The sequence below is a fragment of the Rhododendron vialii genome, chromosome 10a (genome assembly GCF_030253575.1).
Source record: "Rhododendron vialii isolate Sample 1 chromosome 10a, ASM3025357v1".
Classification (NCBI taxonomy): domain Eukaryota; kingdom Viridiplantae; phylum Streptophyta; class Magnoliopsida; order Ericales; family Ericaceae; genus Rhododendron; species Rhododendron vialii.
This window is the reverse complement of record NC_080566.1, coordinates 39,005,353-39,075,294: the sequence shown is the minus strand read 5'-3', so window position 1 is coordinate 39,075,294 and position 69,942 is coordinate 39,005,353. Positions and strand designations below refer to the sequence as shown.

Below are 69,942 nucleotides of genomic sequence, written 5' to 3'. Positions count from 1 at the left end.
CGATCAATGTGTGCCTGTTTTTTTTTCTTTTTTTTGTGTGTGTGTTACTTGGGTAAGGTACGATGAACTAGCCATGTTTTATTTTTTATCGGCAAAAAGAAATTTATTAACTAGCCATGTTGCTAACGCGGTTGATCGATTGGGAGCATGAGCAACCCCTCCAAGCTCGCAGATTTGGCTTCCCCCAGCAGGAAAAATAATTCTTGCGCTACTGAAAATTTGTCCGATGTTAATTTTGGAGCCCGAGATTAGTCAAGCGCGCGTACTGGCCAGACACACAGTAAAAAAAAAAACTAGCCAAAAACGGGAGGGTGGGATCTATTTTCCTGCTAGTTTGGTACATAAAGTGGGTAGTTTTATCAAGGATTTTGGTGGCTGTTAATTAAGGTGCGTGTAAGGTGGCCTGAACGCCTGAGTTATTGAAAAGAAGAAGAAGAAGAAAGATTTTGGTGGCTCGATCATTTCAATAAATCTGTCTAAAGGACTTCTTTGTTCCTAAAAGTAGACATTGTCAATTGATGGAATTAGTATTGTCTAATTCTTTCTCTTAATTATGAACTCACTCCTTAATGTTAAAGAATTCATGCGATCGCCCTCCGGTGTAGGTATGGGAAGCTGATTATCGAAGAAGGCGGAGTTGCGCCGCTACTGAGGCTAGTGAAAGAAGGCAAAGTAGAAGGTCAAGAGAATGCAGCTCGAGCTATTGGGCTTCTGGGCCACGACCGAGAAAGTGTTGAACAGATGATTCAAGCGGGCGTGTGCCAAGTGTTTTCGAAAATCCTCAAAGATGGTCCAATGAAAGTTCAGGCCGTTGTAGCCTGGGCAGTCTCAGAACTCGCAGCCCATCACTTCCCTTGCCAAGACCTCTTTGCCCAACACAACATAATCCGGTTACTTGTTAGCCACCTCGCTTTCGAAACCATTCAAGAACACAGCAAGTATTCCGTCACCAGCAAATCACTCCATGCCATTGTGGTTGCAACCAACAAATCTCCAAATGGTTATTCAAATGGTTATTCAGATGGTTATTCGAATGGTTATTCTAATGGGTCACACAACCTCAGCAAGCCAAGTTTGAATGGGAACACCGAGGTGGATGATCCAATGAGTCACGGTAAAACCCAACATCCGTTGGGTAATAAAGAAACTCATCAGATGCACAAAGTGGTTTCCACCACAATGGCTGTCAACAACCAGTCTAAGTTGCAACAGAGTAATGGCGTAAATCCAACCAATCAAGCCAAACATGTGAGAACCAACAGTAGTCATTCGCTTTCTGGGGCTATAACAAAAGGAAGAGAAAATGAGGATCCGGAAACAAAAGCCTACATGAAAGCAATGGCAGCAAGAGCCCTATGGCACCTAGCAAAAGGGAACTCACCCATTTGCCGAAGCATAACTGAATCAAGAGCCCTTTTGTGCTTTGCAGTACTACTGGAAAAAGGACCTGATGATGTGAAGTACAACTCTGCCATGGCCTTGATGGAGATCACTGCAGTGGCTGAGAAAGATCCGGATTTAAGGAGATCGGCATTCAAGCCCAATTCACCCGCTTGCAAGTCAGTTGTGGATCAAGTACTGAATATCATCGAAAAGGCCGATTCTCATTCGGAACTTCTTATACCATGTATGAAGTCCGTTGGTAGTCTGGCTAGGACTTTTCGGGCAACTGAGACGAGGATGATCAGCCCATTAGTGAGACTTCTAGATGAGAGAGAAGCAGAGGTTTCTAGGGAAGCTTGCATTGCCTTGACAAAATTTGCCTGTAATGAGAACTATCTCCACCTTGATCACTGCAAGGCTATTATAGATGCCGGTGGAGCAAAGCACTTAATTCAGCTAGCTTATTTTGGAGAGCAAATTGTGCAGAGTCCTTCGGTGACTCTGCTTTGTTACATTGCAATGAATGTTCCAGATAGTGAACAATTAGCCGAAGCCAAGGTGCTTACTGTGCTTGAATGGGCATCGAAGCAACCTCTATTGGCACAAGATGGAGCTATTGAGGCATTGCTGCAAGAGGCCAAATGCAGGTTAGAGCTTTATCAGTCCAGAGGAGATTCGAGGCGATTCCCTTGATTCAATCAACCTTTCAAATTGCATGTTGTTAGGTGAACTTTTTGTTTGCCATTTTTTTTCCTTTTCCTTTGTTTTTATTCCCATTGAGTGTACATACAATTTGTTCTATGCATTTTTTTAGAGGTTATAACATGTTCCTTTTTCTGGTAATCTCAAGCAAATTGCAATCTGCTGGCTCAAAGGTTTGGATTTTCCGTCTTGCGCATTAGGAGTAGGGGTGGAGTGGAGATAATTTGGTTTTGGATTCTGTGGGAAAATGGTTGCCATGTGAAATTGTTGAAGTTGAAACAAGAGAAAATGTTGACCTTGAGATAGGCCAGCTTCCATTTGGTGGAGCTAGTATTTGTCAAACCCTCTCACAAGAACCTCTGCTAAGCTGAAATAAAGAAAAATATTACTTCAAAGTGTTGGCTGTCAAAATCAGAAGACCCGGTTTCATGTTAGTATTTTTCTACCATGATAATGAAATGTGTGCGTGTGCGCGCGTGCGTGTGCGCGCGCGCATGTGTGAGAGAGAGAGAGAGAGAGAGAGAGTGAATTGACTCTAAGAGATAAACGTACGCAAAATTGATATGCAGATCTGGTTATACTAATCGAGCAACCGGAATTTCGTATCTGGCATCTACTATAGTTTGATTAATTCACAAGGAATGAGAAGAGAATAAGCCATATGACCAAAACAAGGTTCACAACTACATACAATTCTCCCATAATGTTTTCAAATCAAGTCACCAAAGCTGAGCTACAAGCAACAGTTCTTGGCACTGTATACCTTTAACTTCTGTCCCTCCAACAACAGATCAACAGCATGTTCTTTTCTGCTCAATAAAAGAGCTGCGACTTCCAATAATGGAGGAACAAAGATTTAAGGCTATACTTGGGATCTACCCTATGGTTTTGGATTCCCAACAATGTAGAAAAAACAGTCTTTGGATTCTATGTCTGAAACATGTCCTCCATGATCAAGTGACTGGCCCACTGAGGTAATATATGCGATATTACTGTAATTCTAAAACGGGTTCTCCACCCTCGGTAGTAGTATTGGGTAGCAGTATCGGGGTCCGATAACGAAGAAACAATAATAGATTAGGAATTTCTCGGAAATACAGTGTGCTTTTTTTTTTTTTTTCCCTACAGTCGATAAATTAACAAGTTCAATCCCCCTAATTACAGGTATCCAAAAGCATACCAAGTGCCATATGACTTTTAAATGGACAATGCCTGAGGGTAGTTAAGAAATAATGTAAAATGACCACATGGTAAACTGACATTGCCAGACCAAAAAAAAAACAAAAAAAACCTGATGAAATTGTAAGAAAGGAGTCACAAAACTGATGCTCTAAAGTTACAAATATTGCAAGACTAGAAAGTAGGAATAATTGTAAACCGAATGCAAAAGAAACCATAAAACATTTCTAGCTAAGATTGTGTGTCACTAACTAAAATAAGCGGAACGGGGCCTAAGTGTAATTCAAATTTGTCCCTAAGAACCAAGGGCGGACCTACAGCATGAGGTGGGGGTGCCGGGGCATCCCCTGTCTTGGCTAATACCAAAGGATATGTAATGAGATTTGCTATTCCCCCCCGCCCCCCCTTTTCCCGGACTACCTCTCTCTCTCTCTCTCTACAGTTTCCTTCTTTTTTTTTCCTTTTCTTTTCAGTTTGGTTTTTTTTTTTTTCATTTTATTTCCTTTTCTTTCTTTCCGGTTTGATTTTTTTTTTCTCTTTAATAATAGGTTCAAGTCTAATTCTAGGCTTTGTAAAGTAATTGAGAGAAAAAAAGTGTTTCAATTGATCATGTTTATCCGACTGTTTTATTTTTATTTTTTTGTCCTTTATAGATTAAAAAATATAGTTATGAAAATAAGTGTTTCAATTTTCAATCCGTTTGAACCAGTTGAAAGATGTTATTTTTCTGATCATTTCATCCTAAATGATCGTAATAAATTTTTGGCTTCAAGGCCTTTCAATGGACACCCTAAGAGAGTCTTTAAACTAAATAATGAGGCTTAGGGTGTTTGTTGAAAGGCCTTAAAACCAAAAAATTCATTATGACCTTTTAAAATAAAATAATAATAAAAACGATCTTTGCTCTGATTTAACTGAATTGAAAATTAAAGCACTTAATTCTTGAATTATATTTTTAAATATACAAAGGGTGTATTTATAGAAATTAAATAAATAAGATATAAGTAATTAATTTAAAAGTAGGGGGATCCGAGGGCTCTGCTGTCCCCATTGGCACAGTAGCTCCTACAAAGCCCCTAAAATGTTTCCGTTTTAGTTAAAAAAAAAATAGAAACCATGATATAATATTTGTACGTCGTTTGCAAAATACATTTTGTAATTAGTTCCCGAACACTAATTGTAATCTTAATGAATTTTTTGCTTCACGGCCTTTCAACGAGCACCCTAAGACTCATTATTTAGTTTCAGGACTCTCTTAGGGTTAGGGTGTTCATTGAAAGACCTTGGAACCAAAAATTTATTACGACCATTTAGGATGAAATGATCAGAAAAATAACATCTTTGCACTGGTTCAAACGGATTGAAAATTGAAACACTTATTTTCGTAACTATATTTTTTAATCTATAAAGGACAAAAAAATAAAAATAAAACAGTTGGATAAACATAATCAATTGAAACACTTTTTTTCTCTCAATTACTTTACAAGGCATATAATTAGACTTGAACCTATTATTAAAGAGAAAAAAAATTCAAATCGGAAAGAAGGAAAAGGAAATAAAATGAAAAAAAAAAACCAAACTGAAAAGAAAAGGAAAAAAAAAGGAAAGAAGGAAACTGAAAAGAAAGAAAGAAAGAAAGAAAAGGGAGAGAGAGAGAGAGAGAGAGAGAGAGGAGGGGGGGGGGAGGCGGGGGTAGTTCGGGAAAAGAGAGGTGGGGCCGGGGGTGTGTGTCAGAAGGGATTAGCAATTTACTATGTAATCTATATTTAACCTATCTCGGCTAGTATATGTGCTATGGGTACCCCCACTTGGTCCAAACTCCATTTAAAATTAAGTTGGGCTATCCTTTTCTAAGCCTTCAATCCAGTCAAGTTGGGCCTTTAGTCTCTCAACAGATACTTTTGTAACCTAGGAGAAGAACTATTGAATCACATGTTTTTTTAATCGAACTTACTTTTTTTTTTTTTTTGGGTGGAATTTTTTTGTTCTTTTTTAATTCAATTTTTTTCTTCAACTTTTACATTTCGGCACCCCCACTAAGAAAATTCTGGTTTCACCACTACTGAAAAAACATTTAAAATAGTTATAGTCCCATGAATGTGCCAACGGCTTGCCTCTCTTAATACTACTTTTTTTTTTTTTGATCGTTTAACAAGGCCCGCAGGCTCTCTTAATACTACTGCTATATGAATTATAGGACACCCCTATGGACTGTATAGGACACCCCACCCCTATATATGGACTATAGTGCATACTGATGGGTAAAGTTCCAGTGGGACGAAGTACACCCATGCTGGGCCTAGCAAGTGGGCATCCTAAAGCACTGAGTGTTTGGGCCGGCAAGCGTGTGGGCTGCGACGTATGCGCCCAAGTCCGTGTACTGCGGAGCTAGGTTTGGGCTGGATCGGGTCGGCGTCGTTGGACTCAGTTGGACTTGGGCGAAGATGGAGAGTCTGCGTGGTTATTGGTGGATTCAGTGCCAAGAAGTGGTTAAGGCATTTGTCTAGGAGCTGTGCTATCCACACAGATTTCTGTGCACAGATTGTGCACAGATTTTGTTGTGGGGCTCACCACGGGTTCCACGCAAATCATCCAAGCCGTTCATTAAATGTAAAATATTTTTTCAAGGGTTCCCGTAAAAAATAAGCTCAATCCAATACCTATATGTGCTTCATCCAACCATCTAACTTTTCATTCAGATTTTCGGATAATGAAAAGTTATACGATTGGATCGAGTATCTATAGGTATCGGATTGAGATTATTTTTTACGGGGACCTTTGAAAAAATATTTTACATTTAATGAACGATTCGGATGATTTGTGTGGGACCCGTGGTGGGCCCCACAATAAAACCTGTGCACAATCTGTGCACAGATTGTATGTGTGGGTAGACTTTCTGTTTGTCTAGCACGAGCTTACTAGGAGCCTCTAAAAAGTACACTTATAAATCTTCGCCTAGAACGATATATGTTGTTACAATTCAGACTTAGAGTTCTATCCATTCCTCTATTTGAGTTGAGATTGACTTGAGCTTCGGCGTGTCTTCCAATTAACTACGTTTGTCTTGCACAAAGTTAGGGAAGGTCTAGCTCCTTCCGGATCCGTACTTGAGTTCTAGAAGAAGAAGAACCGAATAAACAACCACACAAAAGTTTTTTGCATTGTGACCGAAAATAACAATATCTTATAGAATGAGTCATTCCTCAACATTAAACTTTTTGTTGTCAGATTTGAGATTAAAAAATTATATAGATTTACGTAATTTTTCGTTTTTAGTCAATAATTCAACATTTTAACAAATTTTTTTATTTTTTAAAAAATCTAGATAATTTTTTTGAGAGGAGAATATAGCAAAGTCAAAGCTCTTCAGGTAACGGACTAAAGGGCAGGGCAATAGAATGAAACGGATCCAGACCCTCCACAAGATTTATGTTTGTGGATCTTGTGCGAACTTTCTTGTAGAACTGCCACCACATTAATAAGAAAATCTAACAGTCCGCACCAGCAACTCCTCCTTTTTTTAATCAAACTATTCCGTTTGGAGGATAAAAACCTGACACAAATAAAAGGGAGAAAACCCCTTTTGTGTGTCCTCTATTTTTAGTGATACCTACGTGGATGGCCAGCTTTCGATCGGGAGGAGAATAGATTGAGATGCACATAAACTTATCCGAACACTTGTTAGTCAGACTAAAAATCAAACTTTTTCACCTGCTATTCATTAGCTCTTTGTAAATTGGGAGAGTCATGAAACTCTTATCCTCACACCTGCCACTGCCTTTAGGCCTCCAATATCCTCCACCCAATCCAAAATCCACTTTCCACCCAAAAACAATCCCACAGGCCACAAGTGATAACTTCTCTCTCTCTCTCTCTCTCTCTCTCTCATCATAAAACAAAAATGGCTGCTGCAGTAAGTGCTGCAGTTTCCCTCCCATCCTCCAAATCTACTTCCCTACCAACCAGAACCTCAATTTCAATCAACTTTAACAAGGTATGATTTCACCATATACATTTCGATATCTTTTCTATTCTAGTTTAATGTCATGGGTTCATGGAGAGATGATTTACATAGGGAAATGAAAAGGCCAATGCGAAAAAATTCAGACCATGATCCAAACCCAATTTTACTGATCCGATTGACCGTGGACGTAGTCCATATTGGATGAACAACATAAATTTAAGCAGGGACAGAGCCAGGAATCGAACTTTGGGGCCGCCGTGCGAGATAACTTTTTCTTGAAGGATGACTTTTCAAATATTCAATCCAGTCATTCGAGTTTTATAGAATTGTTTTGAAGAATTTATCTCGAGAAAATGTTGCTATCGATCGTATCATGCAGTATTCGACAACACGTAGTATCATCATTCAACTGGATAACTTGCTTTTGGAATATGATTCAACTGGATAACTTACTATAATTAGTGTGTTCAAAGTGAAGATTGTTTACCTTTCAATTATGGTTGAAAGTCTGTTTATGAATATGCAACAAAACCATATGAACTATAATCAACAGATTTTTCCGGGTGGGGCGTGATCCTCCCCGCCGGCTCCATAGTAGCTCCCCCCCTGCATAAATCTCAAGTTCTTGTGATCACGCTTTCTTCCTTTAATATTTTGGATTCTTATTCCCCATATGATGGATAGAAATCCGCAAATTCGTGACACTTGAGACATTGGTTCTTCCCTATGAATGCAGGTTCCCTTTCCCTACAGAAATGTATGTGGAGGCGGGAAAGTATCCATTATTAGAGCCCAGGTCACAACTGAGGCTCCTGCAAAGGTTGAGAAGGTTTCCAAGAAAATGGAGGAAGGTGTGGTTGTGAACAAGTTCAGGCCAAAGGAACCTTACATCGGGAGATGCCTTCTTAACACTAAGATCACTGGTGATGATGCTCCTGGAGAAACTTGGCACATGGTCTTCAGCACCGATGGTATGTCTGTTAATTCTTTCCCCTAATTCTTTCTACAGCCTTAACATAGAATGACTTATGCAATCTTTACGCATATGGTCTTTAATCATGTAAATTGTGAAATGTGTGCTATACCAATAGGATTTTCATTTGGAATTTTGTTCGTGAAGTGAACTATGCTAACTACTATGCTCGTTCATTTCAAACTAATAAACCAGTCGTTAAAGCTCATAATTTAGAAATAAGCACTGCCAATCCGTTAAACAACCAAACCCACAATTTTGTTATTACCTCTGGATTATCTATTCCTTTGTTAGTTGTTCTACCAATCCAACATCGCCTTTCTACGTGAAGTTTTGTATGTACATCAGTTTCCTCTGTAGAACTGGGATTTGTTTGAACTAATTGGGGATGATTGGTTTATTGTGTTTGTTAGGAGAAGTCCCATACAGAGAAGGACAATCCATTGGCGTAATTGCAGATGGCATTGACAAAAATGGGAAGCCTCACAAGCTTAGGTTATACTCAATTGCTAGCAGTGCTCTTGGTGACTTTGGAGATTCCAAAACTGTAAGCTTTTTACCTCGGACCAATTTACATCGGGCGATTAGTTTACAAAGACTTATGTTTGTTTTACCTCAGTCACCTTGGATGTACTTCTGCTTCTTATTTCTTCATAATCATCTTTTTTCTTTCTGATTCTTTTACTTATTGAGTTGCAATGTCTGGTTGCTTCGTACAGGTCTCCCTATGCGTGAAAAGGCTCGTTTATACCAATGAAAAAGGAGAATTAGTAAAAGGAGTTTGCTCAAACTTCCTGTGTAAGTGTGCAACTCTCTAGAAATTAGTCTACCCTTACAAAATTTCTGAAGAGAACAAGCATATTTGACGAGGGAAAATGTCTTGGTTAATATGCCGTGCCCCTGGACTTCTTCTGTTTTTCAGGTGACTTGAAACCGGGATTCGAAGTGAAGATCACAGGACCTGTTGGAAAAGAAATGCTTATGCCAAAGGATCCAAATGCCACCGTTGTAATGGTATGCTCACTAAACGGCATTTGTCATCTGTTCTTCTGCATGGTCATGGATTTGAATGGATTACCTTCTTATCGATGACTAATTTTTAAGTAGCTGGGTAGTTCAATCGGCGCGTTTTAATTTGCTGGTTTATTTTTGGGAAGTGTTACAATTTGATGTTTGTTGCAGCTTGCAACTGGAACTGGGATTGCTCCTTTCCGGGCATTCCTGTGGAAAATGTTCTTTGAGAAAAATGATGATTACAAGGTAAATAGTTCATGAACTCTCATCTTAGCACTTGCATGCTCCTTAGAGCAACAGAAATTCTCTAAACTTGAAAGCAATGAGGTGAAGACAAAAAATAAGTCTTATTGATAGAACCAATTGCTTAATCCATGGGTGGTTTTGTGTTCTGTAGTTCAACGGTTTGGCATGGCTATTCTTGGGTGTCCCTACAAGTAGCTCGCTACTGTATAAGGAGGTAAGATACAATTTTCTTTTTCCAAAGTTTCCAAAGGTCAAGTTGAAGTTCGATACTATTTCTTGTGTTTGGGTGCGTTAGGAATTCGAGAAAATGAAGGAGAAGGCCCCGGAGAACTTCAGGCTAGACTTCGCGGTGAGCAGAGAGCAAACTAATGAGAAAGGTGAAAAGATGTACATCCAAACCAGGATGGCCCAATATGCAGAAGAGCTGTGGGAGTTGCTCAAAAAGGACAATACATTTATCTATATGTGTGGGCTAAAAGGCATGGAAAAGGGTATTGATGACATAATGGTTTCACTGGCTGCAAAAGATGGTAAGAAAACGGTTGATCTATTTCCTATCACTTTTGTTCTTGTTTCCTGTTTTCGTTTCCAAAAGAATTGAGACCAAAGTCACATTCTGTTCAACAAAAGGCGGTAACAGTTGGACACTAAAGTTTGAAAACACATTTTTCCTTCTAACTCTTTTTTAAAAATCTTTGTATTCTTTCCTCCCTATCACATCCCTCGGGCTATCCCCTAAGACAAGTCGCCTCACCCTGAAAAAACTCACTCAACATGTTTCCTTGTGTTTCATGTATGTGTTGCACCAAAGATGTCCTTTTTTCTGTCAAAAACTGAAAACGAGGTTGTAAATGTTGGAAAACCATGCTTTCAACTCTTTTTCTGCTCTACTTTCAGGGATCGATTGGATGGACTACAAGAAGCAGTTGAAGAAGTCAGAGCAATGGAATGTGGAAGTCTACTAGTGCCTGATTTCTTATACAAAATACTTGAGTTCTTGATCAGGGCAGCCAGCTTATTTGATTTCCTCCACATTGTGTAGATAGGTAACTCTTTTGTAACTGAGATTCGTCTTCTTTTTTTCAGTTTACGTTATACGTCTACTGTATCATTATCGGCTATCGCCTTTGTGAACTTTTTCATTTTTGAGGGCATGTATCAAAGGTATAGCAGAAGCGAATTTCACCGTATGTGGATGGATTGACAAATCGGCATTTGTTTCGATCATCTTAGTGGTTATTACTTGCACATCAACCAAAGAGAAGGAAACTTCATTCTTGTTGCCCCTCTCCACTCAGCCATCTACCTGCCGAGCAGCTCAATCCTGTTATACTTTGTGGACTTAAGTTTGTATTGAAAATTTTAAAAAGTATGGTTTTTTTCTACAAGGATAGATAATCTAAGTTAGGTTTGTGGTTGACATTCATTTTCTACCTCAACCTTTCATTCTTTGATTCACCCTTGGGACAACAAGAACCAAGGTCTACGGATCAACTTAAGCATACCTCGACTAATTTCTGGGGACTCAATCCCACTGTCTACTAGCGAGTCAAACAAAGCCCCCGTAAGAGTTGATTGCACCTCGGATGTTTTGACGTTAGTCGTAGTTATTGAGGTTTGAATTCCTATTAAATGGATAGGAGCAAATATACAGTGTCTACTACTTGACTACCGCTTGCGTTCAACGTAAGAAATTACTACATTCACACAACCCATATAAGGATAATAATTCTAATACTCACTACTTTCAGCCTCCCACTTTATGTCCAATACTGAGTGGGAGCTGTAAAGATAGGAGGTGAATGTTCTTTATTTGAACTTGCAGTGGGTAGTCCAATTGATAAGGACGTTCATAGTTCAACGTGATGGACTGTGATGGTTTCGAACCCCACTAGCCCCTCTCCCTTTCCTCAAGTTAAAGTAGAATAGAAATTTTATTGTAAAGAAAAATAAGAATGTTCTTTATCTTACTATGTTAACTTAAAGATTTTTTTTTTGCTTTTATCCCCTAAATTATGCACATTTTTGCTACTTTGTTCTAAACTACCAATTTGACGATTTCATCCCCTAACTTAAATTGGGATTCTTAAAGCTAAAATTAAAGGAATGATGATTAAAAATAATAACAATCGTAATAATTACAATAATGAAGGCATGGTCGTAATGAAAAACTAAAGTGCATTAGTTTACTTAGGGAAGTGATTTTGGCACTCTCTTTTTTTATATCCGCACTTTTTTTTCGTCTTTTAGCTACGTAAAAATACAATATTGCTCTTACACATGCCAAAAAGTGAGATTGTTAAAGGGTAATGTTGTAACTTCACATGAATGAGACAAAAGAAGAAGTGCGATTATAAAAAATGGGACTGTAAAAATCACTCCCTTTACTTATAGAGCAAGTAAAATTTAAGCAATCCGTCATTCAGCTAAACTTTAAGAAAGAACTTTTTGCAAAAGTAGATCATGAAATTCTTTAGTTTTTTAACTTACTTTCCTTCTTTGATTTAGAAAAAAGAATAAGGGACTTGATCTTTTAACACATCTCTGGTCCCTTTCCTAAAAGGACTTGGTCGTGTTGTTAAGGGCGTTTGTTTATAGACCCTTTTTGAACATACTTGGACAACTAAAATTATCTATTTTCTAGAGCTTGTCAACATCATAAGCTATGTCAAAAAAAATGTCTGACTGCAACCAATTTATTTTGAAAATAAATGAGTTTCAATCTAGTGTGTCAATCTTTTTTTCAAAAATAAAATACACTTTGTAGATATTTTAATTAATTACATTATACTCCTACTTGTACCAATTTAAGTTCAATCGTCATAATAATTGATGATTGATTTAGCACTTGTCTTTTTCATAACTACACTATAATATTTGGATTAAAAATAAAACATGAACACTAGAAGACAAAATATTGGAGTGTGTTTATCTAAATTTTGGAGTGCTAAAATTAATTTTCTAATAATATAGTGTGAAAATTTAGAAAATAGTTCTTGAAAGAATTTGCTTTGGATTTCCAAAACATCTCTTCTCTCTTAGCACAGTCTCTAAGGCCATCCACAGTGGTATAACCAAATGACAATTGTTGTTAAAGTTAACAATATTTGTGCAAAAAATGGCTCACAATGGTATAATCAAACTTAGCAACATCCTTAGAAATAATCAAATTTTGGGCTTTGGATAACCAAAACTAGCAACTTTTTTCAATAATCAAAATTTGTGAACCCCACACTACATAAGTTAACTAATTCCAAAATTTATATACACATGTATTTCAACTACTATTTTACTATTCTCTTCTTCACTTGCTCTATATCTTCTTCACTTCAACCACAAACTATTTCTCTTTCTTTTCCTCCAAAAGTGAAGCTCATATTTCTCGATCATCTATAATTTAACTCATCGTTGCTAGATTAAGGTATTTTACTCTTTTTTTACGTTTCTATTTTAGGCTGCATTCTTATGAATTTAACTTAAATTTGAAAATTATCTTTATTTGAATTTTTTTCGTATTTTTTAGTTTTGTGCCAAACTTTTATAGGTTATTGATTCGTCTCAACGAGAGGAATCGGGAAAAATTTTTTTTTTACTTTTACCCAAGTATTTTGATAAATAATCACTTTTTAGCAAAAAAAATTTGATTTTTTCGACTAAAAAGTGGTTATTCATTTTTTTGTTCCTCCCCCCATGGTTGAGTAAACAAAGAACCTTGCAAAAAAAAAAAAAGAGGAAGAACCTTGCATTCTTTTCCAAATTTAAGAACACATCTGATTTTTTTTTTTTTGAAAGATTAAGAGAGTAGTGGATTTGTGATATAGACTATAGAAATAGGAAGAAAAAAAAATCGGTGTTGTTTTAATAGATAACACTAGGAAGAACACCATATATTCGATATATTTTTGCCCAAAAAAAAACGTAATAGAGGGAAGTGAATGGTGGGAAACAAAAAGGGAGAGAGAGATTATATGAAATTGTAGTGAACTCCTTATTTTGGTTATGAATTAGAAGTGACCATTGTGAACCTCAACATTGTTAAGCTTAGCAATCTCTTAAGTGAATAATCAAAAGCTGATGTGTCAACTTTTGGTTATCCATTTTTGATTATACCACTATGGATGGCCTAATCAATTTTTTTTATAATTATTATGCTAATTTCTATATCTCTCTTTATAACTTCAAAAAACTCTCTCAAAGCCTAAAAATGAAACAAATTCTTTGCCTTTTCATTTAGAAAATTTTGGAAAGTGGAGTACAATTTTTGGTAATAAACTATGAATTAGGAATGAAGATTTAACGTAATATTTCCGTAATAAAAAAACCACCGTCATTAAAGTTGAAATGGTCCCACAAGACTAATAATTCCAAACACAACCTTTCTAAAACAAAAGGAAAAACAAAATCCACCAATAAAAAAACGAGAATCTTCTATGATGAAAATTTATGTGTCTTTGTGTTGAGAAATTTTTTGACCATCAAAACTCAAAATATATAAAAAAAATCATACTATTCGATAGTCGAAAAACTCAACCGCATAGAGTCGATAATTTTCAAAACAGAAGAGATCGAACCCGAAACAAACATGCTAGGGCCAGGTGTATGCCACTACCTAACTCCATCTATAAATACACCCCCATTGCCGTAGGGTTGGAAGTCTCTCTCTCTCTCTGATCACTCCGCCGAGAAGAGAACACAACGAATCTTCAACAATGGCGGAAGAAGAAGAGATCCCTAAATCACGAGGCACCGTAAAGTGGTTCCACGACCACAAGGGCTACGGCTTCATCACCCCCGACGACGGCGGCGAGGACCTCTTCGTCCACCACTCCTCCATCCAATCCAACGGGTTCCGCACCCTCCGCGTCGGCCAGCTCGTCGAGTTCCACATCGCCCTCGAACAAGAACGCACCAAGGCCGTCCACGTCACCGGTCCCGACGGATCTCCCCTCGACAACAAGACCCCTAACGGCGGTAATAGACGCCGTGATAGTAACAACGGTGGTGGGTGCTACAACTGCGGGGAAAGCGGACACTTGGCGAGGGAATGTCGCCGCCCCGTTGCGAGTGGTGGTGGTGGAGATAGGGGCTGTTTTAATTGCGTGGAGAGTGGACACGTGGCCAGGGAATGTCGCCGTCCCGTGGCGAGTGACGGTGGTGGAGATGGGGGTTGTTATACCTGCGGCGATTACGGACACATGGCGAGAGACTGCAACCGCAGCGGCCGCGGTGGTGGTGGAGATGGGGGTTGTTATAACTGTGGTGATTATGGACACGTGGCAAGGGACTGCAATCGCGGCCGCGGTGGTTTTAATGGTAATGGTGGTGGCGATGTTGAGTGTTATACTTGCGGGGGGCAAGGACACATAGCCAGGGAGTGCCCTAGTGGGCGGAGAAAAAGCGGCGGCGGCGGCAGTGGTGGTGGTGGAAGGGGGTGCTATAACTGTGGGGAACAAGGGCACTTTGCTAGAGAATGCCCTAATCCCTCAGCAGCTTGATGATATGAAAAAGAGTGAAGCTCTCTCTTTTTCTCGACTTTTCTTTTGATATACTCCACCTTTATCTGCTAGTAGTATTTTTTCTTTTATACGTTATCGTTTTATTTTATTTTGGCAGCGATCCACTGTTAGTGAAGCCTATTTTCCCTGTTGGTTAGACATGCATTGATGGTGGTTCGGTTATTGATCTAGGGTTTTTACTTCGTTTTATGATCAAACTCGGGATGATGTTATTGGATTTTCTTCAAGTGTTTATATTATCAAGTTTATTGGATTTAATGTGACCTGATGGTTTTTTGCTGCTACGATCTTTAAACCAGATTTGGGTTTATGGCTCTGTGATCAATTAATTAGCCTTCAGTGTGTTTGCTTCAATGTTGCATGGACACGTTAGCGTTCAGTGTGTTTGCTCCAATATCATGCTTTGCTCGGAGGAATAGCATGTCTATGCCGTTCATCCTCTTCTTTTCCTTGCCCATGACTGGATTCTTCCAATTTCATAAAACTCTTTTGACCAAGTCTTTTTGGCTTCTCTGTGAACATCTTTTCTTAAGGGATTAAAGAGGGCTTCTCTAACCGGTGGAAAATTGTGGGTGTTCAGTGTTATTTTTTGGCTTCGCTTTGAAGTTTTGGTTTTGCTTTGAATCCTTTGGTAATGCAATGATGACTTCCTCTAAGAGTGTCCATAAGATAGCTGACGGCTTCCATACGTAGTTCTATCCAGCAGTGTAAGGAATCTGTGTAAAATCCGAAGTGGCCTTCCCTCATGCCTGTGCTTCTTAATTTGAAGTTTGGCATAACGTGAAAATCGAAGTGGTAATTAAGTTGTGCATTGCTTGACTACCTTTGAGTTTAATCACTAACCAAACCAAACCGAGCCTTAAGTTACAATCAATTGGGGTCTGCTACATGAATATGTTTTCTCCATTGAGCTCTGTCAAGGGGATTGTGTTACGTGATATCAAACAAACCTAGATCCTTTCGAACTATTGCGTCTATAGTCTTGGATTTAATCATAAGCTTAATTAATCTTCTTTAAGTTGCTACACCATAGAACTAAGGGGATTCATACAGATTTTGGCTGATGGATCGAGCAGGAGTACCCAAGTTGGTTGCAGAGGTGTAGTATCTGACATCAGTATCAAAGTGGTCATCGATTTAATTTCACTTAATCTTTCTACTTAGGGTTTTCTTTCGTATAAAAGAAGAGTCAATTAACAGAGAGTGTACCTGCCCTTCATAATAGAGGCTTGCCTTTGGAGTTTCGAACTGAAAACTGATGGTATTGATTAATGTGTAGTGTAGTGACTGGTGAGGCTATCTTAATCCTGTTCTTAGCCTGAATTCAGATTAGGTTTCCCTTCTCAAGCTTGCTCTTGTAGTCTGTTTAGGGTCTCTCGAACCTCTTTCATACGGGCGCTGGTGCTTCAACCTGGTATCTGATAATGAATGTCCTCTCACGGTGTGATGGTTTCTCCTTTATCTACTGCCATTGTGCTGGATATCATTCATTGCGCAGGAATATCATAGTCCCACAACACCTACTTTTCCTGCCATTGTCTTCATATAATAATCTCCACAAGGTTAGAAAGACCTCCGATCTCTTCTTGCATGGAACTCAACCAATCTAGACTCTCTAGATTATAGTAGTTTTAAGGCACTTGAAGGCTATGTAATGCCTGGAAATACACATTGTGCAATGCAGAATTGGAAAACAAAGTACTGATGGAAAAGAATTCTACAAATTATGTTCACTTAAATTGGGTATGTGGAACTTCAATGTGTTTGTGTCGATAATTATTAGTTCAGTCAATGGAATTTGAGGTGACTGGTGGATTGTGGATGCTGGTGTCGGAATCAAGGATTCGATTCTGCATGGTGAGAGTTGAAACAATGTCTACAGGGACTGAGTGGCTTCTTGGTGGATTAATTTGAGTTCATTTAGTTAACGATTTGAAAGTGTGGTGGTTTTGCCTAGACAGGTCTGAGTTATTTCAACTTTTCCACACACCTGAGCTATAACTCGTTACTTTGGTATTGAATGTTGATTTTGAATTCTGTCACTTCTTGATAACGCATATACCCTGCTAATTAGTGGATACAAGCTGTAATAGGGGATTATGAGTCATTGGTGAATTAATTTCTATTGTAGCTGTAAAGTGCCAATGATCTCCTAGAGCAACTGTTCTGCAGTGTTGTCCTTATGCTGCAATCATGTGAGGCTAGAATCAGGCCAGTATGGATTTGTTTTTTCCCCTTTTTTGATCGCCGAAACTGCCATGAAGGCTACAAAGAAACATCCGATCTCAAAATTCAGAAAAGGGACCCTGGGGAAGCCGAAACCCAGTTCTGGGGAAGGGAAACTTCGTGCTATTTTGTTGGCTGAACGACATACCCATCTAAATGGCAAGTCATTCAACTGAGCAAATTCCAATCTGGACTCATTGCTTTTAATTACTTCTTCCTATTCTAGTTCTGGTATCGAGAACTTAACCTGAAATGCTGCTGCTGTTTTTTTTTTTTTTTTTCCGAAACACCCCCTCTGTTGGTTTGCGAATACTTGTGAATATGGCGTGGTTCATGGTGTGATTTATGAGGTTCCTCTAACTACATTCATTTTGGAGACAACTTGTGAGTCCAACATTTCCTGGTTTTTTTTTCTCTCTTCCTAACAGCAGTGTAGAGTTGAAACTTACGATCACACTTCTGCATAATCAAGGCTTTTTTGGTCTCTTTCTTCGTATTATGTTTCAGTAAAACTTTTCGTTATGAACTTCGTCTCTTAAGATGGTATTTTAAAGTCGAAAACCGTTGTCAATTTTGTGCCCCTGGTGGTTCTTTTTGTGAAGCACAGTCTCACATCGCTTGAGTATCAAAGTAATATGAAGAATATAAATGTAAGGGCACCCTCACTTCTTCAAAAGCTAGTTTTTGGAGTCGAGTTCCTGCACGCAGCAGGTGCTGCCGAGTGAGCACGTTAGGCGTGAGGGAGGGTGTGAAGCGAAGTCTCACATCGCTTGGGTACCAAAGTAATATGAAGAATATAAATGTGAAGGCACTTGCTTCAAAAGTTTGCTCTTGGAGTTGAGTTTTATCCAAGACCGTGTAACACTTTTATAGTCAGTCTTGTTTTTTGGTGCGAGGTGCTTCTGGGATTTCAGAACTACCTATTTACAGAACTTATCTATTGCCACGTCGTTCAAATGAAAAGAAAGAGCTGTTTTTTTCTTTTTTGCCGATCGATAGAAGATATCAAAATTAAAAAGTACTACAAATCTGGGACACTACATCAATTATGAGAGTTCATGAGACAACTAAGTCCAATAATTCAACCAATACAAGAGATAAGCCCATGCTTATTTGGGGCTCCTCATTTTTAGCCTTTTTTGAGGCCCATAGCCCATGCTTCCTTTGCTTCCCTTGTAAGCTAGTTCTGCCACCAAGCTAACACTCCACTTGCCATAAACAAATTAAGTTACTAGCGTTCAACTTGCAATCCACCTAGTAATTTTTTTTTTTTGTGCTCCAATAAGAAAAATTAAGCTTAAATATACTTGAATTTTATTTATTTTTACATTTAAGTAATTCATTGCTTCGCTCAATTATAAGTTTATAACTTGTGGTTGTTTAATTTCATTGGCATCTTTATATACTACAAAGACCAAGCTAAAAAGCTAATACTACTTGATTTGCTAAATGTTGTTTTTCTGATGTAATAATTCAGCACTGCTAAAATGCTGGTCTTCACAAATCTTTTTTTTTTTTTGAAGGCAAAAAATTTTCATTAATCTTGAATTTGTTACAAGATTAATAGAGCAAGGAAACGACATCCATGTTCGAAGAACACTTCAGTCCAATCCGAGACCCAAAACCTACGATTGAAAAGAAACCAATCGAATGGCACCCATATGGAACAAGCCCATTTACAAAGGCTGTAGCCCAAACACCCTTTGTGGATCTAAAACCCATATCATTATAGATTCAGCACATGGAAAGCCTAAAAGCCCAAATCAAAAAAATCCAGCACAATATATGGGCCAAGCCCAGTCCAAGAGAACCGGGCCCAGCCCAAACACCACTTGTATTAGCAGTAGCAAACAGAGATGCGCTCCACACGCATCCTCGTTGATCATCACTGGAATCGTATCCATTTCCGCCATGTTTTGGCTACAGTACCATAACTAAACGTCCCCTGAGTCTCAGTTTCTGGCCACAAATGGAGGTCTTCAACTCGCTATGTTTTTCCCAATAATTCATGGTAGCTACTGTACTATCTAGTCCAGCCTACGCTCCCCTTGATTAACTATCAACCTGGCATTTGCTCTTTCAAATCGTAAAGGGATTATTGGTGTGGAATGATTTCTATCGCGGACTGGACATGAGATTAGAAGGTCAAGACTACACCGTTTGTACACGACGGCATGCATTTCTGATGCCCCAATTGGTATTTGCCCTGTGAGGGGCAGTGATTTTGTTTGGTGAAGATTGAACAAAACAAATAGAGCAAAGATCATTAGACCAGACATTGAGATGTTCAGTGCAGGCATACTGGACATCAATTCGTGTTTTATAAAGTACAACCAAGCCACTTTCACCGTTGTTGTGCGTTTTCTGTTCACTGTAGTCCAGGGTTATGTTTTGGAGCTTTTTGGTGCATGTTTTCGGGAGTTTGTTCCACTGTTTTTGATGTCCGGATTTCTATAATTTGATCCTTCTGATCTACTATCTAACGACAATGGCTATGACATTGAATCTCAAAATAAGAGTACAGTCATGGAATAATAAAACATGAGCAAGATTTTGAGGGTCTGATTTGGGTAACCAACACTTGTTAGTGCCATCCATATAAGTTGAATTGTGCATTTTTCTTGTACATCATATATATGGCAAATGCTGCCACATTTGGGTTGCTTGAAATTCAGCTTCTTAGATGACAATGAATCACCAATATTTCATTGAACCAACACCTATGACCTATGCAAGATTCTAATGTGTGGTTGGCCGGACGGCCCAAACTGATCGATAATAAGGAAATATGTAATTCTGAAGCTTTATCGGACTAATATTGAACACTATAAGGAATATGTAAGTCTGAAGCTTCATCGGACTAATATTGAGCACTAGTATTGGACTAATATCGAGCACTAGTGGCCTAGATTTTGAGATTAGGTGGGGGGGGTTGGTTTTTTGCCCAATACAGCTTGTGTACTCCTCGACTAATTCTGGAGCCCTGAAATTAATGGAAGCGGGGGGGACAGCAGCGTGCTGCTGGGCCCACTTTCAGGGCCCACTCCGGTCTTGCTCCGATGATCGGAATCGTTCACTTTGTAGAGCTCGTCGAGTAGAACAACTAGGAAAAAAATCTGCTTAATTGGATATCATTAAGTGCCTAATCGGAGCCCATATAACTCTCGGTCCATGGGTTACAGTGGATTTGATCCAATGTTTTGGATCCATTCTTTTCAAGATAAAAAAGTCCCGATCCGGCACTTAATGATATCCAATTAAGCTGATATTTTTTATAGTTGTTCTACTCGACGAGCTCTACAAAGTGAACGATTTCGATCATCGGAGTGAAATCGGAGTGGGCCCGAAAGTGGGCCCAGCAGCACGCTGCTGTCCCCAAGGGGACAGCAGCCTCCCCACGTCCGAAATTAATAGCCGGAAAAATCCTCCAGTGGCCCCAAAATTTGGAATGTTTAGCTTTCATGAGATTCAAACATACGACCTCATGAAGAACAATTATTTATTTATTTTCTCATGTTTATTTGACCAAACCCTATTGAATTAGGGTGTTTGAAAGAGTTTTAAGAGAGTTCTGCCTCATTTATGGACAGCCTCCAAGGTCATGAAACTCCAACAAAACGAATATGGATTTCTACTGTGCAAGATTCTAGTCAGGTGTGATTGGTCGAATCGATAGTGAAAAAACATGCAATTTAGGTCTTTGAGGTCTCAGACCGAATATCCAATGATACTTATTTTACTACTATGTTTAAGATTGCAAAAGCTCTAGAAACACAACTATTCTGGCATAAATTATATTCGAAACCGTTGAATGTGTGTGGGCCGATGTGCATCAAACTGATTCGAACACAATTGTGTTTGAAGTCATTGCTCTTAAAATTGAGGCGGCCCGTAACAGGAAAGTCCTGTTAAGCAAAATGGACTAATAATGGACACCACTTGTGAAAATTAGCGAACTATTAATACTACCTCCCCGTAATTGTAAATAATAGGAGTAATTATGATATTTTTGTTATTCAACGGATACAGAATTTCTATGCAGGTTATTGCATGAAAACACCAAAATGTGATTCCTAAAGAATTCGTAACCCTATCCGATGATTTAGTTCGTAAACCAACAAGCCCCGAACGAAGATCAAGCAGAAGGGCACGTTCATTGATTGCACTAACCTCTAAATCCGGCTCCTCTCTAGATCGTAGAGAAAATTGAACCGGTCCTGTTTTGCATGTAATTTGGACACATCCTGGGCTCAATTTGATGTTCGAAACCAATCAGTTGTAGAGCTTGTTGAGAAGCTCATCCGTGCAAAAATTCACGTAAATCGATAGCAATCGACAGATGTTCACGTAAATTGAACGGGACTGTTTTTTCCCGAGTAACCGGAGAGGATCTGGTTGCTTAACTTCTTGACGAAGATAAACAAATCTGGAAAGTCAAGTTTATGTAGACCACCACAACTCCACTACAGACAGTAGAATTATCAAATTTTGCAGGATAAAAAGGCCTTAATTTTCAGAATAATGAAAAATTATACTGCTGATCAAAAGCCATCAATTTGTTTTACTAGCTACGTCCAACTAGATAGATAGACAAAAACCATCTTGGTAGAAACAATTGATTAGTGTTCGATTCTTGGGTCAGATTGCAAGAAACAAATTTTTTGTGAATCACATAGTCCCAGAATGGATGGTTTGCCTTTAGCCGGACAGGAAAATAAATTAGTTGAGTTGCACGTAAACGGGCCCGGAGACACCTGTCCGTCGAAAAAAGAAAAGGGACAAGACAAAAACTATTCTAACTATCCTTGCCTGCCTTCAATCAGCTACTCTGTTTTCATTCGTATGTGTTGTAAGACTTAGCTTTTTTTTTCTTCTTTTTTTTAGCATCCTTTTGAGTGCTGTGGAGATGAAGATAGCGATAAGAAAGTTCAAAAAATATAAAAATCATTCTAACATCAGCTTCTCGATCTCTTCCTTTTTTTTCTTTTCCTTGTTCCCCAACAATTCCTAGCTAGGACCAAGCAGAGAGCGTTCACATGGATTTTTAGTTTGTCCAAACCATCTTGGTAGAAACCTTGGAATCAATGCAAGACTAATGTACCAATTTTGGGAGTGTTAAACTTTATCTTACGTAATCAAGAAGTCACTCTGCTTATTGTCAATTAATTTTATATTGAACGCTTTGAAAAATCTCGCATGATATCAGAGTGTCTTGGGTGGTCACACTCACAAAGTCAAGATTGTCAAGTCTCGGCTTGAGTCGATTTCTACACCTCCCACGTGCTGTCGGACTGCACGTGAGGGGAACTGTTAGAATTTATCCACGTCGCTCATATGAGCACCCAAACTTGGGTAATAGGATCTAGAAATTAGGCCATATACATATTGTCAATTGATATTTGGATTGGACGCCTCCAATAGTATGATACAATTGTCCGTACAGACGATCAAATACCCATTTGACAGGTAGCCACAGTTGAACATCCCATAGTGGGTGGGTACCTCGTTGGTCACAGCCATGGGGAAGCTACATTGGTCACCCCTTCCCATCTTTTCACTTAACAAAAAAGATCAAATACCCATTTCAATTCGGCTACCAATTAATCTTCTTTTCCCTCATTCTGCTTCCTTCTCCACAAGAATTTGAACTGAAAGACTAGTTTATCTCTTTTTTATTATCAACAAAGAAGGGTTTCCATACCATTAAAAATGATACTAGTTTATCTCTGTTCCCTTCATACATTGATGCTTTCCGTTGTTATTTGAACTCTTATATTGTTAATTGTCTATAACTCTCACAATTTTTGTCAGTTTATTCTCTAATTAAACCCATGATAAAGAAAACTTTGTTAATCTTAGTGATATTGGAAGTACTAGGGGCGGCACAAGCACTAGGCCATTAATGCTAGTGCCTAGGGCATGTATGTGTATGTGTGTATACTCCAATTCTTTAATTGCTAAAAAGTATTTCAATTGATTTAAAAAAAAAGTCCCATTTAGGTAAAAAGGCTCCTTAAATAATAGTTTTTTTTTTGTCATGATTGATAGTTCTATAAAATTGATCTCTCATGCATATTTAATATTATATGCAAAATAATAGGATTGTATGTGCTAGAGACTAATTATCATGAGCCATAACTTTATAATTTGCATATAAAAAAATAAAAAAAGGGAGGGGGGCGGGGGGGTCAAATTAAAACGTTTAATATCAATACTTGAACTCTTAAAGGCCTCACAATAAAATTTTTGCCTTAGACCTCCAAATAGGTAGGCTGCCCCAGGGAAGTACTTCCATAATGTTTAATTCATTTGCTTTTGCTGAATTCCTTCATACTTCCATAATGTTTAATTCATTTGCTTTTGCTGAATTCCTTCATACATGGAGGCAGAAAGATAAAACCTTAATACAATAAATTAAGAAGTCAAAATCAAAATTAACTTGCCATTTATGCATGATGAGGTGTAGCTTTATTTATTTGCCATGTCTGAATGATGTGTTATTACAAAAAGAAGGGATGAAGTAGAAAGGCAATTGGCTTCTAATACGTGGACTTAACAAGTAATTAGCTTTCAAAAATCAGTATTAGTACGTGGTTAGTGTAATGTAGAGGACAAGTTATTATTACTAGATAAAAAGGCACTTTTTCAAACACCATATCTTGATAAGGGGAAGAAGCAATTGAAAAGGGCCATTCCACATCACTTGGCCCCCTCCTCCATGCTTGCTTCCAACTCAGATTCCTTTCCCTTTTTGACCTCCTTTTTCCATTGTTTCTACTAGGATTGTCGTCCTTCTTCCCACTTCTACATTGTACCCAACCTTTTTTTTTTTTTTACTAATTACAACTACCACTCTTACATGTTTAACAAATACTACCGAGAGGCCTTTGGCCTAACGGCATCCTAACTCCTAAGTGTACTTAGGTGCTAGCTAGGAGATTAGAGGTCAGGAGTTCAACTCCTTTTTCTATGTGTAAATCTAATTATTAATCTAACAATACTTACTTCTATGGACGTCATTGCTAAAACACTTTCGACAAAATCTTGCTTTTTGTCTCTCCACTTTTACGAATGCCAGAGCAAAATGTCATGCGTATTGTCCAATGCATATCCTGATTTCCATCGACACTCTAAACATAAGATGGACAACAGGATGACATTATTGTCATTTGACGTTAACTGCAGCGGGACGACATTCACAATTCAAAATGGAGGTGCCGGTGAGAGGGATTTTCGTAAAAATATAAGGCGGTAGGTGTAATTAACTCCTACTTTTTGTTATTCTTCTTCCTCATGATTTACTGTATCTTCAGGAGTCCTTTCTATCATTAATCACATAATACAAGACTTTTGCCTTGGGAAAAAACAAGTTATTCATTGGAAGCAAAAAGCTTAATTAAGAAACGAGGAGGATTCTCCAAGCCTTTTGAGAAAGAATATATGTCTCTTTACTATCAAATGGAAATGCAATAGTGGTGGGTGACACAAATCTCTCTTTAATAAAGGAGGAGGACAAGAGAATGCAAAGGAGAAAATGGAAAAGGGTGAGATGATGGTGCTCATGATGATGCTGTCCTTGCTTCTTAGAAAGCAAAAGTGAAAATCTCTTATCCACATGTTTCTTTACACCACATATTAGGCATCATTTTGGACCCCCCAAAATGTTGATGGGAGTATATATAACAAAAGCTAATATAGTGATTGATTTTCACACCCTTTTTTTTTTTAATTCATGTGGAATTGTATATATGTATTTGGTTTGTTCAAGTTCTCATACATGAAAGAGTAGTGTAGTAAATTCGCATAAACTAGAAAGGAAAAAAAGGGGGAGATTTAGTGAAAGGTCCACTGTAGACATTTCATAAGCCCACAAGTTCATCGAATAGTTTTGTAAAGCCACAAGTCCACACAACCTAAATCTTAGAGTACCCTATGAAAGTGCCTAAAATTCTAAATCCTATGAAAATGCTTAAACCACTAAAACTCTATAATAGGAAAGTGCACTCTAAAACCCTATAAAAGTGTCTAAACACCAGGATATCCTGCGCTAGGGTAAACTATCCTACCCTAGAGTACCCTATCCTATAATAAAAAAAGTGCACCATAAAATCTTATGAAAGTACCTGAACCATAGGGTACCCGGCCCTACTCTAGGGTTCCCTAAAATGGACTTGAGACCTTATAAAATTAATAGGTGGACTTGTGAGCTTATGAAGTTCACATAATGGACCTAAGACTAATTTTCTAAAAAAAAAAGAGTGAAGTGTGAAAATTAAACATAGAAGAGAAGAGCTTGATAATAATGTTCTCTCTCCATTTTAAGTAGGGGTGCAAACGAGTCGAACCAAACTTTCGGAGGTTCGAGCTCGGCTCTCGATTAAAATTCATTGAGCTTGATTAGTAATTTAGAATTCGAGCTCGGTTCTCGAGTACTGAACGAGCTTAGCCTTCACTAACGAGCCAAGCCACGGCTAACACGATCTCGGTTCTTTTACTAGACGAGCCAAAAATTCTGTTCATGCTCGGCTCGCTTACTAAATGACGTCCCGAACTGAGTCAAGTCCTTAACGAGCCGAGGTAATGGCAAACAGCCAGATTCTTTTGCAGCAAGATCATTTTATGCATGTCTTTTTACTTGCGATTTTAACTCGTATTAGAGCAGAGAGAAGGAGAAGTCCTTATCTATTTTTGAGACATTGATCCTATCAATATGGAACAATTAAACTGGTCGTTGTAAACTGATTAATTTGAAAGGTGAACATCTCATTAATTTTCATATTATGGATACTAAATGCTTGAAAATGTTAATGTAAGCCAACCTACGTACACAAATCTTTTGTTCAAGTAAGTGAAATCCAATTCCAATCCAGTTGTGTAGGAAGATTGAGCATTTGCAGACACAATCTCGGGGTCTAATTCGTAATTTTACTTATCTTGTCTCTAAAATTATTACGGAGTATTTCTTATCTTATAGAATCCAAGATAGTGAAAATTCATTTTTCACTATCTTTTTATCCATTTGCACTCTTTTTTTCTTTTCTTTTTTTTATCTTTATTTACGTGAACCTTTAAAAATACCCTTACGCGCTGATTAAGCTCTTCAGTCATGAAGGGCAATTTGGTAGGAGTAGCTTCATGTTAATGATGACAAATCAAAAGAGTGCAAGTGGATAAACAGGTAGTGCAAAAACCATTTCCGCTCAATTTATACACAATTATGGCTCTGTTTGTTTGGGCGTAAAATATTTTCCGGTAAAATGTTTTACCTATTTTTCTAATGTTTGGTTGTGTAAAAAAATAAGAAAAACATTTTACATGTAAAACATTTTTCATTAATTGGATGAAAATGACTTACCCTTAAATTTTTCGTAACTTATTTTCCAAAATGAACCTCATGCATTCTACTGCAATTCTCACTGCTCAGTTTCCTCGATCATTAGTCCTGACCCACGTTCAATTCCAAAATTCTCAGATCTCACTACTGTTTAAGCCCCCCTCTTTCTGAACACTATTTTGTCAATTTCTGAAAATATTTTTCAAGTGCCAACTAAACACCGGAAAATAATAGTTTAAAATTTGTTTTCTAAAAAAATATTTTGCATGGAAAACATTTTATATCGAAACAAACAGAGCCTTAGTATAAAGAAAAGGGCCTTAGAATCAAAGAACTCGCTCTTCTTAGATCCATTAATTCTCAAAATGTTGTGTTTATATTGAGAACGTGATTTTAAGGGTATCCACGAGAAATCAGCAAAAAAAAGGATAAAAAAGGACTTGATCTGAGCAATTTTTAACTTAGATTTAATGAACAGTTCAATTAAAAACTGCTTAAAACAAGCACTTTCCGGTCTCTTTTTTTTTTGCTAATTTCTCGCGGACATTCTTAAAATCATATTCTGCACACATTAAACCGTTCGGATCATAAAATTTGATTGGAAATTATGTGATTGAGATTTGGGGTGTTTTTTTAGAAACTATGTGGTATATATAGAGACTTTTTCGAAGACAATCCCACAAATACTCTTGGGAAATGATTGTCACTCTCTTTTTTTTTGTTAACACCATTCCCCTGCAAATGTATTTTTGTAAATGAGTGACGTTAACAAAAAAAGAGTGGTAAAATCAGCAGCCATACTCTTTTGGTTCATCCACGAAAAAATGGCCTACAGTGCACTAACCAGAATCCACCTTGTGGCCACATGCTCGAATATTGCGGCCATAAACACTAACCTTGCGGTCACATAGTGCAGCCACATGTTCAAAACTTCTTGTCACAAACTCGAACATTGCGGCTACGTGCTCCAACCTTGAGGCCATGTTCTCAAACCTTGCAGTCACATATTTTTGGTGGGTTGATTGTGTTTGGAGAGACCCGGCACCGACAAACGGCCAGCGACGCTCCAGAATGTTGAAATTGTAACTTTCGTCGTACGTTTTCGAGATCTGGCCGGGAGACCCATATTGCGTCAGTCAGAAGACCCATATTGCGTCAGTCAGAAGACAGTGTTGCCTCGCATTCCTATGTGGTTGGTGTTGTGTCCCTACCATATACTCCCTCCGTCCATTTTTACATGTCCTACTTCGTAACTCCAACTTATTAAAAAAATATCATCATTATACTTTTCACATCAATTTTTTCCTCCACTTTTCCTACTTACCCATCATCATTACACTTTTTACTCATTAACTTTTCAAAATAGAATCTACTTTTAGGGACAAAATAGATAATGTACCAACTTTTACCCACTAAAACTTTACCAAATGGACACTTATTAAGGGACAGTCCAAAATAGAATACTGGACTATAATAAGGGGACGGAGGGAGTATTATTGTTTTGGCTAACGTTCGCCCTCACTACCAAAAAAAAAATGAGCGACAGTAACAAAAAAGTTATCATTGAGCTGTCACTAAAAACGTGTTGCTAAAAAATTTTAGTAACAGCTTATAGTGCCTCCATGACAACGCCTAATTGACGAACCCAGGTGCGGTGCTGTGCACAACACAGAAATACACACCACCACCCCGGGTTCGCCTACCGACACACAGTACACCATGCCAACCGACACGTTAGGAAGGACGAAACAAGTCGCAAGCCCATTCTTTTCCAAAAAAACTATGATCAGAGACAATTCGCAGAGAACCATGCAGAGACAAACGCGTTTGGCCTCATTTCGGGTCCCAAAAAAATTTATAAAAATATCCATAAATTTTTGAATATTATTTTATGGAGCCCTGTAAAAAATCAGCTCCATTGGATATCGGTAAGTATTACTTTTTGATTCGTAAGGGCGAACTGAGCAGTTTCGCCCCTACGAATCAAAAAATAATACTTACCGATATCCACTGGAATTGATTTTTTACAGGGCCCCATAAAATAATATTCAAAAATTTATGGACATTTTTTTAGATTTTTTTGGAACCCGAAATGAAGCCAAACGCGTTTGTCTCTGCGTGGTTCTCTGCGAATTGTCTCTGCTGATTCTTTTACGCCCCGTCATGCTGGTAAGTAAAGCCCACGCGCTTTAATTAATCTTCCCAACAATTCACTATTAAAATAGAATTCAAAAATGTATATTCTATGTTAAATAATAAATAGTGATTTTCCCTCTTCTTCTTCTTTTTTTTTGATAAATGCATTCTATTTTTAATTCATAAGTGAAACTTTTATGTGTCAGTTTTGCACTAAAAGACAAGAAGTAGAATGTATTTATCAAAAAAATGGAGCGTGAGAATCATTTTCTCTAAATAATTTACCACTCCATATTAAATGCGCTATAAAATCTAAAACTCATGCTGTGTAATGTTAAACATTAAAAGAATTTTAAAACGCATGAATACAAAAATAAGGTGCAAAAATCGTGGTGATTCTCTATGATTCTAAACTTTAGTTGTTTGGTTTATTTTTATTTTGTTAGTCTTTTTCTTATTGTCTATTATCTATTATATTTTTTTTGGTCATCTCTAAAATGGGTAAACCTCGTAGACTTTCTTTAATGAGTTCTCATTCCGCTAAGATTCTTATTTTGTAAGTACTTATTTTTCGTTTTACAAGATAAATCATTCTCACACAATACATCACTTTTAATTTAAAAAATAAACACTTACTCTATGAAAATTTATTTATATTAGGGGAACGGGACCTATAAGTCATTACAAATTTTTTTTTTTTATGAAGGTGTAAGGAGTTTAAAATGAGGTTAATTTGGTTGCATTGCATGCATGCAAGACGTTTGTCAATTACCACAACATAAATTAATGTACTTTTGCCACGTCCTACCCATTGAAAATTTTTAGGAAAAGAAAAAAAAACGAGCTCATTATATTTATTTATTTATTGGCAAGAGAAGAGAAAAGAAGATCACTGAAAAATATTGACAATTACTCCCACTAAGCTCAAAATCAATTGGTAAGTGACTCAGCAACATTCATGAGGACCTCTTTTTTTCTTTTTTGGCCGTGGTCTATAAATAGGAGCATTATACCATACTCAAAACCTCCCACCACTACTCCACCCCCTCCTTGGCTCCTTCCTCCTCCATCCAATAAATTCACAGAGAGAGAGAGAGAGAGAGAGAGAGAGAGAGAGAGAGAGAAGTTTTATGGGTAGTAAGCCGCAGCTGTTTTTGCACTCGTCCTCTCTCACAGCCATCTACCAAGGGAAAACGCCCTGTCTCGGCTACTGCTCTCTTTCTTCTTCATCATCATCTTCTCCGTTTCACCATTAGCTTAATTTCTATTTACCAGAATTATTCTCTGGATAGAAAGTGCAGGTACCCAAATCACACCATTATTGAATCATTCTTTTTCATCAATCAAGGAGCAGAAGAATTTCCATGGGTCTCCTTTGTGACATGATTCTGAGCCTTGCGATGCTCTTCTTTTCCAGAGGTAAACATCAATATATTCCTGAATTCAACTGCAACTAGAATCTGTGGATGAAAATAGATGGAAAATAGTAAGGAATCGTGAGAAAATGAAAAGATATACTAGTAAATTTCATTGGATCATTTTAGCTTTTGCCGTTGTTACCCATGCAAGATGGTGAATTGTGGTGAGGAACTTCAAGCCTTTTAACTCGAAAAAGTTGGCTTGGTAGGTCTTGACTTTTCTCTTCTCAGCAACTCATAGGGCCCTCGATCCCACTTCACCATGAGCATGTGAAAATGGTGATTTGGAATAGCGACATAAAGTAGTAGTCCGAGGTGCGGGTAAGCATGTGGAAATGGTGATAGGATCGAATAGCGACTTTACCCATGAGCATGTGAAAACGATGATTGGAATAGCGGTAGAAAATAGTTCAAAATGCGCGTAAACATGTGAAAATGATGATAGGAATAGCAGTAGAAATTAATGTGATGTGCGCGTAAACTACTACGGAACATCTTAACAACAACAACAATAAAAACCTTGCGGGCTTCTTCTTTTTTTCCCCTCCTCCCCGCGATTAAAGGGACTGTTTTCTATTTTGCTGCTCTTTTAAATTCACATCTACATCTCTCGTGCTTTAGTGGCTGAACAAGGCAAGCAGCTGTTGTTCCAGTGATTCATTAATTAGCCAATTGCTCACATTATTGTTAATGGGACAATAATTATAATAATGACTCTACCCGTGGGGTTGGCACGGTGGTCTTAGATTTAGTGTCCGTTTGATTAGCGAGATGATAGTAAAAAGTGCAAAAAAGAGGGGGGAAATACTAGTACTTTTTTTTTTATCGGCAAATTTTTTTTATAAATCTCTGCAAAATTACAAAGATTAAAAGGATATGGACAAAAAGGAAATTAAAATTACTTAATCTCCAACACTATCCGAGACCCAATCACTGGTTTGAGACCAACCAAAGTCCTAAACACCTAAAAACTAAAACCCCACTACCCAAACTACCACCCCGCCGGAAACCTCCAACGATTGGGAATTGAAACGCCGCCACTGTCGTGCAGACCGCCATGAATCCGCCGTATGTTGCCGATCTCAAAAACGCCCCTAGCCAGCCACAAACACCTCACATCCAACCAACACCACCGCTGAATGAGACACCACCACTATGAACAATCTGCGCCACACCTGCTACGGACCAAAAATCTCCCATGCTGCCCTCCAAAATTTCCCCATGCTACTGCCAAAAACGGCTCCTATGATCCAAACCCCCAACACCACCAACTGCCATCAGACCCCACCTGCAAAAAAAAAAATCCCTAACCCTAAGCAACCACCCCCACAACCCAGCCCCCATCAAAACACCGCCTCCCCAAATAGCCACTGAAAGCTGCAACCCAACACAAACTTTGGCCACCACCGCTACCCAGAGCCGCCGTCCAAAAGCCCAGCACCACAGACCCCCACTATTGCCGATCTGAGTCTAAACCCAGAAAAAGCAACGCACCGCTCGCTCCCAACCACCAATCAACCAGAGCGCCAAGTACTTTTATGATGTTCACTATGCAAAAATATCTTAAAAAGTGATAGAAAACAAACTTTCCTATACAACCTCTGAAGATACAGAAATTGCTTCCTTTTTTATACAAAAAGTGTAGAAAAATTTTATTTTCTGGTGAGAATCAACAACAATTACTCTCACTTCTTTATTTTCTTGTAAAATTTTCATCCTAATCAAACAAATGCGGAAAAAAAAAATTCCTTTTCTTTTCTTTTACTTCACTCTCTCATTTTCACTTTTCATTATATTTTTCTCGCTAATCAAATGGACCCTTAGGGTTTTTTCCCTCTCCTAAGGTTTCAGGTTCGATTTTCATATTTTCATTGTCAGTAACTATTAAGACCACTTATTGAAACCACTCTACCAGTATATGTGAAATAGCTATGAAAAGGGCTGTAGGCATTAGTAGATAAAACGTAAGTTAGTCCGAGACACCTTGAATTACCAAACAAATTACTAATAATGACTTATCCGTGTATTTCTGTGTTGGTGTTTGTAACAGGTGTTTCAGCTGCAACTTTTACATTTGTGAACAAGTGTGACTTCACCGTATGGCCTGGAATTCTCGGTACCCCAACACTAGACACCACAGGATTTGAACTAACCAAGGGCAGCTCGAAATCCTACCAAGCACCAACTGGCTGGTCGGGTCGGTTCTGGGGCAGAACCGGCTGCAACTTCGACGGGTCGGGTCACGGGTCATGCGCCACCGCGGACTGCGGTTCCGGCCAAGTCGAGTGCAACGGAGCCGGAGCCACCCCGCCAGCGACCCTCGCCGAGTTCACTCTTGGGTCGGGTACCATGGACTTCTATGACGTCAGCCTCGTCGACGGGTATAATTTGCCCATGATCGTTGAGGTGAGTGGCGGGTCAGGTGCGTGCGCGCCCACGGGTTGTGTCGTGGACTTGAACCGGAACTGCCCGAAGGAGCTCCGGGCGGCAGACGGCGACGCGTGCAGGAGTGCTTGTGAGGCGTTTGGGACTCCGGAGTATTGTTGCAGCGGCGCGTACAATTCACCTACGGCGTGTACGCCGTCGGTGTATTCGCAGATGTTTAAGTCAGCGTGTCCGAGGTCGTATAGCTACGCTTACGATGATGCTACGAGTACGTTTACATGTACGGCTGCTGATTATAGTATCACATTCTGTCCATCCGTTTCAAGGTAAGTTTATTTAGCCATATACGACTCTAACTCATAATGGTCTCCCAGTAATAGTTGAGGTGTGTGTTAGTTGGCTCGGACACCTGGTTATAAAAAAAATCTCTAGTACTTAAACTATTTTGATTTTGTGCATGTGTTAGGGTATTATGCCTTTATATACTCATCTCATAATTTAGTAACACGCGGGGCCCCAAACTCTCTCTACCATACATTTATGTGGACTTCACACACTTTGTAGTTGGGACCGCACAAATATGTGGTGGAGGAAGAGTGTGGGCACCATGTGGTGGGGCCCAGGGGCATTCAAAAAAATTTCCAAATATGACACCTTCATAAATGTCATAGTTTAAGGACCAAGTTTGAGATATCGAAGCTTTAAGATTGAAGTACAATTAGGGTAAAACTATAGGGACTAAAGTGTAGTTTACCCTAAAATTTTATTGCTCCATAAAAAAACTATTCATTTTGATTTTGGCCAATTTGTTTGGTGATTGCAGCAAAAAAGCATCAAAAGACTCGGCAAAATCAACGCCTACAACAGATTCGGAACCAGGATCAGCCGAGACAACATTGTTGTCAAACGGGTCACCATCGTGGTTAGCAAATTTGGCCACCGGAGGCTCGACCAGAAAACAACCACATTGTGCTCTTCTTCTATTTGCATTGATTGTCACCACTATTTCAATCTCTCTCTCATTCCTACGACAATTGTAGCCTCTCTCACTTTTCCTGACGCAAAAAATGCGAAGCCCAACAATCTATTTGGCGTCGCCTTCCCATTGAAACCCTCAAACAATTCTCACAAGCCAAATCTTTACTAAAGATATCATATCCAACTTGCCCAACAGAACAAAACAAAAACAGCTACAACGGAGTTTTTGGTATTTGCTACAGAAGATCCGATCCAACTTGCCCAACAAAAACAGCTACGGTGGAGATTTTGGTATTTGCTGAAAGTTACGAAAGCTGACAAAAATCCAAGTTGTAAAGCCATGTTCTATGTTTATATGCTCCAATTATTATCTGTACATAGAGGTGTTTGTTTTATTGAATTGGAGTAAATGGCTTTATCTTTTTCACATTAAAGAAAGAAAGGGGGTTAAAGTACACAAAATACTGAATACCCATGTGGTGCAGTACGAATACGGCATCAAAACTACGACATCATCTTCAATTGGGAAAAGTATGCAGCAGTTACTTCTAACATGTGTCCTCCTCGTCAAGAGGCTTTTGTCCTAACGACATCAAAAGTGCACCATCAAAAGTGCACCAAGGTACGAAGCGAAAGAAGATCATGAATACTTCTCTTTCAAGATATTAATCTAACTATTCTAACAAAAATGTGCTAAGATACCAGGCGAAAAAAGATCAGGAGTACTTCTCTTTCAAGATACTAATCTAATTATTCTAACAAAAGTGAACTAAGATACCAGCCTACCAGGCAAAAGAAGATCAGGAGTACTTCTCTTTCAAAATACTGATCTAACTATTCTAACAATACTGATTTGAATAATGTAATTAACGAGAACAAAATTAAGCTGTAGTGAAAGAAACATCTTTGTGGCGTTATTCTTGGCCCATAAGCTTTCGCCTAGACTTTCTGATAAGCTTTAAGTAAAGGGAAAAGTGAATGCTTTGAAGGTGAATCTTGGTGGGAGACGATGCCCACTTTGAGGGAATCTCAAGCTCTGCAGTTTGTCTGCAATTGAAAGAAAAACTAATTCAAAAAGTAGAATAATAAGGTGGTTAAAGCAGTTGAAGAAGTTCACATGCTAGTACTACTACGAACCAAACAGAACTGATCAATTCTCGTACCCGAATGGATCGGTCTTTTGAGCAGAACCGAACCGAGCTAAACAGAACCGATCAATTCCAGTTCTTCTCAAAACCAGATTCAAACAGATCAATTCCAGTTCTTCTCAAAACCAGAAATGAATCGATCTTCAATTGGAGCCAAACCAAACCAATCTAAAGAATACCCACTTCGCAACAGTGTTTTGAACTAAACTATTTCACAAAGTTAATCTCAAATATACAGACAGAAGAAGAGATTCAAAAGAAGAAAGCTGCTCAAAGAGGCCAGGAACAGAGATATCATCAGAGCATATGAAAGTCTACAATACACATCCCTTAAAAACGTATACCATATTGTACCTATTTTATGATTCATTCATGACATTTTAGTGTATTTCGTAACTTTTGTTCTAGAATTCATAACCTTTCAGCAGTACAATTCGTAACATTTTTATTAGTATGATTCATAACATTTTTATTATGATTCATAACATTTTGGTGTATCTTGTAACTTTTATACGAATCTTAACTTTTTAGCAATATTATTCGTAATATTTTCTCTACAATTCATAACATTTTAGGGGTGCCATATGATACACTCAAATAAGAGGTGTATTATAGTATTTCCCATTTTTCAGATTCCAGAAAACCAGTTGTAAACAGAGCCTGTATAGTCAAAAAGAGGACTCCATTAGTTTTATGTGCAGATTTTCGACTTATGTGAACATGCATGCTTGCTTATACAAGGTTACATGGTTGGAAGCGTTGCCTCCATTCTTGTCAAAGGTCATTTTCCCACCGGAATGATCACATATACGTGTCTAATTTGTAATCGGTTTTGCTAACCTCTGCTCACTAGGCGGAGGATAATATGCACATAATTTCAAACAAGTTCGAATACCAATACATATCTCACGGATATTAATACACTTTCACAAATATCAATACACCTTTTTCCGGATATCAATGCACTTTTTACTTATTATCCTACACCCTTTGGACGAAGGTTAGAATAATCCATAAGCAATAACTGATCATCATTTCACACTTCGACCATTTTGCGCATTTCTATTCTAGATAAGCACCAGGTTGAATCCACAATAACACCACAACTCTCTCTTTGTACCGCAGTTTGAATACGCTCATATACACAACGTCGGGAAATAATACCCCGAGTGTGAGAGATTCAATTAACCGAGATTCAGAACATCAAAAGCAGCCTATATCTGTCTACAATTTCATAGCGATCAACCCTCCCTATAATTTGTGGGATAAGTCTTTCTTAATCGAGTCCTAAGAAGAGGTTGTTATTATCAACTCCTTTGGGGCCGGCCAACCCATAAGGAGCTTTGTTTCAGCTTTAATCTGGCTCCTCGCAAGTTGGCAATGAAATTGGACCCCCGGAATTAGTCAAGGTGCGCGTAAACTGATCCGGACACCTAAATTATCATAAAAGAGGTGGTTATTATCAGAAATAATGGACATCAGATAAGTCATTGTGGTGGGACTTGAGGCATATTTTGCTGTAAAGTTGACACTACACATGGCGGTTGGAACAATTCTGATTTGGCAATAATACAAGTAGTTGTGTACAGGGAACTGCAGACAAAAATGCTATTATGAAGGGAAATAAAGCTCAAGAAGCCAAAACCGAATGACACATATCAACTCCCAATTAAGACTTGTAAGGTGAGCATATGCTAGTTAGGCCATTATGGGTTTTTGATTCTTTAACCAATTTGTGAAGGGAAAGGGGAACCGACCAACCACGAAATAAGAAAGGGAGAATCAAACCATCTTTTTCCTCGAGGAGATAAGACACCTCCCCCCATTTTAGGTGGTGCTCAGCATTTCAACTCTTCAAGACACGCCCAAATGAGAAAGCTATGTACTTGGACCAATGCAAAAATCGAGCCAATCACAAGCTCGAATAGAATGGCATTTTCTTTTTACTATGTTACCTTGACTCGGATGCGATTGTCAAGTGTGAGTATGTGTCAAAGCATCACATTCGTCTTATTCTTCTGTCGAGGACATAGCGACATGGCAATATAGGTGTCCAGTTTGATTTATTCTTGTTGGAAAATGGAATTGTTTGAAGAGGTTTTGAAATTTTCACCCCAAAATCAAAGTAGAACCCTACTATGCGTGAAGTGGAAAGTGGGTTCAGGTGGGTTTAGATACTATTAAGTAAGGGGTTTAAACCGATGAAAGAATGTACAAATTTCATTGAGAGATGAATATGAGAATGTTAAAAGTATAAATAATAAAGTTGTCCTTCTCTGAGAATGTTAAAAGTATAAATAATAAAGTTGTCATTCTCTTTAACAGCTTAAACTTTTAGATGAGTTGGTGGTTTACAATCTAATATGATATCAGAGCGGGCAATAGATTCTGTGTTCGAACCTTACTGCCTACCTAATGTTAAAATATTTACACGTGTTTAGCCGCTTATGGAAGAGAGCCTAGTTACACGTGAAGGAGCGTGTTGAAGGTATAAATAATAAAGTTGCCCCTCTACGGCTGGTTAACAATCTAATAGAGAAGTTGTCTCTCAAAATGGGTGTGTTTGGAGTGTGGAAAGTTTGTTTTCACACTTCATCCCACGTTGCTCAAAGTTGTGTACTTTGATGAGGAGACAACTTCCAAGTGTTGCCTAAAGGGTTGAAAGAATGAACGCTTTGGGGGAAGGGAGCTCGGGCGCTTCGTGGGCTTTGGGCTTCAACCCACCAACTATACTCGCACTGCCGCCCGCCAGCCCAAATTGGACTTGGGCCGAAGGCCTAGGTTGCCTTATTTTATGCCCCAGAACCGTAAATGGTTTGGACTTGAGTTGTGTGAAGTAGGCCTCCAGGATATTCTGGAATTACAAGAAGTTGGAAAGTACAGACTTATGGTTTGTCTGAGACCGACCTTCCATCATCTATGTCGGGGTTTTTTTAATGAGCAAAGAAAGGTTTCCATAGCTTCCATGTCATTTAGTCGGAAGAGTTACGAGTCCATAAAATGTTCCATGTTTTCCAATCAAGTGCTGTAGTGATGGCATCAGTTCTTGGGCAGAATTGATAGTTTGCGAATGGCTATAAGTTGGTGCCTCTGATTCCATAATTCTTAAGACTCTTACATTTCTGTTCTGTTTTATTCCTTTCGCTCCAGCGGGAAAGAGTACACCACAGTTCTGTTCGCCGGAACAGGTGGGTCGTTGTTCCGAGTGTTGAGCACTGTTTTTCTAGAACCAACCACTGGGGAGGCAGTGCCAAAATTTGACCCAAAAAAATAAAACACTTTTTTTGGTGCCAAATTTTGACTTGCTCTGAGGTCTCGCGTCGAAACCTCTCTTCCTTTGGGGCAAGTGTGAAGTTCATACGGAGCTTTGCTCCAACTATAATTGGGTTCCCTGCAAGCGGGCGGTAGAGAAATGAGCTCCAGAATTAGTCGAACTGCGCGTAAACTGACCTAAGTACATGAGTTGTCAAAAAATGTTGGATCAATTTAAAGGAGCATTTGAGCGTTTATGGCATTGAGTTCACCATGATCACATTCCTGCATCCGTTAGGGTTTGCAAGTTACAAAACGATGAGAGTGTTTTGAAAAGGAAACTGTTTGGCAGTTATTCACATTGAATATGAGAAGATATCCTACGATCCTCCTTCCTATTGCATTGACAATATCACATTGATTAGAAAGATAAACTTCCTAGTACACAAAACTTCCATACATGTCCCTTCGGGGACATCCGATAAAATAGGAACGAAAACGTGTATTCTAAGATAGTATCGGGAATATCGAAGATACAACTTCACCAAATTGGCAATTCTTTCCATGAAAAAGTACTCTGAAATTTCTGGTTGAGTATGCAACATTGAAGAATTGAGAGAGATTTACATGGTAAAAACTAAAAAGCTCACAACATGCTAAAAAAGGAAAAAGAAGAAACATATCCACGAAGTTTAGGATTGCCACAACGGGGAGGGAGAAATAATGTTTTCCTTTTGAAGGGAAACCCTAGCTAGCTCTATATAACCAGAAAAGACCCCACAAGAACATACAGAAGATTCATAGATATAACACACTCCATTATCAATTATGTCATCTCCTCCTCTAGGAAAGAAGTTTCAGTGCCATAACAAGGTGTCCAAGAGCTTTGCAAAGTTCACCAGAGCCTTCAAGAAAACCCCTCGTCGCATTGCCGATTTGCTCGGCTCGACTTGCTCTCCCTCCCATAACAAAAGTTTTCCAGACACTACATATGCCTCCGTAAACAGTCTATACGAGTGTCCATGCAATTATAACCACCGCCAACACGAGGAACTTGAAAGAAGGCTAACAAATATTGGCCGATTTGCTCGGCTCGACTTACTCTCCCTCCCATAACAAAAGTTTTCCAGACACTACATATGCCTCCGTAAACAGTCTATACGAGTGTCCGTGCAATTATAACCACCGCCAACACGAGGAACTTGAAAGAAGGCTAACAAATATTGGCGGAGAGGTAAAAGGAGATGCCATGGTTAAACCTGAATCATATGGTGTGGTTTCTGATCATGACGTTGAGTCCCAGTCTGAGAATGGAAGTGTGGGTGACATTGAGACGCCTGCAGTTGAACGAAGAATGGATGAGGGTGGAAAGGAATGCTTAAGTACGTTTGAAGTGAATGAGGGAGCAGAGCGATTCATCGAATCTTTCAGGGAACATCAGAAGCATCAGAGACAGAGATCTGTTCATGACTACTAATGATAGGTTGAGTCGTAGAGCATGAAATGTATCCAAAGATTTGGTTGAAAGATATGAACTAAACAAGCCAAACTATTAGTATTATGCAAAAAATTTATGTAGAAATTACCGGAATTACATCCATCGTTCATCTCCTCTTCTCACATTTATGTTTGCAGGATTTGGCATGCTTCTCTGCTAGTTTCCGATCTCTCCTTTTTTTCAGTATTTCTCCCATGATAACACATCCTTCCATATTAAATAAACAGTTTCTATTCAAACAACTGTTCAAGTAGGTTCTGTACATCATGTGCTCAATGGAATTTCATACTTCACAGAACTTTAGCTCTTTCATAACCAACACAACAGAACGTAACCAACACAACAGAACAACCTCGTTAAGAATTGCATGTCACTACTTCTCTTGGCGAAAAAGCTATCACAAAATTACAGAAGATTGTACAGTCAATCTGGTCTGTAATAGTTGTAATCAATCAAAACCCATACAGAAAACTATCTGCTCATCTACTTGAGATAAATGACACTACACATGCTTTGCTGCTGCCTGAGAAATCCTTGTACATGGTCCAATATTACCTGATGTAGAAGCGGATGAGATCTGGACTGGAATTCAGTACGTCTTGAATGCCGAAGCATCTTGACAAATGGCAGTAATACCCTGTGAGGAATACAAGTCCAGTAAGCAGTGAACTGTATTGTGTTTTCATTAGACGTCCTCTCAACCCAAAATTGCAACCAACAACCAGCCCTTTCAAATGTTAGATATAACAGATTTCACCAAATGCCTTTCAAGCATTGCATCAAATATTTGCTTTGCTTACATATAGATGGTTCTAACTTCTAAGAGAGGAGAAGGGAGAGAAAGGTTAAAAAAGCGAGGATCACGTGTGCCTTTTCAGTTAGAGCATCTCCAGCAGACCACTTAAACATCAAAAATCAAAAAAAAAAAGAAGAAGAAGAGAGAAGGTCATGCAATGTTTTAAGCGCTCCAACAGACCCTTCAAACACTAACTCGTCTTTGAAATTATTTTTCCCTCTCTTCAAATTCCACATATGAGTAGAGCATTCCTCAAACACCAAAACCTAATACAAAAGGTGATTTGGTATTTGAAGAATCTGCTGAAGTACATAATGAAGATAGCAAAATACAAAATACAAAATACAAAAAAAAAAAAAAAAAAAGGCAGCAAAGTACACTTTTGACAACAAAATTTGAAGAGTCTGCTAGAGTGCACCATAAAAACTCATTTTTTAAATTGCAAAGTGAGGTAGCAAAGTACACTTTCGACGAAAAAATTGAGGTATCTGCTAAAGAAGCTCTTATAAGATTAAAACGTGCGAAAGAATGTTTACGTCAAATCAGAGTGATCAAACGTTCATGTAGAATATATTGTTTATTGGCTATAAGCTTGGGTCATAAATCAATACCAACCTAAACTAAAATGGCCAATTTTGTAAACTTTGCCACAAAAAGGCCACTAGTTCTGGAAGTCATGGGATCAAATCGCAGGGTCTTTGGTATCCGTCCACTTCTGCAAGGCCAATTTTTGGCTGCATCAATCTCCAAAAACTCTGCCAAAAGGTAGAGGCATTCAAAAATGCAAATTAAACTGAATGCACATATGAATATCCATTTCTAGAAGTGAAATCAAGCATGCCAAGTTACTTAATCCCCAACAGAGGGCCTCTTAGAAGCATGAGATTGTTTCCACCTGACTAATTTACGGACCCTCCAACCACTTCAATCAAAAGGAAAGCTCAGGGTTTGGTAGGATCAAACTGTTCATTATTGAATGTTTTGATGGAGGGAAGAACCTAAAGGTCATGAGCAGGCAATATCAAAGTTACAACAATTTACACAATGCATGAAATTCACTTATCCATTCTTTTGGTGAAGTCCTTTGAAACCTGATTAATACCAGCAATCTAAGGCAGATCGACAACCAAGAAAAACAAAAGGGTTTTCTGGAAGTTTTTCTAGACCTATCATACTGTAAGAATTCTACCAATTGCCCAACCAGAGTTTGTTTCAACCTTTAACTATGTTGTAGAATCAAACAAGAATTCTTCTACAGGCATGGATGTCAGGCTTAAATCAATTATTATTTCCAAAAAACAAACGAAGTCAAGAAAAGCCTTTCTGGTAGATTTAGATGCACAGGTACCCTTACCAGCAGAAGCATTTTGAAGAAGAAACTGCTCTACTACATCTTCATTCTGAGCAACTGTTAAACTATTCCACCAAAAGGGAAAAACTAGTCAAAACACATGCCAGTTTTCTTAACGATGAAGGAAAAAACAAAAGAAATGTAAGAAGATAAACAAATAACAGAAAGAAAAGGATACAGAAAACAAATGCAGCACGTACACACCTGCAAGTGCTATAGACTAGATATCCCCCAATTTTGAGCAATCTAAAACCATTGGTTAGAAGCTGTAACTGCAGCATTAGGACAAAAAATATTGGTGATACAGAAAGTTATAAAGAAGAAAAACGAAAGAGGATGCAAGCCAAAAGCCAAAGGGGAACAGAGTAAAGGTTAGCAATGGCTGCAATGCAGCAATGTCTCCTTAAAATCAGAAAGAGCAACTGTGATGTGTATGAACCGTTACAAAAGGTACAGACTGGCATCTGTTGAGAGCAGTTAATTATAAATAAAAGAGAAACCTACACAGTTTTTCCTTTCGTACTACTTCTCAAAAAGAAAAAAGAAAAAAGCAAAGAATCAAAAGAAAGAACTTAATCTCTTACTGAACATAAACAAAACCTGCACTAATCGGGGGCTTTCAAAGCCACTCCATACAATATACAGGCTTGAAACAACAATTGTCCCAGAATCCCAATCAGATTTACATATTGATGAGCTTGGGCTTGAGTTCCTTTAAATGCTCATGTTGATATTAATAGTTCCTAACATCGTAAAGGCTATTTCACTCTTTGGTACCCATGAGTGCCTTTAATGATAGTCTCAATAGAAGCTGCTCTTTTGATTAGACAAGATACCAAAACTTAGCTAAAATGTAATAAAAAGAAGAACTAACTACCTGAAGGACAGCCAAATTATCAGTTCTTTCCGCATTCAATACACGACGTTGGAGAGTTTTCCAGCCCCAATATTCAAATTTCTGGATGTGTTTAATTGACCCATCATGCATGCACTCTGCATCCACGAGGACCTAAATTAAGTTCCAGGAGTTGTTAGTTTCTGACCAAATGAAGATGCTGAAAACAAAACACGAGCAACATCCCTAAAGAGAACACCAAGAAAACATGCCGAACATGTTATAACTATGTTACTTACTGAAGTTCATAAGCAGCAAGTGAAATTATCTAAGAAAGAACAAGAACTGAAAAATAAATGAAGGCAAAATATATTACCTTGTCATAACCACAGCGCAAAACATCATTACCACGGAAAATTTGATATATTTCACTTCTAGTGAGACCAACCACTCCAGAATTCTTCCCATAATATATAAGCTCTGGATCTTGAGTCGACAAGGCTAACTGTGAAGCTACGGTTACTCTTGCTTTAGCCGCCTTTTTCTTGTCTTTCCGCGGTCTCCTAGATGTCCACTCCTTGTATAAGTTCACCATTTCATCCAAAGGATATTCACCTGTTTAGTAGAAAGAATTATGATACATAATAGGGAGATGACGAGTTAGCCAAATGAAGTATATCAAAGAATCAAACTTTTTTTTTTTCCAAGTGGTATACATCAGCAGGTGTTAGGAGATACTTAGTAAGTTAGTCCACAGGGGGTCCAAAGGTTGTCCATAACCCTGAATCACAAACGCCCCTGATGGCGCTCAAACCCTGGCCCCCCACAAGGGAAGGACCAGGAAATATCAAACATTAAACATCAAACATTAAACATCAGAAAATCCAAAATTAAACATCTGTAGATATGTATACCTGAGTTGGAACCTGAAAGACCCTGATCGGAAGTAGGGAAAATAATGTTCCATCAGCAACAAAGAGACGACAACGATCACCAAGACTGTATTTCAGCACCATAGTTCTACAAGCCGCTAAGCGATGTCTTGCAACATCAATGCCAGTCACAGAAACAGAACTGCCAAGAAGGTCCAATATCATACAAAGTTTAGCACCTGACCATGCAATACACATAAGAAGTAAAATTAGGCAACTTTTGCCAAAAAGTAATGACACAGAACATTTGAGTCGCACATACTACATGAAGATGCTCCCACAACTGATTCGATTATTGATAAGCACTCTCATGATGATTTTATCAAATGTTCATGACCAAGAAGGAAGTATACTAAACCAAATTAATCCTAGGTTAATTTACAATAGCTAAAATCATGAGGATAACCAAACTGTAACTCAAGCAGGCAAGCAATCTTTGGCAAAGCTTGAAAAGTTCCTGGCAGACTGACAAATAGACAAACAAGGGAAGTGCAATTGATCAACTAAATAAGGAATAGGATGGAGAATGATTTCCTTGCGAGTAATATGCCCAATTACATTGAGAAGGCATTAATTGTTGGGCACTTTAATATTGATTTCATTACAAATACATTTTACATTATGAAAGAGCGTTGAGTGCAGTTTTAAGTTCTTACTCTTATATAGAGACGGAACACTTGTTTCTAAATTTTGCTTTTAAAATTAATGGATGCACTGTACTATATGCATGTAATTAGTTATGGTCATATATTTATCGTCATAAGTTGATCGAAACTACATATATCATAATTTTGTTAATAATATTGTGGCAATTTGTGTTGGCCCAATTAATGTTGCCTATCCTATGTTTTAAACCTTGTTGTAATGTTCACCCAACCCACATTCGAATCCTGCATTCATCCCTGGCCATCATTTGAACATGGATCCATCTTAGCGTCCTGTGGTCTAAAAAGCCAGAGGCTCGGCTACAATACATATTGAAGCGGTCATTGAGGAAGTAGACCGGCTTCTCAAGGCCCGACCAATCTAAGGAGTCCAAATCCCACTTGAGTAATGGAAATAGAGTGTGTGGACTACACTAATTTAAACTATCAATCTTCTAAGTTGGTGGATGCCACAACTGGGCATGCATGGCCCGGACCAAGAGAAAAACGGCCTTCATCGGGGCCGGCACTGAGGGAATAAATGCTCAACTAATAGCATTTGACCGAGGTTAGTAATGCGGGCTTGTAACCACAACTAATTGGTGAAATAATTGGTGCAATTTCTCTAGTATGACAGACGGTGCTTTTGTTCTCCTTCGTGTGCCCCCCCCACAACCCACAATCGGTTATCTAGCAATCACAATTAACGGTGCGTAATTGTATTCTGAAGCAAATGAGTTAACGTTGGAAGTAAACTCCCATCTCAGGCTGATTTTATATCAATCGATCCACCACCAACCAGATGAGAAAGGAATGTGATGTGCTGGGGCTAGAGAACCACCACCCACGGCTGTGCTATCAGTGGAGGTTGTATTGGTGGTCATGGCTGTAGTAATGAGATTCCAACATGAAATCTTATGCCTGAAACTGCAACTTCATGGCCCCCTCACCACGATACACCTGTCAACTAAACATGAAACTGCAACTTGAAGATAAAGGGTTAACAGTGAAATTGAATAAGAGCGCTACGTTTTCACAACAAAATTAAATGTTTAAAATAACAGCATTTTCCAGGGAACAAGTTTTCAGCTGCTGAGAAAACAACAGGTATAAATAGAGATTTCCCCTTTCATTGGGTACCCCCGACCCATGAAGCCAACAGGTATAAATAGAGATGCAAACAGAGTTCTTAATCTACAAAACCAGTACAAAATTCCTTGTAATTATTTTCCCTAGAATAGTTACGATAACCAATACCAACATTTCCTAAGAAAACAGGCTATAAATTATGACCTCGTCACCACAGTCATTCCTGGCAGCTGCACCAGAAAATGTAGGACGCGAGAGGGAGAAGGAAATTTCAATCTCCCAATAATTCATGAGCTCTTCCTTTTTCTCTTTTTACTCCTTTTCTTCAGTTTCTGCTCTCGTCGTACTTTGGCACTCTCCTCAAAGCCATCATCCAGCATCTTCATATTCGCCACTCGTCTGGCCTTGAAAACCTATGAATTGCATGTAAAATCAAGAAAAAACGAGGTCCCCACAAGTTAGGGTGGGTTCTTGTAATTTGTTCTACTAACTGAAATAAGTACTTATTTTTTGAATTACAGGTGATGTATTGTGAGAAAATGACATGTCTCGTAAAGCGGAAAATAAATACTTAAAAGGAGTAAGACCTTAGCGGAACGGGGCCTTTTTTTTTTTTTTTCAGATGAAGTGGGTAGATTTCTTATGGAAGCGTAACTGGACAGCAAGTGGGACCAGCAATCATTTTTCAGCGCCAAATAGACAGCAAGTTTGAGCCTCAACAACATTGCCAACATCCATGCCCAAAGAAATGTGATCATCTCCATTCCTCTCAACCCAGCACTCGTTAACTTAGGCTAGCAATTTATCTTTCAGAACATTTCGACAAAGCACTCGTTAACTAAGGCTAGCAATTTTCCTTTAAGAACAAACACATAACATTTAGGGCTCAACCATTACAAAATCCCAAAAACATATGCTTAGAACCCAGTAACACAAGCTTCACTATTTCTGTACCGCAAATCTTTATGGGGACGGTCAGTACTCAATCATAAGGTTAGATTTTTTTTTCACCCTCATTGTTTTTACAACAATTCAAAACATTAGTCTTGCGCCAATAAATTAATAACACTACAAAACCAGTCGTTCAATGTAAACTTTGCTGAAAGGTTTGAATAACTACCCCAAAAGAATCTTACCTTTGTGATACCCTCAAGCACCTCATTCTCTTTGCATTCCAATTCATCCATTTTTTTCCCAACAATAGCTTCTATTTCATGAAGAAGAAGCCTATCTTCCTGCAAAATGATAAACAACGTGAGCAAATTGCCAACAAAGAATTGCAAAATTTTGAATCCCTAGAAGTTTCTACAAGAAATAAAAGCATCTCAGATGTATCACGAAATTGTTTGAGAGCGTGTCTGTGTTTGAGAGAGAGAGAGAGAGACTACTGGCACAATCTCCCCACAAATAAACTAGCTCTCACACATAGTCAAGCACCCTGGACTTAAGTCTTTTTTTTTAGTTTTTTTTATCAGACCCTGGAGTTAAGTTTAGCTGATGAAGTTTTACACAAGTCTGTCCAGTATCCAGTACTATGGAATACTAATTGGTACTGCCAAGTTTTTTATATTTCTTTCAACCCATATAAAGTAGTAGTTTTACACAACTCTATCCAGAGTCAAGTATTATGGAATACTAATTGGTACTGCCAATTTTGTATATTTTTTCCAAACCATACAAAGCAGTAGTTTTACATCTTACCGGGGTGACAATGCTTACAGCCAGCCCTCCTCTGCCTGCTCTTGCCGTACGCCCAACACGATGAACATAGTCCTTTGGGCATCTACAGTGGTTAAACCATCACTACACTTTATGAAAAGGTATATGAGCAGACACACACACAAGAAAAACAAGGTTTTGTTAGAAGTTATAACCTTGGGATATCATAATTGATAACGAGATCAACCGTTGGAATATCCAAACCACGACTGGCAACATCTGTTGCAACTAGCAAAGGAATTTGTCCAGATTTGAATCGACTCAGTGCAGCAAGCCGTAGAAACTGGGGTTTTAATGAATGCAATGCAGCAGCTTCCAATTCAAGCTCTTCAAGCATCAAACTTATATGGTGACAACACCTGCTTAAACAGTAAAAAGATGAAGTGGTAATTCTCACAAGTACCGATGAAGAAAGGCCACTATCATCCATTGATTCCTTGTATTCTGATGTTTCAAATATCTGCGTGCTAGTCAAAAATTGAGAGACAAAAAAGACACAAAACACAAGCTGTACCTGGTGGTTTGAACAAAAATTATGGCAGATCGAATACCCATGTCTTCCATTTTGGACAAAATGTGTAGTAGATACACATCCTTCACTTTTTTGGGGGTAAGAACATACTGCTGCTTAAGAGATTCAACTGTCTTGAAGCCTCCATATGCCTCATAGATGTAGGCCTTGTGTGCAGGAAGCTCAAGCAGCGTTTGTAGGTCACTTGTCATTGTTGCAGAAAATAATAACGTTTGTCGGTTTTTCGGCAAGCATTGGAAGACCACTCTCAGTTCCTCTTCAAACCCAACATCCAGAACTCTATCTGCTTCATCCAAGACTAGAAACTGACCATCAATAACAAAATGTGAGAAAAACTGACTGAAGAAAAAAACTATTAGAATACCATTAATTTTATTTTTTTATGTTATTAGAGAATACAATTTTATCACCATTAGTTACTAGCAAATTCTTGAAAACATCGAGTGATAGAGGCGAGGAGTTGATCCAAAATTTCTGGGGGTTTACTGCTGACTTGTAAAATCAAACAAACCATCCCATTTTATAGAGCACATGTTAGCATGCCGAGTCTCTTTCCCGTTAACCAAGAAAAGAAAGATAAAACAATAAATAGCAAAAATGCATTATATGGTGTGAAAAAGCAAACTCATGCGAGAATGAGCAGCCAAACGAACCAAGCTACCCGAGTTAGAGCTTGTATTTGTTCCTTAAAAGCTCGTTCAAGCTCAATTTGCTAAGTAAACAAACAAAGCTAGAGCATTTCAAACGAAAAGCTCGAACAAGCTAGTGCTCAGCTCATTTACCACCCCCAACAGTCGTGCTATAGTTTAGGGTTGATTACCTTAGTTTTAGAGAATACGGCAGCAATATCAGGACTCTGCTCAATAAGAACCTTAATCCTCCCAGGAGTGGCAATAACAACATGGGGGCGCCCCATAAGTGTCTGAGCCTGGTTAATTATATCCATCCCACCAACCACCACGGCACACCGCAGGTTCAAGCACGAGCCCAGAGCCCTAAATTGCTCAGCCAACTGGTACGCCAGCTCACGCGTCGGTGTAACAACCAGCGCAAAAACCCCGTACGGGTCCACAGTGAGGCGGTGGAGTATCGGAAGTGCAAACGCCGCCGTTTTGCCGCTGCCGGTCTGGGCCACGCCCAAAACATTGTGGCCGGCGAGGATACGAGGAATGCAGCGGCATTGGACTGGGGTGGGTTTCTTCATGCCCAGTTCCTTGCAGGTTTGAGCAGCCCATTCTGCCAGGCCCAGGTCTGAGAAAGAGGTGAGGTTAGGGTTGGGGGTTGCATTTGTCTCCCTCACGATGGACGGCTCAGAAGGGGACGGTGGGTTAGGGTTAGGGTTAGGGTTAGGGTTTTGAGCGGTGGTGGTGGTGAGGGTTTTAGGGGGATGTTTGGGGGTGATTTTTTTACAGGAAAATAAACGAAAACTCTTATCGACTAGGGTTTTCTCCTCCATTTCTGACGTAAGCTATATTTGAAATTTGGGGAATCGTGAGTACTGAGAGCCGTCGCCTAGGGTTTTTTTCTGCTGATCTGCCAGCAGTCGAGAGGAACTCACTAGCGTCGACGGAAGGGAGGAACAGCCTGTTTGGCTGGTGGATATGGCCTCGGATTTGTGATGCGGCTGGAGATGAGATATGAAACCAAATGGCAAAAATTTCGACTTAAGCAAACATAACATATTGATATGTGAATGAAACTTATGTTATGACTGATCTTTAAGCGGTGGATCTTTGAGCAGTGAATGAGCACTGAAACGAAACACTTATGAACCCAACTAATTAATTATTTTAATCGAAATCTAGAGACAAAATGTGAAAACACTATTAGAAAAGGGAGCGTGGGAATATTAGGAAAACCGAGTCAGGAAAAGTACATAAATTTTTTAAACCTTTTGTGGCGAATGTAGAAGTGAAACCAAACGTTCTAACAAATTGAGCAATCACGTGCGTAATTTGGTGTAGTTCTTGTAGTTGGTGAACATTGCCTCTTACTTTCAAAATTTGGAGAACAAAAGGTTGAAAGTTTACCATTAATTAATAGAGGATTGTGGGAAAAAAAAGTGAAGATACATGACGAAAATAGGGTGATAGACTTACCTTATCATCGGGTTGTATGTCAATCTTTCCCTTTTGGCATCATAGAAATTGATGGCAGCATTTCGTTTTTTATGAGGACGGAAATGGTGAGAGTTTAAAGAGTGGGGGAAAAAACAGAGTGGAGGAAGAGGAAAAGTGAGGAGGAGGGTTAAAAAGTGGGGTGGCGAGAAATCAGTTGGAGTACTTTGTTTTATACCTTGCCTTCGGGTGGGAGGACGTGGGTGAAAAAATACTAACTGACTTGTGTTTCGTGGAAGTGCTATAATACACACCTCTTATTACCCTTTCAATCTAAAATTTTTCCGTCCCTGGAAGGCACTCCACTTTTTTACATACTTTAAGGAACTTTTCCGGAAAAAAATTTTAGATTGAGAGGGTAATTCAAGAAGTTTGTCTAACGAGTATAAAAGGTGGGAGTGCCCTAGGCTTTTTTTGGAGCGCGAAAATCATTCCCAAAATATTTTTTTTTTCCAAAAATTGTTTTTTTTAATATTAACAACCCCTTAAATGGATAATCAAATGATGATATAACAACTTTTGATTGTCCAATTTTGATTAGTCCACTACAGATATTCTTAGACTTCAGTATTTTACCTCGCCACACAAGTCACTCTTTTATCACGCTGTAAGACGGTAAGAGTGAGCATTTTTTTAGCATTCAGTATTTTATCTTACCGCAAGAGCAAGGTCTTTTATCTCGCTCTCTTCCGCGCATCAGGAGATAAACTATTAAGCGCTACTTTTTATCTCAATTTTTTTACAACTACGACTACAAATTTAGCCTACAAATTTTTATCACGCTTTTACTAAAGCGAATTGATTTTAACACTCATTTTTTTATATCCGCACTCCATTTTTTGTCTTTTAGCAAAAAAAAAAATACACATTCCTTCAACATTAAAAACAAAAAAGAGAGTACTATGAATATCAAAAAAACATGTGTGAAAATCAATTCGCTTTACTAAAACCGTGATCTTTCATCTTTATCTATCTATTATTGTAGTCGTGAAAGAATTGATCTGTGACCCCAAGTTTGGAGTAAATGGAGTATTAAACGTTTGGACTTGCAGATCAAAAAGTCTAAATTTTCCTTTGACAAAATTTAAGCTGTGATTACTGTTAATCACATGTAAAAAAATTAAATTCTTTTCACCTTTAGTGGAAAATCCCAAGGTTCCACCACCTCAATTTGTGGGTACCATCGTAGATTTGTTACATTAATCTGAACCGTTCATATTGTAGGACTCGCAGTGTAGTATATCCATGAAAAAAATTAGCTTCATCGGATATCGATAGATATATCAAAAATTAAATTTTGATTTGTAAAATGGACGATATGATTATTTAAAGTTACATTGTCCATGGCCATCTATTTTATAAATGAAAATTTTAATTTTTGATAAACCTATCGATTTTCAGTCAAGCATATGTTTTGCGTGGATACACTACACTGCAGATCCTACAATATGAACGGTTCAGATCTCTACAACAAATGCATGATGGAGCCCACAATACGTGGTGAAAATTATGTATTTTTCATCTAAGATTTAAAGAATTTAATCTCGAAAAAAAAAAATCCATTCCACTGCCCAAAAGCGATTTCTAGTGATCCAAAAAAACGTTCTCAAACATCGAACTACATTGACTTGATTCCAATATTGAACTTGCTCTCAATTCTTTTTTGGACTTGACGAATTGGATACGTAGGCAACCCATTAACATGGACATGGTCACTGTCACAAATTTTGTGAACTTTACATGTTTACCAACAAAAAAAAATATGGAACAAAAACTACGGACGACTTGATTTTGATTTAACTTACTCTCATTTCAAGTTTGAACTTGACGAATCAAATACGCAGGCCACGCACTCAAATGGGCGCAGTAACAAGTTAAAAGGATTTAGGACTGCCATGTGATTAGAAAAAGAGTGGGTGTCAACATAGTTGGGATGTTCTCTCTATTTACAGTGATGCCGCAAATCCTAAAATTAACTTTATAAATGAATCTTGAACATTCCCCAAATTATTAAATGAGTCACAGAGGCCAGCTAAAAATGAAATCACATAAACATGAACTCTGTTTGATTTGATCCCAAACTACAGGTACGTAGACATCCTAGATTACTAGCTAATCTAAGTTCAATCCCTAAACTAAAATAAATCAAGCTCAATCCCCCTTTCTCTATATCATGGAAATAGATAGACGACAAAGAATAGTTTGAATCAAAAGATTTTATTTTTATAATCGATGTAATGTAATTTTGAGACATGTTATATCTTGAATGGGTCCGAACCACTTAACAAAAACTCGTCGTGCGTGTTTTCTTTTCATGCGATTGAAATTACATTATGCAAAATGATTAAATTTTTGTCTAACAGACCCCATTCAAGCTAGTACTAATTCACAAGGTTAAGCAACCCTATTAAATTAATTCAGTATTCATGTATCAGTCTCAATATCCATTAATCCCACACCAAATCGCAACACGAGAATGGTGCCAATTAATTATTAACAACTCGCGCTGGAACCTGGATTTCTTATCATTTTCACTTTTGGATTGGCAAAGAAAACTACTATAATAAACTCAATAAGCGTGCATTGAGGGTTGCACGCAAAAGCAACACAGCCTAAACCATGAGCAGATAGAAGAATTAAGGGAAAATGACAGCTAATGACGTGTTTTGATAATTAATACCCGTCAAGGACATTTTCAGTATTAACAAATGTTCTTAGCTTGTCCTTGGTGGGTATTAATTATCAAAACACGTCATGGGCTGTCATTTTCCCAAGAATTAAGCTCAACACCAAAAAGAAAACCAGAAAAAGAAATTAAAATACTACTGTAGTAGTATCCACTGAAGCATTAATTGGATGATAAAAAGTAAACGTGGCAATCTCAACCCATATTTTTGAACCCGCCCACTTATAATCCAACCCAATCCGCCCATATTATATAATGGGTTGAACGCATATCAACCCATATTTATATGGATTTAAGTGGGTTAAAAATGGGTTCAATATGGACTAAACTTAAAACATCGATCCAAATTGACTTGTTTGCTTCTGTCACTGTGTCTCGTATAAAATAATGTTTTCAAAACACCCAAATTCCAGTTACGAGTATAAAATGTTTTCAAATCACCGTGTCTCGTTTGTCCTTTATAACGTGCAACCCAACAAATGGTCAATTTTCGGCCTCATTTTTTTTAGAAAATTCGAACACAACATAAAAACACCACCGGAAATTGATTAATAAAATACGATAGAAATGTCAAGGAATTCAATGGATTTTTGCAAATCAGGAAATAAATCCACTAAACCCTAGCTAGCTATAACCCATCAAAAAACTTCACATGCTTCAAAAGGTGTAGTTTTTTTTATCGAAACTCATAAATTTTTTCGGATTGGCCTTCTTGTCTGAGTTTGTGTTTGATCATGCCATTGTATATTCTCGTTATTTTTTAATCAGTCCAAATTCGCCCACTTATAACCCAACTAAATCTGCAATATTTTGTCACAAAGCACATATGCTCCCCTCTCTCTCTCACTCACACACACAGCACGCACGCACGCACACGTTTGACAGCTCTAAGAATCTTGTCTCAAAATGACTAGAAGGTGCCACAGTTACCTTTTTTCTAATTCTATTTATCCATTTCATTTTTCAAACCTTTTCATCCATAGAAAGACCACATTCCACACCCATACGTGAAACTTCTGTCAATGAAAATTGGTTCCTCTAGAATTAGTCGTGAGATGCATAAATTGATCCGAACAACTTAAGATATAAAGAAAAAGTAAAACGAAAAAAACCAAATAAGGAAAATTAGAAAGGGAGGACTCATATTTAACAACCCATACCGGGGGAAGATAGAGGTGAAGCAAAAGAATGAAGGGGGAAGGGGAAAGAGGAAAGGAGAGAAGGGAAAGAAGAAAAAAAAGGCTGGGTTGGGTTTGGGTTTGACTTGACTCGCATTCGACCCGACCCGCTTCAACCCGTCTAATATTGACCCATATTTGACAGTTTATATTTGACTCGCAACCCATTTCAATCCTCTCAAACCCACCTCTAATAAAAAATGGGAAAATGACGGCCCAGGACACTTTGAGGGCCCAAATTACCAAGAAGGATGAGCCCATTTCCAAAAGGGAGACTTAACCAAAGATCCCTCGTATTTTCATTTTTTGAGCTCAAGGACAAGCCCTAGTAGGGTTGTCCACGGTCCGGATCGGATCGGATTCGTATGAATCCAATCATAATTCGTATCTCACGGGTTTTAGAAAATAAAATCCAATCCTAATCCAAAAGTCTCACGGTTCGGTCCCGGTTTTATCCACGGATTTCCTTCAAAAATAAAATAAAATGATGCTACCACCATAATCATATTCCAAATAAAAATGCAAACACTAATTTCTATAAATATTGTCCAAATCGTAAAGGCAGTAAAGGCATTAAGGCAATAAACATGATAAAGGCAGCAAAGCAGCAACCAAATAAAACTAAATATTGTCCAAAATACACAAATTCTGGTCAAGCATGATTTACTTATTAGATCCCATAAAAACGAAACAAAAAATAGCAAATTAGTTTCTCAAAACAAACAAGCAAATTAGTAAAATTATAATTATTTATATATATTACACACACATATCTATATTTTTATTTTTTTAAATATCCCACGGTCCGGTTCGGTTAATCCACGATTTTGAAATGAAAATCTAATCCTAATCCGTATCTCACAGTTTTTTAATTTTCAAATCCGTGTCCGAACTATTAATCCACGGACAAAATCTAAAAAGTACGGATCGCATCGGTCCGGACCGGTTTCACGGTTCTTGGTTTTTCTTGGACACCCCTAAGCTCCAGGGTACTCTATGAAAGTGCCTAAAACCCTAGGGTACCTTATATATGAAAGTGCCTAAAACTCTAGGGCACCCTATAAAAATGTCTAAACCACTAAAACCATAATAGAAAAGTGTACCCTAAAACCCTATAAAATTGCATAAATCATAGGATACCCTACGCTAAAGTTCCCTTTCCAAAATAAGAAAACCACTCTAATTCTTACCGGTCATTAACAGAAAACCATGTCCTTACCAGTCATTAAGTCAGAATTCTAATCCTAGGCCATCATTTTTCCATAAAAAATAGTAAAAACCATCCAAAAAACCACCCTTTCATCGATTATACCAGTTGACTAGCCTCCAAAGCTGATGGGTTTTGAAGATCAAACAAAAGAAACCACTCCACTGCATTGGATATAGCCATATAGCCTCCCCGCAAAGAATCTCTGAATGTCCATTGTCCGTTTTATTAGAGTGAAAATAATGAAAAATACAAAAAACAAAACAAAAAGAAGAAGAAGAAGAAATGAATGACAGACACTTTTTGGTGTTTAATTGCACGCAATGTATGTATCCAATCACGAGTCTTACAATTACGCAAACGGTCATTGTGGCCTGGCGTGCGTAAATCGTACTGTACATTACTAGTAAGCCTCTTGGCCATGCTCTTAATTAACATGGTTTGTCTTATGGATTTTCATTCAATACTTCATTGTTTCATAAATTAATTAATCCAACTTGGTCCAAGTATGATATGCTACTGTTTAATCCCGTTTTTGGCGCCAAGTATCGGCTAGCATTGGAAGACCATTCTAATTAATTATTACTCCTAATTAATTAATTCGGGACAATTTGTGAAATGTTACGAGTCAAAAGCTTATGGGCCATGATATCTAATTAATCTTGGGCCCACTTGTTCAAATTGGTTCGGTTGGCCCAAAGATTATGAATTTTATGTGGATCAGCCCATGGAGTTAGAGAACACTAATGGATCATATGCCATGAAGCCCACGATTTAAGGGGAGTCGCCGGGTCGGTTAATCTTGTGCTACAGTCACTACACAAGTTATTATCGCAAGTCTACCGCATGCGTATGGGGCTTACTATGAGTCCCATAAAAATACTCATAAATTTTATAATAATTTTTTATAGGGTCTTATAAAAAATCAATTCTAACGGATATCGGTAAGTGTTTTTTTTTAGATTCGTAATTGCGAAATTGAGTAGTTGAGGAGTTTCACCCTACGAATCCAGAAAAATACTTATGAACATCTGTTGAAATAGGTTTTTTACAGGATCCCATAAAAAATTATTTTAAAATTTATGAGTATTTTTTTGAGACCCAGAGTGGGCCCTACATGCTTGCGGAAGACATATGCGATAAGTCTAGACTTTATGTACTTTATGTATTTCAGGAGGTGATTATTTCCCTCCAAATGCAATAAAAGGCTTGCAAAAGATGCTACATACACTACATTATTTTACTACATAGTCAGTGGAGAATGCAAAAAATCTAAATTAGACTTGGATCAACTTAGTTTTTCCCTATAAATACTAGTTTTATAGGGGGAAAAGGTCCAGCACTACATAAGCCCAACCAGGAACGGAGCCAGGAATTTTATCACGCAGGGGCGACCGTACATGCGAGAAAAAAAATATAAATACACATGCATAATCATGTAAATATCCTACATTAAAACTCAAAATAACGTCAACACATAAATCAGTTTAACTAATTGCATCGATCTTGATGTATGTGTCTTGTTTTTCTTTATTGTTCATCTTTTTTCATTCATCAAGACTGCACGAATTCGGTACATGGGCTTTTACGTTATTTGATTTTACCAATCAAAAAACAAAGAATTAGTAGAAGTCTAGAACAACAATTGGGAAAAGACATACCTATAACTTAAATTTCACCAAAATTACTTAGGATTTCCAAAATCTCTTCTCCTCTGTTGCTATTTTCTCGAAATTGCCTTTGAAGTCTTAACAATTGGGAAGAGAGAAAGAGGGAGAGAGAGAGAGAGAGGGAATATGGTATGCCATTGAGATTTTAGGACAAAAAAAAAATGTAAAATACTAAATCCCATCTAACGAAAGGTGGAAGTTTATTACTTGAATATTCACAATATTAACCCTATAGTTCTATTTTTTGTTATATTTTAGCTCTTAGCCTTTAGTAATTAATGTTGGTATTCTCGTATTTTAAAGGTTACTATTATATTTTTTTTTTAAATTCTACACAGGGGCGAGCCCATATACTTTCATATGAATTTTTTTTTACATATAATAGTAGTGTTTCTTTTGCTTCTTGCATGGGCGACTGCCCCTACTGGCTCCTCTCTGGCTCCATTCCTGAGCCCAACGCTTCTACCACTTTAAATTTTTTCAGAAGAGTTTAAACACTCTTTTACTTTTCCTTGTATCGAGTACCTCATACTCATTGGTCCTTGCACCATTTATTTTTCTTGTACCTCAACTTTTTTATTCCGCTATAATTAAGTTTGTTTCCTTTTTCATTTGTTTTTTCTTTTCCTACACGATTAGGAAATAGTTAAGTTTGCACCGTTGTGAAAACTCACGAACCATCTTGTGGCCTTAGCCTTTGGATCATTGCATCAATCATTCAACGTTAGGCGTGACAAGCCTTGTCACGGCCACAAACAATCAACAAATGCCTACAAGCATGCTCAAGCCTTGCTCGGCGTACCCGTTGCAAAAACAAGAGTTTTCACCTATACAAAGTATAAAAAGCAATCGGATAAAAAAAAGTAACGTAAATATTTACGTTGAGTCCAGATTTTATACTCTCAAGCCCACGCTGAAGCTAACATATAATACTACTCCTTCCGTCCCTTTTTAAGTGTCCTGTTTTATAATTCTAACATATTAAAAAGACATCATCATTACACCTTTCACATCAACTTTTACCTCCACTTTCTCTCTTTACCCTCTATGAAAACATCATCATTATATTTTTATTCACTAACTTTTTAAAATGAAATCTACTTTTATAGGCAAAATGAAAAATTCATCAACTTTTATACACTCACTTTACAAAATGGGCACTTATTAAGAAACAGCCCAAAATGAAATATTGAACCCTAAAAAAAAGGGACGGAGGGAGTACTACTTATCTTCATACTATAATACCCAATGAAACCTTCCAGACACAAGCTAGGGCAGTTGGTAATTGTCTCATTTTCCCCCTAGAGGCCTCGGTTCGAGCCCTAAGAGGGGTGGGCTTAGGGGTCAGGACTATGGATAGCCTCTGGACCCCCATGTGCTAACTCTAATATCTTACTAATCCCTGCTAATGCATATAATATTGACAAAAAAAAAAACTACAGACCTTTTTAGGTATGGGATTCGCCTTGAAAACCTAGCTATGCGATTTTAACCTAAGAATAAACAATAAAAATGTGCTTTAGATTCAGCATAAACAAGATTAGTTTTTATAAAAATAAAAATAAAAAAAGTTTCAACTTTGATCATTATCATGTAGACTTGGGCCCCGTTCCGGTAAGGAAAATAAGTAAATAAATACACATTTTTTGATGCCAAACTTTGACTTGCTCTGAAGTCTCACGTCGAAACCTCTCTTCCTTTGGGGCAAGTATGAAGTCCATACGGAGCTTTGCTCCAACTATAATTGGGTTCCCTGCAAGTGGACGGTAGGAATGAGCCCTAAGATTAGTCAAGATGCGCGTAAACTAACCTGAATACATGAGTTATCAAAAAATGGTGGATCAATTTAAAGGAGCATTTGAGCGTTTATGGCATTGAGTTGACCGTGATCACATTCCTGTTTCCGTTAGGGTTTGCAAGTTACAGAACGATGAGAGTGTTTTGAAAGGGAAACTGCTTGGCAGTTATTCACATTGAATATGAGAAGATATCCTACGATCCTCCTTCCTATTGCATTGACAATATCACATTGATTAGAAAGATATACTTCCTAGTACACAAAACTTCCATTCATGTCCCTTCGGGGACATCCGATAAAATAGGAACGAAAACGTGTATTCTGAGATGGTATCGGGAATATCGAAGATATAACTTCACCAAATTGGCAATTCTTTCCATGAAAATGTACTCTGAAATTTCTGGTTGAGTATGCAACATTGAAGAATTGAGAGAGATTTGCATGGTAAAAAGCTCACAACATGCTAAAAAAGGAAAAAGAAGAAACATATCCACGAAGTTTAGGATTGCCACAACGGGGAGGGAGAATTTAATGTTTTCCTTTTGAAGGGAAACCCTAGCTAGCTCTATATAACCAGAAAAGACCCAACAAGAACATACAGAAGATTCATAGATATAACACACTCCATTATCAATTATGTCATCTCCTCCTCTAGGAAAGAAGTTTCAGTGCCATAACAAGGTGTCCAAGAGCTTTGCAAAGTTCACCAGAGCCGTCAAGAAAACCCCTCGTCGCATTGCCGATTTGCTCGGCTCGACTCGCTCTCCCTCCCATAACAAAAGTTTTCCAGACACGACATATGCCTCCATAAACAGTCTATACGAGTGTCCGTGCAATTACCATCTCCGCCAACGCAAGGAACTTGAAAGAAGGCTAGCAAATATTGGAGGAGAGGGAAAAGGAGAAGCCATGGTTAAACCTGAATCATATGGTGTGGTTTCTGATCATGACATTGAGTCCGAGTCTGAGAATGGAAGTGTGGGAGACGTTGAGACGCCTGCAGTTGAACGAAGAATGGATGAGAGTGGAAAGGAATGCTTAAGTACGTTTGAAGTGAATGAGAGAGCAGAACGATTCATCGAATCTTTCAGGGAACATCAGAAGCATCAGAGACAGAGATCTGTTCATGACTACTAATGATAGGTTGAGTCATAGAGCATGAAATGTATCCAAAGATTTGGTTGAAAGATATGAACTAAACAAGCCAAACTATTAGTATTATGCAAAAATTCTATATAGAAATTACCGGAATTACATACATCGTTCATCTCCTCTTCTCACATTTATGTTTGCAGGATTTGGCATGCTTCTCTGCTAGTTTCCGATCTCTCTTTTTTTTCAGTATTTCTCCCATGATAACATCCTTCCATATTAAATAAACAGTTTCTATTCAAACAACTGTTCAAGTAGGTTCCGTACATTGCGTGCTCAATGGAATTTCATACTTCACAGAATTTTAGCACTTTCATAACCAACACAACAGAACGACCTCGTTACGAATTGCATGTCACTACTTCTCTTGGCGAAAAAGCTATCACAAAATTACAGAAGATTGTACAGTCAATATGGTCTGTAATAGTCGTAATCAATCAAAACCCATACAGAAAACTATCTGCTCATCTACTTGAGATAAACAACACTACGCATGCTTTGCTGCTGCCTGAGAAATCCTTGTACATGGTCCAATATTACCTGATGTAAAAGCGGATGAGATCCAGACAGGAATTCAGTACGTCTTGAATGCCGAAGCATCTTGACAAATGGCAGTAATACCCTGTGAGGAATACAAGTCCAGTAAGCAGTGAACTGTATTGTGTTTTCGTTTGACGTCCTCTCAACCCAAAATTGAAACCAACAACCAGCCCTTTCATATGTTAGATATAACAGATTTCACCACCAAATGCCTTTCAAGCATTGCATCAAATATTTGCTTTGCTTACATATAGATGGTTCTAACTTCTAAGAGAGGAGAAGGGAGAGAAAGGTTAAAAAAGCGAGGATCACGTGTGCCTTTTCAATTAGAGCATCTCCAGCAGACCACTTAAACATCAAATATCAAAAAAAAAAAAAAAAGAGAGAGAGAGAGAGAGAGAGAGAGAGAAGGTCATGCAATTTTTTAAAGCGCTCCAACAGACCCTTCGAACACTAACTCATTTTTGAAATTATTTTTCCCTCTCTTCAAATTCCACATATGAGTAGAGCATTCCTTAAACACCAAAACCTAATACAAAAGGTGATAGCAAAGTACACTTTTGACAACAAAATTTGAAGAGTCTGCTGGAGTGCACCATAAAAACTCATTCTTTAAATTGCAAAGTGAGGTAGCAAAGTACACTTTCGACGAAAATATTGAGGTATCTGCTAAAGATGCTCTTATAAGATTAAAACGTGCGAAAGAATGTTTATGTCAAATCAGAGTGATCAAACGTTCATGTAGAATATATTGTTTATTGGCTATAAGCTCGGGTCATAAATCAATACCAAGCTAAACTAAATGGCCAATTTTGTAAACTTTGCCACAAAAAGGCCACTAGTTCTGGAAGTCATGGGATCAAATCGCAGGGTCTTTGGTATCCGTCCACTTCTGCAAGGCCAATTTTTGGCTGCATCAATCTCCAATAACTCTGCCAAAAGATAGAGACATTCAAAAATGCAAATTAAACTGAATGCACCTATGAATATCCATTTCTAGAAGCGAAATCAAGCATGCCAAGTTACTTAATCCCCAATAGAGGGCCTCTTAGAAGCATGAGATTGTTTCCACCTGACTAATTTAAGGACCCTCCAACCACTTCAATCAAAAGGAAAGCTCAGGGTTTCGTATGATCAAACTGTTCATTATTGAATGTTTTGGCGGAGGGAAGAACCTAAAGGTCATGAGCAGGCAATATCAACGTTGCAACAATTTACACAATGCATGAGTTTCACTTATCCATTCTTTTGGCAAAGTCCTTTGAAACCTGATTAATACCAGCAATCTAAGGCCAATCAACAACCAAGAAAAACGAAAGGGTTTTCTGGAAGTTTTTCTAGACCTATCATACTGTAAGAATTCTACCAATTGCCCAACCAGAGTTTGTTTCAACTTTTAACTATGTTGTAGAATCAAACAAGAATTCTTCTACAGGCATGGATGTCAGGCTTAAATCAATTATTATTTCCAAAAAACAAACGAAGTCAAGAAAAGCCTTTCTGGTAGATTTAGATGCACAGGGACCCTTACCAGCAGAAGCATTTTGAAGAAGAAACTGCTCTACTACATCTTCATTCTGAGCAACTGTTAAACTATTCCACCAAAAGGGGAAAACAAGTCAAAACACATGCCAGTTTTCTTAACGATGAAGAAAAAAACAAAAGAAATGTAAGAAGATAAACAAATAACAGAAAGAAAAGGATACAGAAAACAAATGCAGCACGTACACACCTGCAAGTGCTATAGACTAGAGATCCCCCAATTTTGAGCAATCTAAAACCATTGGTTAGAAGCTGTAACTGCAGCATTAGGACAAAAAATATTGGTGATATAGAAAGTTATAAAGAAGAAAAACGAAAGAGGATGCAAGCCAAAAGCCAAAGGGGAACAGAGTAAAGGCAAGCAATGCAACAAAGTCTCCTTAAAATCAGAAAGAGCAACTGTGATGTGTCTGAACTGTTACAAAAGGTACAGACTAGCATCTGTTGAGAGCAGTAAATTATAAATATAAGAGAAACCTACACAGTTTTTCCTTTCGTACAACATCTCAAAAAGAAAAAGGAAAAAAGCAAAGAATCAAAAGAAAGAACTTAAATCTTTTACTGAACATAAACAAAACCTGCACTAATCGGGAGCTTTCAAAGCCACTCCATACAATATACAGGCTTAAAACAACAATTGTCCCAGAATCCCAATCAGATTTACATATTGATGAGCTAGCACGAGGGCTTGAGTTCCTTTAAATGCTCATGTTCAGATTAATAGCTCCTAACATCGTAAAGGCCGTTTCACTCTTTGGTACCTATGAGTGCCTTTAATGATAGTCTCAGTAGAAGCTGCTCTTTTGATTAGACAAGATACCAAAACTTAGCTAAAATGTAATAAAAAGAAGAACTAACTACCTGAAGGGCAGTCAAATTATCAGTTCTTTCCGCATTCAATACACGACGTTGTAGAGTTTTCCAGCCCCAATATTCAAATTTCTGGATGTGTTTAATTGACCCATCATGTGTGCACTCTGCATCCACGAGGACCTAAATTAAGTTCCAGGAGTTGTTAGTTTCTGACCAAATGAAGATGCCTAAAACAAAACACAAGCAATATCCCTAAAGAGAACACCAAGAAAATATGCTGAACGTGTTATAATTATGTTACTTACTGAAGTTCATAAGCAGCAAGTGAAATTGTAGAAGAAAGAACAAGAACTGAAAAATAAATGAAGGCAAAATACATTACCTTGTCATAACCACAGTGCAAAACATCATTACCAAGGAAAGTTTGATATATTTCACTTCTAGTGAGACCGACCACTCCAGAATTCTTCCCATAATATATAAGCTCTGGATCTTGAGTCGACGAGGCTAACTGTGAAGCTACGGTTACTCTTGCTTTAGCCGCCTTTTTCTTGTCTTTCCACGGTCTCCTAGATGTCCACTCCTTGTATAAGTTCACCATTTCATCCAAAGGATATTCACCTGTTTAGTAGAAAGAATTATGATGCATAATAGGGAGATGATGAGTTAGCCAAATGAAGTATATCAAAGAATCAAACTTTTTTTTTTTTTTTTCCAAGTGGTATACATCAGCAGGTGTTAGGGGATAGTTAGTAAGTTAGTCCACAGGGGGTCCAAAAGTTGTCCATAGCCTCGAACCACAAACCTCCCTGAGGGCTCTCGAACCCTGGCCCCCCACAAGGGAAGGACCAAGAAATATCAAACATTAAACATCAGAAAATCCAAAATTAAACATCTGTAGATATGTAAACCTGAGTTGGAACCTGAAAAGACCCTGATCGGAAGTAGGGAAAATAATGTTCCATCAGCAACAAAGAGACGACAACGATCACCAAGACTGTATTTCAGCACCATAGTTCTACAAGCCGCTAAGCGATGTCTTGCAACATCAATGCCAGTCACAGAACCAGAACTGCCAAGAAGGTCCAATATCATACAAAGTTTAGCACCTGACCATGCAATACACATAAGAAGTAAAATTAGGCAACTTTTGCCAAAAAGTAATGACACAGAACATTTGAGTCGCATATACTATATGAAGATGCTCCCACAACTGATTCGATTATGGATAAGCACTCTCATGATGATTTTATCAAATGTTCATGACCAAGAAGGAAGTATACTAAACCAAATTAATCCTAGGTTAATTTACAATAGCTAAAATCATGAGGATAACCAAACTGTAACTCAAGCAGGCAAGCGATCTTTGGCAAAGCTTGAAAAGTTCCTGGCAGACTGACAAATAGACAAACAAGGGAAGTTCCATCCAAGGGTCCTGCATGGCCCACGCATACTAAAAACCCCATTGCACCTTTGCCAACAGATCATGCAACTAAATTAAATAACGCTGAACAAACTTTTACTTCCTTCCAATTCTAGACAAGTTCGTTGAACCTACTTTCTATGCAAGAAATGTGCATTGCAGCATTATTCTGAATTGAATTGGGTTACTAGCAGAATCTTCAGTCTTTGGCTAACCTTTTTTTTTTTTTTTTTGAGAAGTTTCTTTCATTAAGGAACCAATCCAAAGAATCCAGGAGATGGCCTTGAAATACAACCACCAACAGAAGAACCAATCCTATCTAAACAAAGGAAAGGTGAAGCAGTTGAGTTACCCAGACACTATAATTTTTGTTTCTGGCTTTTCACACATTCATTTCTAGAATGTGAACCCCTAGTTGATATTAATTTAAAATTGGCCCTTTCAATCAATCAACAAACAAAATGCATGTTTTAAAAATTAAATGAATTGGCCATTGATCTAATTACACAGCAGACTTACCTGGAGCAACACAGAGATCAAGGACGTGATCTCCCAAGGAGATATTCAAAGCTGAAACAGCAGCTCCGGATGCCGCATCAATCCCATATATCTGATTGGCAAAAGCAGAGGAAATTGAAGGACACGTATTCAGACTAAAAAGCCAAGTAACTGGAAACTTAAAGAAAGATGAGACCACAATATAGTCATGTAGCTTGCCCTAGAAGAAGCCTATGAAAAGTTTGTTTACACAGATTCGAGGTCAACTACAATTTGTAGGTATAAACTGCAAATTCTTCTCTTTAGAGTTCAGCCGCAACTGGGAAATTCAACCATAGTGAAGCAGCCACAGCGATGAAGAAAAGATGAATGAAATTGATCATTCGGCATACAAAAAGCTTACATAGATTAAGGAAAATACCAACATGCCCTATGGGTCGTGCGAAATGGAGAGAAAAGAAAGTTGTGCTTTCACACCCACATAGGCTAATAAAGACTATCTCTTTTTTCTTTTTTTCTTAATATCTCTTTTAGTTAAAGAATTCTCCTTTCTTTTCTTTTCTCACTCTTTCTCACCATCCCAAGGGGCTGTGAAAATGAATGAGCTAGAACCAGCAACATATATTGCAGAGAAAGATGTTTATTATACAGCTGTCACAAAAAATGCATTTTATAGACCGTTATGAATTACCATTCAAGTGCCGTTCAAAAAAAAAAAATTTGAATTACCATCCAAGTAAACTAAGAAGGGTCACATCAATTTTTTTATCCAGACTTCATCATTTTTATCCAGATTCCCGAGCATAATATGAACTGCACTGAAAAAACAAACCACAATCAATCATGAACAGAAAACTCCACTCTTACCTTCCCTTGTTGATATGCCTTCGAGTTAGCAATCTGAACATGAGGTGAAAGAGAATAGAAACTGGGCAACCAATCCACTTTCTCAAGCTTGCATCCTACCTCAACTTCAATCTCTTCAACATCCCCTTCACAACCCGGTTTCAACCTTTTTCAAGAAAAGAAACACACTCATCTCAAAAACCCTTTTTCTATCCAATTTCAATTACCCATTTTAGCAGCATGAATTAGCCGTTGAGATTGATATCTTTAATAAACACTTTTTTTAAAACCTTTTTCCAGAACAAAAGGCAAACCCACATCAAACCCTTTTGCTATCGAATTTTCGATTACCCAATTGAACAGCACGAAGTAACTAGTTGAGACTGATATAAAAGCTTCAGTTTTTCAAAAACATGTATGTACCTTACATAACGAGGGGTGGGATCACTGTTTGTATACACTGAAGGGTCCAGCCCATTCTCGTTGAGAAAATCGAGGAATGCATCCGGTAAGGGTAAATTAGAGGACGATTCGACCTCCATGATTCGCCGTCGTGGCGGGGTCAACAAAGTGCGACGGACGGCGGCGGCGGGATAAGCCTTTAACCCCCTTAAAACGGTCCGAGACGCGAACACGGCGAAGTATTAGAGATGGGCCGGCTTTGTTTGTTTGCATATTTTTTTGGTATTTTAGTTTTGGCAGTAGGTTGGAAGAGAAATATGGTAATGATTGGATGGAAGGGTGATGAGTAAAACGAGATTTTTTTTTAGTAGCATTTCTGTTTTTTTTTATACGAAAGTGAGATGTACTTCATTGATAAAGCCCAACGGCATTTACACAACGAAATTCATTTCAGATAATTTGGATAAAGCCAAACTAATTATCTAACTGATACAAAATGAGAAAGAACCAGGCGATTGATGTATTTCATTCTAATCCAAGCATGGCCTGACGCACATTCTGCTGAGCGAAAAATTCATGTATCCTGTAGCAGTCTCAAAAAGAGATACATTGCTAGCAAAGAAAAAAAGACAACAAGAATCCAGACGATTAGATGAACTTTGACCAGAATGAACACACTAATGAATTTCTAGCGAACCACCAATAGATGCATATTAATCTTGCATATTAATCTTTTAGAGTCCGAACAATAAACAAATCGCCCAAAGGCAAACTTTATTATTCTCACAAGGAGAGACAAAACTCCCTCAGATCTTGCTCTAAACCTAGCTGCCCAAAAACCTTTGAACGGATCGCAACCATCACTACCTCCACCCCTGTTGCCACAAGGGCTCCGAAGACGGATTACATGCGGACAAACGACTCCAGTGATGGCGGAGCCCGCCGAACAGAAAGGGTCAGCTATGAAGGAAGAGAAAACGAAAAGAAAAGAACTATAGAGAAGAGGGGTAAGAAAGAAGAAAGCGAATAGAGGAGGAGGAGCCCGGGGGAGGAGGGAGAGGGGTGCCTCCCCCCGGCAGAAAAACAAGGCGGTTGTGGCTTCTCAAAATCGCCTTAAAGCTCTCAAAACCCTAAGAGGAGGAGGCGGTTCAAATAGATATTGTTACTGCCATCGAGTAAAGAGAAATAAGAGTAAAAATTGCAGAAATAGCATAATAATTGAAAAAAGTAATAGGGTAATGATTAGAAAATAAAACTAAAATGTGAAACGGACAAGGCAAGTTTTCTGTATAGTCGCGTACAGTAACCACGGTAATCGTCTTCAAAACCACCGCAAATGCTAGATGCAAAACTTCGAATACAACTGTGTCCGAAACTCTTGGATGTACATGGGCCCAAATGCTGTATCTGGAGTTGTGTAAAAAAGTTGTTCCTAAAGTACATTAATCGACTACCGATGGTGGTAGCTTGGATGGCAAAAGCCTCCTTTATTCCCAGGCAAGACTCAGGTTCAAGTCTTTTTAGTGGCAAGAGAATGGAGAATTTGTTTCATTACCATCATGTACCAAGGTGGTGCTGCGGTGACGGCATGTCCTCATAGACAGTAGTTATGGCTCGAATCGGACAATCCACAGCAAGTAGGGAGCCCCTATGATGACATCCAAAAGGGGTTGTTATGCTGGTCGTCCCCTCCCACCCTTTTTCCGATATAAAAAAAAAAGGGTACATTAATCACGTTTGCTTAATTCTCTTCTATCAAAATGGGGTTAGCAAACACGTTTTGTTCCTAAAATATAACATAATTATGTGTAAATACAATTCAAACACACTTTTAAACAACAGGGGAAAGAAAAAAAAGTTTATTTTTTCTGGTACACAAAAAGGGTTTATTTTTAATTGCTCGCGAGAAGAATTCAAATCATGAAGGGTTTATTTTTTAATCATGTAAAGTCTTTAACGTAACGCCCCGATTTTCGATCGCATTAATTGGTGAATTTTCTGAAAATGATTAAGTTAATTAAAATTATTTTCATTAATTAAGCCTAACTAACCCAAAATATATAGTATCATTCATTACAGACCCAGAATAAAAAGAACCTGGCTAGCATGTGGATAGCAACCTCTGCCCCTGGATAAGAAATCAAATTTTAAGTTGCTTTGGGTTTCTGGTCTATTGGCTCTCACTTGCTACTATCTCAAAAATGTTCACTCCACCCAAATGCTAATCAAAGAAGTGCAGTTGATCGACTAAATAAGGAATAGGATGGAGAATGATTTCCTTGCGAGTTATATGCTCAATTACATTGAGAAGGCATTAATTGTTGGGCGTTTTAATATCGATTTCATTACAAATACATTTTACATTATGAAAGAGTGTTGAGTGCAGTTTTAAGTTCTTACTCTTATATAGAGATTTTTTTGATCGGCAAAATAAAATTTATTAAAAAAACGGAGAAAGGGGGAAAGGAATCTAACAAAGAGTTGGATAATACATCGCAAAGGTAAAGTCCAAGCCACCCAAGGGTCTACAAGGCTCCAAAACATATAAAACAATAAAGCCCAGACCCACACCCAAATCTACAACAAAAGCCCAAAGAGAAAACTCAAACCCAGCCCAAAGCCTTAGACCGGCCTACCTAAACCAACCCACAAAACCCTAACATCATCACCACCCATCGTTGTACAAACCACCGGAGACCTGCCTCGCCATTAAGCCTAGCCAGCCTCTCCCAGATGTAGAGACCGGCGACAAGAACTGGCCTACGGTAATGAACAGAAAAGAAAGAAAGGGCAGTGGGCAACAAACCACCACCACCATAGCAACCCCAAAACAAACCCCAGCAGCCCATGGTTTTCACAAGCAACAGCAGCAAACCGGCAATGTCGAACTGATGGCCCGCGCCCGAAAGAGAGCTCGGAATGGCCGCCGACTGGACTTCGGCACACAAAACGACTTGAGCATCCCAACCATGGGGGCCACAACCACCTCACCATCACCAAAATGAAACCACCACCAATCAACACCAGCATCTCATCGATCATTTTCTGAAAATAATAAAACCTGCAAAAACAAAGTAAGAAAACAAGCTACTGGACTCCGCCTCAACATTGCACCACCGCCCACCTCCCAACCAAATCGGATCCAAAACGAATCACCAAACCGCCGCCCACGATTGATGAGCCACCCAACGCCGCTAGGCAATCGGAGGAGCCAAGGAACCACCGATAGGAGACCAAGAAACGATCTCACCCTCCCACGGCGGGGAGGGCAGCAACCCATCGGAAAATCGAAAGAGGGGTAAGGAGAGGTTAGGAGAGAGAGAATAGATGGGGATGGAGGAGGAAATAGGCCCGGGGAAGGAGGGAGGAAGGGCACCTCCCCCAGGCAGCGGTGGCATGAATCGCCCAAGCATAAGCTTCAAATCACCCTAGGAGATGAAAGGGTTGAGAAGTGGACTGAATGAAGTTGATGGTTTACTCTTATATAGAGATGGAACACTAGTTTCTAAATTTTGCTTTTAAAATTAATGGATGCAATATACCGTATGCATGGAATTAGTTATGGTCATATATTTATAGGTTGATAGAAACTATATATATCATAATTTTGTTAATAATACTGAGGCAATTTGTATTGGCTTAATTAATGTTGCCTTTCCTATGTTATAAACCTTGTTGTAATGTTCACCCAATCCACATTCAAATCCTGCATTTGTCCATGGCCATCATTTGAACATGGATCCATCTCGGCGTCCTGTGGTCTAGAAAGCCAAAAGCCGGCTACGATACATATTGAAGCGGTCATTGAGGAAGTAGACCGGCTTCTCAAGGCCCGACCAATCAAAGGAGTCCAATACCCCACTTGAGTAATGGAAAATGAAGAGTGTGTAGACTACACTAATTTAAACGTCTGTCAATCTTCTAAGTTGGTGGACGCCACAGCTAGGCATGCATGGCCCGGACCGAGAGAAAAACGGCCTTCATCGGGGCCGGCACTGAGTGAATCTCAACTAACAGTATGTGGCTGAGCTCACTAATACGGGCTTGTAACCAAATGGGGTATTCAAGTGATGAAATGAAATAATTGGGGCAATTTCTCTAGTATTACAAACGGTGCTTTGTTCTCCTTCGTGTGCCCCCCGCAACCCACAATCGGTTGTCTAGCAATCACAACTAACGGTACGTAATTGTATTCTGAAGCAAATGAGTTAACGTTGGAAGTCAACTCCCATCTCAGGCTGATTATATCAATCGATCCACCACCAACCAGATGAGAAAGGAATGTGAAGTGTGACCAATCAAAACGTTAACTCATAATAACAGCAGATTAAAAGGAAACACCACCTGACCACAGTTAACAATACATATGGTAGTTCAAAGAAGGGTCAAAAAAATGCTGGGGCTGGAGAACCACCACCCACGGCCGCGGTAGCGGTAGAATTGGTGGTCATGGCTGTAGTAATGAGATTCCAACATGAAATCTTATGCCCGAAACTGCAACTTCATGGCCCCCTCACCACGACACACCTGTCAACTAAACATGAAACCGCAACTTGAAGATAAAAGGTTAATAGTGATTTCCAAAATAACAGCTATTTTCCAGGGAACAAGTTTTCAGCTGCTGAGAAAACAACAGGTATGGATAGAGATTTCCCCTTTCATTGGGGTACCCCCGACCAGGTATAAATAGAGATGCATAAAGAGTTCTTTAAAGCCCGTTCTAGAACACCTTCTTAAAAAATACTCCCTCCGTCCCTTTTTAAGTGTCCTGCTTCGTAACTCCAACTTATTAAAAAGACATCACCATAATATCTTTCACA

At 38.4% G+C, this 69,942-nt stretch overlaps 7 protein-coding genes and 1 pseudogene across 16 annotated transcripts in view; 4 read left to right on the top strand and 4 right to left on the bottom strand.

The window, feature by feature from the left end:
* The window catches only part of LOC131302655 (uncharacterized), a 3,747-nt gene extending 1,521 nt beyond the window's left edge, over nt 1–2,226 (top strand). Inside the window, exon 2 of the mRNA XM_058329400.1 lies at nt 606–2,226. Coding sequence (XP_058185383.1) covers nt 606–2,076 — 1,471 coding nt within the window. The 3' untranslated portion in view covers nt 2,077–2,226. The remainder of the gene's footprint in view (nt 1–605) is intronic.
* A 4,766-nt stretch (nt 2,227–6,992) lies between these two features.
* Nucleotides 6,993–10,651, top strand: LOC131302657 (ferredoxin--NADP reductase, leaf-type isozyme, chloroplastic). Its single transcript, XM_058329401.1, has 9 exons — nt 6,993–7,258; nt 7,965–8,199; nt 8,615–8,748; nt 8,921–8,999; nt 9,124–9,215; nt 9,384–9,461; nt 9,613–9,675; nt 9,757–9,991; nt 10,359–10,651. Exons 1-9 carry the CDS (start codon nt 7,166–7,168, stop codon nt 10,424–10,426), a joined length of 1,077 nt encoding a protein of 358 aa, XP_058185384.1. The 5' UTR covers nt 6,993–7,165; the 3' UTR covers nt 10,427–10,651.
* Nucleotides 10,652–14,052: 3,401 nt separating this feature from the next.
* Nucleotides 14,053–15,235, top strand: LOC131303666 (cold shock protein 1-like). The gene has a single exon (XM_058330641.1). It carries the CDS (start codon nt 14,171–14,173, stop codon nt 14,954–14,956), a length of 786 nt encoding a protein of 261 aa, XP_058186624.1. The 5' UTR covers nt 14,053–14,170; the 3' UTR covers nt 14,957–15,235.
* Nucleotides 15,236–29,698: 14,463 nt separating this feature from the next.
* On the top strand, nt 29,699–33,908 carry LOC131304301 (thaumatin-like protein 1). The gene is made up of 3 exons (XM_058331503.1): nt 29,699–30,092; nt 32,142–32,802; nt 33,300–33,908. The coding sequence occupies exons 1-3, from the start codon at nt 30,038–30,040 to the stop codon at nt 33,514–33,516; spliced, it is 933 nt and encodes a 310-aa protein (XP_058187486.1). The 5' UTR covers nt 29,699–30,037; the 3' UTR covers nt 33,517–33,908.
* A 4,483-nt stretch (nt 33,909–38,391) lies between these two features.
* LOC131304872 (uncharacterized) lies at nt 38,392–44,496 on the bottom strand. 5 transcript variants are annotated; one of them, XR_009192496.1, is made up of 8 exons: nt 43,249–44,496; nt 42,711–42,949; nt 42,377–42,508; nt 41,704–41,771; nt 41,503–41,564; nt 39,692–40,903; nt 39,441–39,658; nt 38,392–39,191 (listed from the first exon to the last, which is right to left on the bottom strand). XR_009192496.1 is itself a non-coding variant. In XM_058332321.1 (7 exons), the coding sequence occupies exons 2-6, from the start codon at nt 42,927–42,929 to the stop codon at nt 40,764–40,766; spliced, it is 621 nt and encodes a 206-aa protein (XP_058188304.1). In that variant the 5' UTR covers nt 42,930–42,949; nt 43,249–44,496; the 3' UTR covers nt 38,530–39,989. The 5 variants fall into 5 exon arrangements, 1 of the variants encoding a protein (XP_058188304.1); XR_009192497.1 differs by lacking the exon at nt 39,441–39,658 and having other exon boundaries at nt 39,908–39,989; nt 40,764–40,903; XR_009192495.1 differs by having other exon boundaries at nt 38,392–39,658.
* A 444-nt stretch (nt 44,497–44,940) lies between these two features.
* LOC131304871 (DEAD-box ATP-dependent RNA helicase 36-like) lies at nt 44,941–49,011 on the bottom strand. Its single transcript, XM_058332320.1, has 6 exons — nt 48,071–49,011; nt 47,233–47,555; nt 46,874–47,077; nt 46,701–46,782; nt 46,136–46,234; nt 44,941–45,412 (listed from the first exon to the last, which is right to left on the bottom strand). Exons 1-6 carry the CDS (start codon nt 48,704–48,706, stop codon nt 45,287–45,289), a joined length of 1,470 nt encoding a protein of 489 aa, XP_058188303.1. The 5' UTR covers nt 48,707–49,011; the 3' UTR covers nt 44,941–45,286.
* Nucleotides 49,012–58,256: 9,245 nt separating this feature from the next.
* LOC131304870 (rRNA (cytosine-C(5))-methyltransferase NOP2C) lies at nt 58,257–65,418 on the bottom strand. 6 transcript variants are annotated; one of them, XR_009192493.1, is made up of 11 exons: nt 65,144–65,414; nt 64,742–64,886; nt 63,896–63,986; nt 62,865–63,062; nt 62,336–62,574; nt 62,002–62,133; nt 61,331–61,398; nt 61,130–61,191; nt 60,388–60,530; nt 59,599–59,680; nt 58,257–58,903 (listed from the first exon to the last, which is right to left on the bottom strand). XR_009192493.1 is itself a non-coding variant. In XM_058332318.1 (10 exons), exons 1-9 carry the CDS (start codon nt 65,260–65,262, stop codon nt 60,397–60,399), a joined length of 1,188 nt encoding a protein of 395 aa, XP_058188301.1. In that variant the 5' UTR covers nt 65,263–65,414; the 3' UTR covers nt 58,257–58,905; nt 60,394–60,396. The 6 variants fall into 6 exon arrangements, 4 of the variants coding, with proteins under 4 accessions (XP_058188301.1, XP_058188302.1, XP_058188298.1 ...); XR_009192494.1 differs by having other exon boundaries at nt 59,599–59,682; nt 60,394–60,530; XM_058332318.1 differs by lacking the exon at nt 59,599–59,680 and having other exon boundaries at nt 58,257–58,905; nt 60,394–60,530.
* A 2,117-nt stretch (nt 65,419–67,535) lies between these two features.
* The window catches only part of LOC131304869 (DEAD-box ATP-dependent RNA helicase 36-like), a 6,545-nt pseudogene continuing 4,138 nt past the window's right edge, over nt 67,536–69,942 (bottom strand).

Excerpts from the sequence above, each read along its gene's own strand:
- LOC131304872 (XM_058332321.1), bottom strand. The coding sequence starts at position 42,929 with ATGGTGAACTTATACAAGGAGTGGACATCTAGGAGACCGCGGAAAGAC. Across the intron at positions 42,509-42,710 it reads TGCGCTGTGGTTATGACAAG|GTCCTCGTGGATGCAGAGTG; the intron begins GTAATATATTTT and ends AACTTAATTTAG. Across the intron at positions 41,565-41,703 it reads CTAGTCTATAGCACTTGCAG|TTTAACAGTTGCTCAGAATG; the intron begins GTGTGTACGTGC and ends TTGGTGGAATAG.
- LOC131304871 (XM_058332320.1), bottom strand. The coding sequence starts at position 48,706 with ATGGAGGAGAAAACCCTAGTCGATAAGAGTTTTCGTTTATTTTCCTGT. Across the intron at positions 47,556-48,070 it reads CCGTATTCTCTAAAACTAAG|TTTCTAGTCTTGGATGAAGC; the intron begins GTAATCAACCCT and ends ATTGATGGTCAG. Across the intron at positions 45,413-46,135 it reads TGCTTGAGGGTATCACAAAG|GTTTTCAAGGCCAGACGAGT; the intron begins GTAAGATTCTTT and ends TGCAATTCATAG.
- LOC131304301 (XM_058331503.1), top strand. The coding sequence starts at position 30,038 with ATGGGTCTCCTTTGTGACATGATTCTGAGCCTTGCGATGCTCTTCTTT. Across the intron at positions 30,093-32,141 it reads GATGCTCTTCTTTTCCAGAG|GTGTTTCAGCTGCAACTTTT; the intron begins GTAAACATCAAT and ends TGTTTGTAACAG. Across the intron at positions 32,803-33,299 it reads TTCTGTCCATCCGTTTCAAG|CAAAAAAGCATCAAAAGACT; the intron begins GTAAGTTTATTT and ends TGGTGATTGCAG.
- LOC131303666 (XM_058330641.1), top strand. The coding sequence starts at position 14,171 with ATGGCGGAAGAAGAAGAGATCCCTAAATCACGAGGCACCGTAAAGTGG.
- LOC131304870 (XM_058332318.1), bottom strand. The coding sequence starts at position 65,262 with ATGGAGGTCGAATCGTCCTCTAATTTACCCTTACCGGATGCATTCCTC. Across the intron at positions 64,887-65,143 it reads CCCACCCCTCGTTATGTAAG|GTTGAAACCGGGTTGTGAAG; the intron begins GTACATACATGT and ends TTCTTGAAAAAG. Across the intron at positions 63,987-64,741 it reads AGGCATATCAACAAGGGAAG|ATATATGGGATTGATGCGGC; the intron begins GTAAGAGTGGAG and ends TTTGCCAATCAG.
- LOC131302657 (XM_058329401.1), top strand. The coding sequence starts at position 7,166 with ATGGCTGCTGCAGTAAGTGCTGCAGTTTCCCTCCCATCCTCCAAATCT. Across the intron at positions 7,259-7,964 it reads TTTCAATCAACTTTAACAAG|GTTCCCTTTCCCTACAGAAA; the intron begins GTATGATTTCAC and ends CTATGAATGCAG. Across the intron at positions 9,216-9,383 it reads CAAATGCCACCGTTGTAATG|CTTGCAACTGGAACTGGGAT; the intron begins GTATGCTCACTA and ends TGTTTGTTGCAG.